This window comes from Neopelma chrysocephalum, unplaced genomic scaffold, assembly GCF_003984885.1.
Source record: "Neopelma chrysocephalum unplaced genomic scaffold, ASM398488v2 Primary Assembly neopelma1_22, whole genome shotgun sequence".
Taxonomy (NCBI): Eukaryota; Metazoa; Chordata; class Aves; order Passeriformes; family Pipridae; genus Neopelma; species Neopelma chrysocephalum.
The window spans coordinates 123,883-195,971 of NW_020897689.1; the positions used below are offsets into that span (position 1 = coordinate 123,883).

General features: G+C 41.6%; 1 protein-coding gene across 4 annotated transcripts; it reads left to right on the forward strand.

The window, feature by feature from the left end:
* Window positions 1-9,652: 9,652 nt before the first annotated feature.
* On the forward strand, window positions 9,653-34,524 carry CDH17 (cadherin 17). Of its 4 annotated transcripts, none has more exons than XM_027677217.1 (18): window positions 9,653-9,761; window positions 12,551-12,620; window positions 15,369-15,467; window positions 16,121-16,258; window positions 17,775-17,913; window positions 19,115-19,273; window positions 19,928-20,127; window positions 21,579-21,710; window positions 22,561-22,711; window positions 23,439-23,654; window positions 24,933-25,009; window positions 26,317-26,508; window positions 27,728-27,972; window positions 29,699-29,829; window positions 30,737-30,973; window positions 32,713-32,829; window positions 32,936-33,052; window positions 33,379-34,524. In XM_027677217.1, exons 2-18 carry the CDS (start codon window positions 12,576-12,578, stop codon window positions 33,483-33,485), a joined length of 2,502 nt encoding a protein of 833 aa, XP_027533018.1. In that variant the 5' UTR covers window positions 9,653-9,761; window positions 12,551-12,575; the 3' UTR covers window positions 33,486-34,524. The 4 variants fall into 4 exon arrangements, with proteins under 4 accessions (XP_027533018.1, XP_027533105.1, XP_027533190.1 ...); XM_027677304.1 differs by lacking the exon at window positions 9,653-9,761 and adding an exon at window positions 12,123-12,170; XM_027677389.1 differs by lacking the exon at window positions 9,653-9,761 and adding an exon at window positions 12,135-12,167.
* Window positions 34,525-72,089: the final 37,565 nt, after the last annotated feature.

Genomic DNA, 72,089 nt, shown 5'->3' on the forward strand with positions numbered 1-72,089 from the left:
ACAATCCATCAATAAATGCAAAGCACCTTGGCAGGAGCAGGCTGAGCTCCTCTCCATGTCCCAGGTGCTCCTTAGAATGTTGATAGAGAAAGTGTGGAAAAAGCTTGCAGTAAATAAGCCTGCAGTTTAGAGAGGTAATGGAACAAATATGCCTCTCTCACATCCCAGATAAGTGCTCTACCCATACAGAAATCCATCCTCTAATATTTTCGGCAAAGCAAATTGATATTCCTTGGTTTATGGACTTCAAGCTGCCCCTGGGTAATTATCAAAAAAGAATCTAAGGACACAGAGAGAAGAAATGCCCAACTACTTTGGACCTGTGGCACTTCCAGCCCTGTGCTCTCTCTGAGAAGGGAAAGGAAAGCGGTAATAGGAGATGCTGTTTAGGAATATCACCTTATGAACAGCAGTTTTTCTCTCACTTTCTCCACTAGCTTTGTGGAACTGAAATTATCCATCATTTTACCCTCAACTTTCTCCTCTTCACACTGAAAAGTCCCAAACCTGTTAGTATTTCCCCTAAGGCAGCTGCTCCAACCACTTAACTGTTTGTTGCCCTTCTCTATTCCTTTTCTAGTGCTTTGCTACCTGAGAGACAGAGGCTGCAGCTCATTCTACTGCAGATGCTAGGTTTTAGAGACTGATAAAACATAATTTTCTTTCCTGCTTTCAGTACACTTTTTGATTATGTTCCATGTTTTTTGGCATATTTGGCTGCAATTACACGCTATATTCAGACCACAGTGACTGCTCACCTGCTATCTTTTTACCCACTGACTTGGTTTTATGACATCCTTCATCACCAAAAATAGGTTTTAATGTTAACTACACTCCATTTAAATGCACTGAGCACCTCTTTCATGCATTAGTTTGAAAATGACTGATTTTTAATCCACAGCTTTTTTCCTAATTAGGTATTTAAATACGTATGTTTGGCCACAGGATACAACTCCTATATTCTAAGTGCAACAAAACTTGTCTTCATAAGTATTATCAGATCAAGACCTTCTTGCAGATAAATATCTTCTACTGAACCCTGAAAATAGGTTACAAGTTTGTAAAGGGCAGCACTGTTACCCTTGCGAGTGTTTGGGATTGTCATACAAAGAGGAGGAAGATGGATGCCTAATCCAAACATGCTTGCAGATTTTTGCTCAAACAAGTAGTCCAGCTGATGTTACTCACACTAGTGGCATTCTGAGGATGAGACAGTGCCCTTTTTATTGAATCAAGAAAGGACTAAGTGACAAAAAAGGATCTGTTGCTTTGCTTGTGAGTAAGAAGTTATGCCATCCTTCTGCATGAGAAGAAACCATGTCATGGTTTCACCTGGTCCATCTGCCACTTCCTTTAAGGTGTACTCCTATCTCCCATGAGTGGGGGCCTGGAAATGTCCTGCACTTTGGCACACAGGGAAACAAGATATTGTATTAAGAATAAGCATAGACTTTTCTCTAAACTGCTCAGAACTGGAGGTATGTTGGATGAAGAAAAATAAAATTTCCATGCAAGTATAATTTTCCATTTAGGTTGTGCAGGCAACCTCTTTCATAACTTGTGGTCCAGACTACCAAAAGCCGTTAAAAAGAGCTCCAATCCATGACACAGCATATAGATGCACTAGTTGACTCACATTTTTCCTGAAAAAGTAATTTCATGCATAGAATTTGGTTGGAAACAGGTGCCTCTGAGTTTACAGCAACCTCAGTGTTAAGGATGACATCTTAATTTTAGTCTCAATTCCTTCCTTGACTTCTGATACAGTTACAGCCAGTCTATTTAACAGACATGTATCTCAGTTTCCCCTCTTCATGCTGAGAGCAGTACTGCCTCCTTTTCTACCATATGTGATTGAGAGATGTCATTTTGAATGCCAGTGCAGGACTCAATGCTGACCGCTGTGTTGTGGAAGGTATGTTCCTCAGGAAGAAGTAGTGACTTCCAGCCCTGCCAGCACCATGTGAAACACAGGGCATTTGCTCCACAGGGACATGAGGATGACAAGAAACATGGGCTCTGCCATGAGGAGGCTGACTTACACACCTGCTACTGGGAGAGGTCCAGATAAACCTTATCTATGGTCCAGCTCCACATTTGAAAGCCATTACTTTAATATTTCCAACCTGCAGTATTTCACCAGCATGGTGATTGAACTTTTCTATTTAAATAGAGGAGAGAGAAATTACCAGAGTGCTTCAGATCCACAAAAAGATTTAAATACTTTGCCCAGGAAAGCAGGATTTGCTCTGAGTACCATAGGGACTGTGAAGAACATCTGCATCCTTGGTGGATGGCACCTGCTGTAAGGCTGCTGAAGTACAAGCTACCCATGGCAGTTCTCGTTTCCAGATAGAAAATGCTTGTTTGTGGTCTGCTTGTGGGAGTCAGATCTCAGTTACAACAGTCTAGACTGACGTGTGCTACACAGTAGAGGAAACCCTTCTGCAGAACTGTAGCCTCAGACACTGCACTGTCTCTGCCGTTGTGCGTTTACTGTAGTGATACTGTCTATCCTTGGCAAAGTCTTTGCCAAAGTTTACTGCAATATAAGTAATCAACAACCTCTTCCCTCTCTAGTTAAGAGTTTAGCACGATGGAAAGTGAGTGTATGTAAGACATATAGTGTGTTGAGATTTTGACCTTGAACCACAATCTTAAAACAGACTGTCCAGAGAGGTTGTGGAGTTTCCCTCACTGGAGGTGAGCAGGGAGGTTGGACCAGATGACCCACTGTGGTCCCTTGCAACATTACCCATTCTGTGATTCTAAGAGAAAATCAGCAAAAATCTGTCGAATGCAGAAATCTGAATACTGAACTAAAATTAAAATATTTTCAAAATAAATAGGCATGTAGCTAAACATGTTTGGGGCAACAGAGGACAAAAAACCCCTCCAGTTTTATTAAAAGAATGTGACCAATTGCCACAAAGAGCAATATCCTATCCTCATCCCATCTCTCCTCTCTGTCATCTAATCACAGTAGATTGCATGAACATCAAAGACATTGGACATATATTGCTTCTTTTCTTGCATTAGCTGTTCATTGTGCTCTTTAAATTTCCAGCAAGTCATTAATAAAAACTTACCACCTGAACTACTGTTTCATGAACACAACTCAAAGCCCTTAGACTGATAACAAGCTCTTTATGCTTTAGATTAAAGATAGGAGATAATTATCTCTGTAATTCCAAATAGTGCACTAATGTATTTGAAAAGCACATAGAAAGTTCAGACAAAGTTATATTTTTATCTTCTGAGCAGACTGTCTTGAAACAGTCTCATTTTTGTTTGATAACTTCTAAAAGTTTATGAACATGTGAGAAGTTTCCTTTTGTTCAAAGAAACCTCTCTAATCTTTATAAGTATATTGAAACATTATGAGTCACACAACAAAAGGTGAATAAAAAGACATTAATTCGTATTATTTTTCTCATTAAGACCTTTTTAAGCCTAACATGGTATTTTGGGCCTGAATTATGGTTTTGAATTCTTGAAATTAATGGCAGCACCACTTCTGTGGAAAGGAGATTGTTTTTCTTACAGATCTTGCAAAACTGGATTAAACCATGTCTGCAAAATACTTGGAACTCCTATAATGCTTATCTAAATGTAAATGTATCATTAACCAGCAATTGATGCAACTTATTCACTATCCCACGAACTGCTAGGTCCACTCAACACTTAGAGAAGATCCATTAAAACAAAGAAATTCAGGCAAAGTGTTCTTCACTAGGCTGGTTTTTGTTTCATAGATGAGCTACAGAGTGTGCTGGTCTCCCTTTGGACTGGGAGGAGATTCCAGCCTGCAGCAGTTGAGCTTGCTGGGTGCCAAGGCTCTTGTTTGCTCGGCCCTGCCCTGGTGTACCCGTGCTGGGGATATGGTCTGGGTTGTACCTACGGAAAGGAAATGCAAACTTGAGAGCAGACATGAGGTGCTGCTCTGGCCCAAGCCCAGCCAATCACAAGACCTTGCTGGAGTCATGGGTGAAAGGAAATGGCTTTGCACTTCTGTTTCTTGGTGAAACCTTTAACCTTGTCTTTGGGCTTATAAAGAGGAAGTCTGTTCTGTTTTCTGTTGTATCTGACAATGAAATTTAACCCCTGAATGCACAGTATTTAGTTTCAGCTTTGTTGGTCCTGGATCCCTGGAGTCTAAGATGGCTATCTGTACCAGCTCAGGCCAGCACCACAGCATCTCTTCTCATGGGCACTGCAATGTTCAAACTACTGGTTCATCCTCTGGCTGCACTGACCTTGAGATCCAAAAGGCAGAGGTATCTCTGAATTGATGAATTTATCCTACTGACTGTCCTTGAAAGGTAACTTGAAACGTAATAAAATAGAGGCACATTTGAGGCTTTAAGGTGGGAGATGAGGGAAGGCATTAAGTCATGGAGTTTCCATAAATGTCAAGCAGAGGTGTATGTTCAGGGAGGCATTTCCATATAAGTCACAAGTGAGACAGAAAAAGAGCTAAAATGGTCGCACTGCAGTCTTTGGAAGTACAGAAGTGAACACAAAGTACATACATTGATAGGTCAATACCACAGTTATTTAGTCATAGAAATAGTCCCTTAAGGTCCCAGCTTGTGTATGGTGTGCCAGAAAAGCTGGTCATCCGCCACTGGCAGGAGTAAAAATTATGCGGTATTTCTGATATTTTCTATTCTGAGCACAGGAATTAGTACTTTAAATAACGTTCCTTGCAGGTGGCTGCAATGCAAAATGTGCACCCTCCTCTCTTGCAGACCATAGGCCTTGTCTTCTAATGTCTCAGCCATATGACTAGATCTTGATTACCAAAGTAGGTAAGTGAAATAAATGAAATTATTTATGCTTGGCTTGGCCTATAATGCAAGTAAATTCCTTCCAATAAAGGTCAGTCTCAGCATTGATTCAGGTTTATCAGGTGAGCTATGTAATTTGATGTGAAATTTGAAATGAAATAGAGAGATCCCTAGAAGGTTTGACTCCACTTTTAGCACTTCTCTGGAAGTTCATAATACTTTCAATGGAAGACATAGCTGCAACCAAACCTCATGGGCCTGCTGAGATGAGAGGTAATAGAGCATGGTATTAATAATGGGTTCAATCCCCGTATGGACCATTCACTTATGAGTTAGACTTGATGATCTCTGGGGTCCCTTTCAACTTGGAATATTCTGTGAACATCTGTGAACTGATTTGTGACAATTTTTCCATCAGGAACCACGTTTATGGCCATCTTGAAGTTCCTCTGAAAAGAATGAGTGCTAAAATGAGAAGAGAGTTTGATATTTATACATAAAGTACCTTCATTGCTAGTTAAAGTCAATGCAAATATTCAGTTCCTTGCTATCTCTTCCTACTCTTGTCAGTGACTTCAAGGAAGTCAATTCAGTGTTCAAAATGCACATATTATTTAGGGAAACATACTCTGGGAACTCAACTATCAGGAAAAATTCTTGGTGAGCTGAAGCTTGCTGCTCTTCTTGCTATTACATTTGCCAGTACAAGTACTTATAAGAGATGCTATGTACAAGGGAACACTTGGTGTCTTATCAGGCTGTAAAAGTTCCACCTTGTGATGTAAAGCAGTGGCAGTATGAATATTGTCTATGTGGGGAAGAGAAGAGCTAAAACCAAGGTGAAAATAAGCCAGTATTGACTTATCTCTGCTCAGGGAAAAAGCATAATTTTTTTAACCCATCCCAGCAAAACAAGCTGGTTGATTATAAACTGTAAAGCTGAAGCAGTTCTCTCTTCACTGATCAAGCTCTGCATTTCTTAGGTTTGTGTTAGCATGGCAACAATAAATCCTACCCTTTAAGACGAGTCATCAGACTTGAGATGAGGGTGTTGGACTGATGTTCTGTTGCTGATTTTACACAGCCAGGACAAAGTGAGAGTCAGGAAAACCTGAGCAGCAGAAATCAAGTCTGTATTCAAAGCTGGGCAGGTGGGAGGGAGGGACACACACAGTATCAGTTTCCAGTCATTTGTGCTGGTTTTTGAAACATGTGTTCCTTCAAAGGCCAGTTTTCCAGATTCCAAGCTGAGCAGTGGGACATGTGACATGCAGTGCCCAGGCACTGCAGATTTGTCTGTATGGTCCACTGAATTTTGGTTTGCCTGTGCATTATAAGTCAGTCACCATATATATATTTCATATATGCATATGCACTATGTGGATATTGTAATAGCAGTTTTTAATAAAGAAGTTGAGAACCAGATATAATAAAAAGCTTAAACACTGCTGAGCTTTTTTGCTCAAGCACTTGGAGCAAAATCCAACCCCAAAGCTCCAGGCCTTTATTCCTGACCCAGCTAACAGGGTCAGTGAAAAACCACAGGAGGGCAAACCCAGGAGGTGAGGAGGTGAAGCAGTGAGCTTTGCAGTGCTAGGGACCAGGAAAGGCTAAGCACAGGGCTGAACATGAGCATCTGCCTGAGCTCTGGGGCTTGGATGATGCCAGGAAAGTGTTTGTCCCTACACCTGGGACCCAGAGCCACAGATCCCCCAGGATCTGAAGGGATTGGCTGGCTGTGATTTCTGATGAGAGGAGAAGAGAAATGAAGAGCATCTGAGTCCTGCTTCAGTTTGAAGGAGGAGTCTCGGTCTCTGGACTTTGCTCCTGGGCTTTTTTCTGATTTTCATCCAATGACTGCTATATGTACCGGTTCAGAGAGCAGAATTTGTGATCACAGTGATAAATAAAGCCCTAGAGACTAGTTTGTTCTATCATGCCTATTTCAGTGTCCTATAGGTGGGCACATACATCCAGATGACAGACTGCTCTAAAACCATCTGCTTCACAGGTCCAATGGCCATCTGCAATTACATATGTGTGTGAATGAAAAAAATAGTGTCAGCCTGCCAGTTTGATGGTTGTTATAATACTACCATGCTTTGTAAAAAGACTATAGCTGAGAAAAGATTTTACAGAGTGTTATATAATTTCAGTTGTGTAAATTGGTGACATGTCTTTATATGCATTGAGTAATGAACGGAGGAGGTAACAAAACTGCTTCTTCTGCATTTATAAGGAAAAAAAGTAATTTTGAAATATACAGTTCATAACTTATAATGCATATGCTACCTAAGACATCATGAAAATTAGCTAGAGGACACCAGCACCCTGAAAGAAAGTTAATTTTCTCATGCTTCAGTATGGAGCTCAAATTTTAATCTCCTTTGGAGGTCTTGCAATGTAGAGTAAACACAAGTAATCTCTAGAATATGCCTTGTTTATTCTAGAAGAGCCATTTGATTCCATTATGTCATTGCTTGCTAGAAGAAATAGGGAAACTAAAATCTATCATCTTGACCTGGGCAAATTTAATAACCTGGGAGTTTAACAGCATTAGCTCAGCATCTAACAGGGACCAAGACCTAATGGTAGCAAATAAGGAACTTCTCAGCAGACCTCTTCTCTCAGTGATGAAGAAGGCAAGGCAGTATGGTCTGTCTGCGTGCAGGGGGAGAGGTCAGACTTCCTTGCCTGAAGAGGTGGGGAGCATGGCTGAGAGTATCACATGTGTGAGGCAACTTCTGAAGGGATGGGGCTGACCAAACCCTTCAAGGAGATCCTCTGGGAATGAAGGTCAGGGTGTGCTGTTCATCAGAGTCAGGTGTGCTGCTTATTCAACTTCCTCCTGCCTATGGCCACACCTAACTATAAATGAAACGAGCTCGGGAGATCTCTGCCCAAGCTCTGGTTTGGATTTATTGAAATGTGATATAGCATCAGGTACATGGAGAGACATCAGCTGAATTGAAACCAGGAAAAGACAAAAAGAAAAAATGAAAAAGGAGCGAGGGAGAAATGACAGAGCTGATAAATGGGAAGAGTGAAAAGGATGTGACTAATGATATGAGTTGTTTCTGGAAAAACCAACTCACTGAACAATGATTCACACAGTGAACACCTGGACATTTGCCTTTTCGTTGTTGGATTTACTCAGAGAAATAGCTGGCTCAAGGAACCAGTCACACTGCTGAGTTTGTTCTCATGATTTTATCTGTGGCACCCTGTTATGACTGTTGTAAAGCCTTAAGTGTTTCTGGACTTTGTAATGAATTTGACATAGGAGGTTTTTTTTTCCTGCATGGTTGCAACCAGTAAGCAGTTGTTCTGTGCCTGGAAAACTATTTCAACCAGAGAAAGATACTGGCTATGAGAAGCCTCACCTCTTCCAGTGACTTTAAAAATAGAGGCATTCAATGAAGCATATTAGATACCTTACATTTCTATATTTGCATTTCAAATAACACACTGCACTTCCTAATAATTGGACTTGCGAGCAGAGATACTACTATCTGAAAGACGAATGTGAGAATCGTTCATACGGCTCTGTCTTTGGACATACCGACTTGAGTTATTTTGCACTTGTCATGTAAAGGAGGGCTAAAAGGACATTAGGAATTTGTGAATGTTAATTTGGTTTTGCTGCTGTGAATTCTTGCTATTTTGAAACTAATTCTCCATGTTGAAAGTACTGCTCATTCATATTCAACTAGTACAGGATTATTCTGTGTGTATGTACTTAAAATCAACATATTTCCAAGAAAGTTCAATTCCCTCCCCTTATTATATTTACTTAGAATCATTAACAATGAGTTTTAATGTTTTATTTGATACTGGTTTTGAACTGTGCTCTAAAGAGCTAGTAGGCTGCTAGCAGACAACTTTGAGAAAGTCTGAATCATTCTGACTGCATGAGCAAATGGAGAACAGTTGTCTTTGAAAGCTTGTTGAAAGCACAGCCTAGAGATGTTTTCCTGGAGAAACAAACACTGATTTCGAGGGAAAAGGGTGATCTGAAACGCAAACCAGAAAGCTTAACTTTTCCCAGAACTGGAGGCCTTTCAGCTGCAATCAATTCTAAACATTTCTTTCTTTAGATGCATAATTCAGAAAATAATGTGCTGCACAAATGTTTTCTTACCAAATATATTTTATTTTTTTATTTGTTTTACCACAGTTCTTTATGGTCCAGTTGATTTCAGTTCCCTTTACTGCAGGTGTCAAAATACAGAGACTAGTGGGGACTGGTTCTCTTGAAAGGTTGTAAACCTAAAGAGACATGAAAGATGACACACGAGAGAAAGGAAGGATTACATCCGTTATGAGATGAGTATCTGGAAAAGGGCAAATAGAGCGATTTGCTCAAAGCTACCGAAGTACATCTGTGGTTGAGCTCAGACAGAATTTGAACTTTTTGAGTTGAGAACTAACAAATTATTCTCATAACTAGGCTGGTTTCTCCCCATGCACAGATCTGCTGTGAAAACAAGCCACCTTTATGTCCAAATTATTGTCTTCTGAACATGAATTATTTCTGTAACTGGGAAAGTAGCAAACCTGTTCTCCAACCAAGGCCCATGCCCTGTCTGCTCCACCTCCTCTTCTACAGAAAGGCTAATTTACCCACTGGAGCTCCAACCCACGCCCTGAGTGTTCATTTCTCACAGCCCCACTGAAAATAATTAATTCAGAAAGAAAATCGCAAAGGACCTAAAAATATTGAAGGCTGTAAATTACCTTGGAGCCACACTGCTTCCTTACAGGGCTGCTGTTTCATACCACACCTAGTCATTAGTATCAATAATTCTCCATGCAGTTAATGTTTGAGCTGCGGAATCTCTATAGGCAACTCTGAAGAACTATAAACTGTGTGGATAAGCAGTGACAGACACTGCCAACCTGTGCAAAGGTGATTCCCACAGCTGAAAGACAGAAGCATTTTTACAGCAAAATAAGCTTTTCATGTCACAGGTAAGGGATGATCTAACTGCTACTTAACAGAAAGATTTTAAAAGCTGAAACAAGTGTTTTGTTAAAGGATTTTCAGGCAGTATTAGGAACTCAGCTGTCCCTGTGAAATGGACGACTGCTGTGCTAAGGCTTAGTCTGGTTTGTATTTGATTTGGATCGATTTCCTCTGTTTTCTCTTTGCTGAATTTGAACATCTGAAATCAATCAACTAAAGAAAATAGTATTTTTTTCCATGGAACCAAATACTTGTGATTGTTACTGATCTTTAACCTCCGGGAATATTCTTTATTCTCTGAATGTTTATTATTGAAAGTCACTGGGATGTTTCTATGATGGTTATCCTACAGATTTCTGTTCAGTCATGAGAACCATAAAGAATTATTAGGGATAAAGTACTGAGGTGAAGCTACGAAATGAAGGTGAAAATATGGCTCCAATCCTCAGCCAAACTCCAGGGTGCATTTAGTTGAGCTGATACTGCTCTAATTCTGAAGCTGCCTATTGCTGAAAATTTTTGTATGAATCTATATATACTGAAACTCAATTATGAGTGACAGAGGAGTATGTATTTTGGGTCTTTGGTCCTTGGTAGGGCAATGTTTCATGAGACTTGGTAAGAGTTTCCAGCCAAAAATTAATGATCAAGGGCTAATCAACAGGCACTTCAAATGACATGACATAAGGAAAGGATGTTTATGTTCAAAGAGAAGGAAACAGCAAAGGCACTTATCATGCAAACTATGAAATGGCTGTATCTCCACTATTGCATTTCATAGTTGGATCTGGACAGAAGAACCCGGCTGTGACACAGTGCTGTAGGGCAGCCACATGAAGGAGTGCATTTTCGAGCATTTTCTGACCCCTCTAGTTGGGCTGCATGTGTCCCTTCCTCAAACATTCTCCTCTCCATAGTAGGCCTTGCTCCTTCTCTTTTCCCTGAATGCAGACTGTGGTATCCCAGACTACCCCATACCCTTTTCTCCTACCTCCTACTGGCCTCCCCCAGTACTTTTAGCTTCCTGGTATCCCTCCACTGTTGGCTGGCAAAGGGGTATGTACAACTGTGCCTCCCTTGCCAGGCACACACTGAGCACAAACTGCAGCCTTACGCCTTGGGTCCTCTGTCCCACCTAGCACCCCAAATTAGTAACAAATGAGTTTTTTGCTATTAAGTGTAGCTGAAACTGGCCAATGTATTCAGAAGAGAGCAGCAGGAGGGGAGTGGAGAGGCTGTTGTACAGGCAGAGAAATTGAAGGAATTTTCATTGACTATCTAACCAAAATATCAGCAGCAGTTCTGGTTCAAAGTGTCCTTCCAGGGGCTTCAAAGTGTCTTCTCCTTCTCTCTGCCCTGCCTGTGCCACCTCCTCTGGCTTCAGGAGGGCAATGAAGGACCTGCTCGACAGGCATCCCTGCCAGGCAGCTACAGGGGACTCAACTTCAGCCTTCGTTTCCTAATGAATTTAATGATTTTCCTGGTCACTTCCATTTTCAAAGGAGTATCGTATTATTTTCTTCCAGTACCCACACATTTAGCTCCAGCCCAAGGAAAGAGCCTAGCAATTTCAAAGGGTGTAATTGCACACACATATAACCCTACTTAGAATGGGATTTGGAAGATAAAGTCCTGTGGCATGTCCTAGAATGAGTGCTAGAGAGAACAGCGATGAGGGCAGTGGTTTCTATATGTACAGGTCCCCTTTTGGGTCAGCCACTGAGGAAAGAAAAGGAGGGGGAAGAAAACGGCATAATGGGAAGCCCAAGCAGGAAGGCGTCTGAAGGGAGCTGTGTTTCCACACTGTGTTCTTCTCCCTGGGAGGCTCCATGGGACAGAGCTGTGGTGGCTGAAGGATATTCGCAGAATATTCTGAGTTGGAAGGGACCCACAAAGATCATCAAGCCCAACTCTTAAGTGAATGCCCTTGTATGGGGATTGAACCTTGGCATTATTAGGATTGAACCTCAACCTTGGCATTATTAGGAACATGCTGTATCCAACTGAGGCAACCCACTCCCCCGATACCTGTAGGTGTGAGCCACATAACACAGAGCACCACCGAAGATGGCAGTACAGTACATCAGGTTCACCTTTCTTCAGAAACAGCCTCTTCTTCTTTGTTAAAATCTAGAAGTAGTGAGAAAGTAGGATTTCATTGTGAGAAACCCATCTAGTTTTCAGGAGGATGTAACACAAGTTGTGGAAGTGTGTGCTCAGCATTTCTTTGAAATTTGAGGCAGACAAATGCTCCTTGGACTTGGAAATTTCATTTCCAGAAACTGTGTTGTTTTAAGGGGTGCTGATACCTCAGGCTTCCTCTGCATCTGCAAGTTAAAGCAAATAGTTGTTTTTCAGGAACCAGAAGACAGAGACCTTAAGAGTGGTCCCTGAAAGACTTTCACCTTATTGTGGTTGTGTTTTTCCTGTGAACGTGTTGTTGCATTCAGCAAAGCAGAAACGAAAATGGGGCTTGCGTGACAGAATCATTGTAACAACGAGGTTACATGGCTTAAATTTTTGTGCTGGGTTCAATCTCTGACAGCTCTTTGGGGCTCTCGCAACATGTGGCACCTCTTGCACCATTGAGCACAGGTCTGATGGGCACAGGCTTCCTGGACAGTCTGGAACACCAGCAGTCTTGCCTCCCATGGGCAGAGCTGCCCCTGGTCCTTCAGAGCTCACTCCTTAGCTCTCTCCCTGCAGCTTCAGGAAAGCTCAGCTGTTGCCTTAGTTTGCAGGTAGACTAGGCCAACTCTATGGCGTTAAAGTGACTGTCACCTCTTCTTTGCAGGACCTGAAGCAAAACATATTCCAGTATGCTTAAGCTGTGTGGACTTCAATTTCTGCTTGTCATTCACTCGGTGAGTCACAGGTTTTCCTTTGTTTATCTGGGAGCAAATGGCAAAGGTTACCTGTGAGCCTCTGAACTCTAATCCACGGGGTGTGCCAGCCTGCAGGTTAGGCTGGCAGTTGTGCCAGCAGAGGAGTTGTAACTCTGGGTGTGGGAGAGGGGCCCCAAAATGCGTGTGCAATCTCACGGCCAAAAGCTAAGAAGATGTCTCAATCATTAGGAAAAAAACTTTAAAAAGCCTGAAAGGCACCAATTTACCTATTTTGCCTCTTGTGCTTTGTCTTTAGATATCACTGTTTCCAGTAACTGGATTTCATACTTGAAAATATTTAAAAATACTGGAATAAATCACCAAGCAGTGAAGACATCTGTATCATGTGTTCTGTATTATAATCCATACGTGTGATGACATATTAAATGTATTCTAAGACATATAATGGCACATAGTTTAAACTGTGCACATTAATTATGTATCCTCATTATTCTGTCTATGTGAATCCCTTTTCAGAGGATTTTCTGGAACTGAAATATATTAATTATGTTATTTATGGACCTCATGTACTAAATTCGATAGATTTAATGATATTTGTAAAGGCTACAGCAGTGGTGGCTTCTGCTTCACAACTGAAATTAACAGAAAAGGTTTAAAAAAAGAGTAAAATTCAAGTTCAGTAAAAAATGCCTTAGAATATGGACACCCAGAGGGATGGGGCTGATGTGCCGTAGTGAGCACCTCCTTTTTCCTTCCTATTGCAAAAGCTGCTGCCCATGGCAGTGCTGACCTCCCCATGCAGCCACTCTGCAGGCATTACAGCCATCCTCAGAAGGGATGTCACTGGATATGGACCAAGGAGTAAAGTGTCATTTCCCTTTCACTCCTGAGTAGTGATTCATGTTGTAGACGTAAGTTTGAAAATATTTATGGTCCACATAAAACAATTTTAATCAAGAGAAATGATATCACTTACTTGCTTCACAGACTGCACTTTGAACTCATTGGGTTTTATAGCATCAGCCTTTGTTCCTTCATGGCAAGGAACAGGATCAAGAAAAATCTGTCCACAAAATGGCCCTGAGAAATGCCTGCAGGCTGTGCCCACTTCTATGACACGGGAACAGCCTTAGCAGGTGAGATTCAGGGTCCTGTTATCATGTCTGTGGCAGAGGCCAGCAGTCGGCATTTAGCAAAAATAGTAAAAGGAAGCTGTAACTACTCTTTCCTGGATGTGTAACTATTAGATGGCTTTTTTTGATATTTTTCTTTTGACACTAGAGTTCACTGACATCCCTCCCCTTCTTCCCCATCTCTCACAGTACTCTGCTTTTCCTGTTTGCAAAGGGAGTCACAAACCCTTGTAGGCGAGGAAGGCAGCATCTCTGGCTATTATTAAGGAGAATCTGGCTTTATTGAAACACCACTTGTGACACACACACAGAGCAGTGCTTTAGGGTAAATTGTGCTGAACTTAGCTATGTTTTTGTCATAGGCAGAATTAAGTTTTCCCTTGGTAGTATGTAGACTGTGCTTTTCTGTGAGAGGTTGAATAGCTGTCCCAGCAGCAATAGGACCAAATCCAGGGGAAAAGTCATGCAGCAGAGAACACGCACTCCCAGAGCTCAACTCCATGGGCTGTTGGACAGGGTGGCCCTGGGACTCTAAATGTGTAAAGCATAATAAAATAATTTTTACTCTGGAAGAAAGGGAATTTTACCTGTGCAGCCAAATGACGGAGCCCTAATTCTGACAGGCAGATTCTCAGCATTGGCAAGACAGGGAGTGAAGAGTAGGTATTCAGGGGAATTTGGTCTTGCTTTCGGAGAAACAGGTAGATTATCTGAATCACAGTCTGATTTGTCTTGTGTGCAAGGGCTGCCCTTGGAGGCTCATTTTTGCTTTACCTTTTTTGTTTGAAAAAAGGAACAGCCCTGAAACATTAGGGCAGAAGTGTGTCTGGGGGTCTTGGGGCACTGGGGAGTGGTGGTTATAACACTCACTAAAAAAATCAGCAGAAAAAACATGAAGTGAAGATATTGCCAGACATTAAGAAAAAGACAGAGGCTGAGACAGAACCATATGGCATTTTTGCCATCGGGTAGAAGACAAAGATCAGGAGGACACGTTTGCTCTGTCTGTGGCTTGCACTCATATGCAACTTATGTGAAGGCACAGGGCTCTAGTGACTGGTCCAGATGGCTATGGTACTGAGGGTGATGAGGTAGGGGACCCAGAGAGGTCCACCTTGTTCCCTTACAAAAAAGATTTGAATTACTGAGGAAATTATGAGGGGTGCAGTCCCTATTCCTCCCCATCCCCAGGTGTGGCATTAGGCCTCCAGACACACTAGTTGTCACAGGACCTTGTGACTCCTAGATGGGACATGGATGGTCCTGCTGGGGACACAGAGGTGATCCAGTAATGATTTTCTAAACTTTCTTTTGGTTTCAGTCTACATTCATCTCTTTGCTGCTTCTGTTTGCTGTTGAAGGTAGATCAAATCTCATTTAATTATGTAGTGGTTAGAAAAGGGCAGGGGCCAGGTGTTTGTTCTCAAGTTAATTAATAAGTAATGCTGCTTTTAAACATGGATGTGCACTAAAGAACCTGGAGATGTTCAGTGCAAACCAGCAAGAGTCTCTGCTCTTATACTATAGCAAAATAACTTGCAAGAAGCTCAGTAATGGAAAGCTGCTTTTTGTGCATGGTTACAGCTGACAACCCTCAGCTGCTTTCCTCCATTCCTTTCTCTCTCTCTCACAGGCTATGTGCCTTAATCTGGGGGACCTGCATGTAACTGGGCCTCTGAAGGACATGAATTTCTCTATTCCAGAAGGAGGGGGTGTGCGCATCCTTTACCAGGTAAAGTGTCTTTTGTTATCCACTCCGACCAATAACCCCATAGCCTGCACTCAGAGACCACATATGGAGTGTTGTCATCTGTGTTAGTGGGAAGAACAGTCCCCCAAGAGGATCTGAAATTAATTTTTAATTCCTCTCTCTGGGAATTCAAGACTCTACATGCAAACAAGAAGAGACAACCCCCTCTCATGAAACACATTTTTAAGAGGATATCCTAAGACAGGGATTCATAAAATCAGCATTCCTAGAGAATGGGTTTCCGTGTAACTTGTGTCATCATTTTCCTTTGACTCTGAGGTTTCTTCTTCCCAAAGCCATTACCAGAGGACAGATCCAGCTCCCAGGCAAATGGAGAATGTGTGTCACTTTTTTCCATTCCCGTGCTCAGACAAAACCCTGTCCTAAGCAGACGTTTGCTTTGGAAACAAACTGCAGTTGGGATTTCTTGCAGCATTAAGGAAATAATGTGAAAATTCCTCTGTTGAGGATCAGAAAAGAGCAGATTTGTTCAAGCAGACTCTCAGAATATCATTCTCCCAGCCAAACACACTTCTGGCAATAGATTTTAAAAGTCACAAAAGCATGAAATGATTTTTATTATGGTGAAAATGTTGAAAAAGGATGATTTTCCCTCTGATTTTTTTCCATTTTAGTTCACATCTGAGCCACCTGCTGTGAAATTCAGATTGTCTGGTGATAAAGATGGAATAATAGACATTGCGCCGGAGAAGGGCATCCTGTATCTCAATGGGCCTCTGGACTGGGAGACCAAACCAGTGCACTGGCTGCAGGTAAAGACTCAATGAAAATCAGAAAGAGAGAGTTAATCAGCTCTCTTTTGGTAAACCTGAAATTAATAGAAAACTGTTGAAATTTCAAATTCTGTATTTTGTCTATGTTTACAGACAGCATTTCCACTTTTAACATTGAGCTTTGCTGGAAGACACATGGTTTCATAGTTCTGAAAGGCTGCACAGGAAAATGCTCCTTAGCGGAGGAAAGCTGTGTTGAGAAAACAAAAATCATCCTGATGCTGACACCAGTCCTTTAACTCTCTTAAAATATGGGAATACTTGACTGGAAGTGAAATCTGGCCTCATGAATGAGTTTTGTTTGTTATTCCTGAAGACTGATAGGGTGAATTCCATGTCTGGAGTGGGAAAATAAACTATTGCAATCTATTTAGGAAGGCTATAATCTGCATGGTAACAAATGGTGTGAGTAAAAGACATTTAGACAGAGAGATACAGATCTAACCTATGTTAGATAAGAGCAGAAAGCTGTTTTGCACATGTTGGAGTCTATTAAAGGAAAAAGCTTTGTATGATTGTCCTGCTATTATAGCCTTTTCATAAGGATCTCATTGTAAACACTGTTGGTGGTGGGACAGTGGATAGGCAGTCTTTTGGTCTCAGTATTGCCTTGTGCTGTTATTCTGTGTCAAAAATGGTGGTGTTTTTTCTGAGGCACTAGCAGCTGAGAAGGAAATGACCATGAGAGGATCAGTATCTGAACAGACAAAGTACATGATTTTTTAGCAAACCTTAGCTGTCTTTCTAAAGTCTAACACTTTGGGTTTAACGGTTTCAAGTTCTCAGCTCTAAAGCACTCTTGGATTGGAATTAAAGAGGACAATTTTCTAGCTTCAGACATTAATCCTAAGCATGTGAATCATTTATAGGCAAGAAGTGATGATAGAACTAAAAAATTATGCTTGATTAGGCATAAATAATCATAATTTTTTCTATTATATGCAAATAAAATAAAGTCTGACAGATGTAGTATATACTTGGTGCTTTAAAGTCAAAGAATGCTGGAAAATTAGAAGTCAAATTGTTTGGAAAAAAAGTCATTAAAAATAAGAATTGATTTTTCTTTACTAACCTTTAGATCAGCCTGTTTACCTGGTTGATATTTATAATAGCAATTATTTATAAATGCTATATCACGTTGGATTTTCTACTTGTTCTTTAGGAAGCATATGTTTCCGTTTAAAGAAAGTCATAAATTCTGAGCTGTGCAAAAATACAAGTTGTCTGCTGAGCCTGGAAGTGAGAAACTGTCCTCTGAAAAGTGCCATCAGAAGCAGGAGTGGGTTCTTTTGTTTTGTTGGCATTATATACTGTGGCAAATTATTGTCGGTGAGCTACAGTGGCAAATTTGTCCTTGTAGAAGGAGTGATGGCTCTCACCAGACCTGTGTCACAGTAGGAATGACTTGACATTTGACAACCTTATGTTAATTTATGACTTTTAATTTACCTACATGAAAATATTTCCTTGCTGTTGTTTCTTTTTTTCAAATCAGGTGGAAAGTCTGGATGTAAATGGAAATGTAGTGAAAGGTCCATATGCTGTTACAATATATGTGGAGGACATCAATGACAACCCACCAGAATTTGACCAGATAGCATATGCTGGAGTAGTGAGGCAGAACTCCCGTCCAGGTAATTATCTTAATAATTAAATATTATAGTTTATAGGAAGGTAGGTAAATTAAACAGGAAGATAAAGTGGGTGCTATATTTCAACACGCTACAAAATTATTGGTTTTCCTTCCCACAGGACTGTACAAAATAAGGATGAAAACCTGTATAAATATGATAAAAAGGCAAAGAGGTCACCACTATGTAGTGCAAAGACATAAGTGTAATCAAAAATATTTCATAGTACTTATTGCTTTGCAAGTATCACTTAGCAGGCAAATATGACTGGCCTCTCCATTGCACTGAAAAAAACTCCTGTGCTAGAAGGAATTTAAAGTTTAACAGTTGCCAAAGACTACACAGAAAGAGAATGCTAAGAATATGTAGCTCTTTGCACAGCAGTGAAATAAAATGCCAGGGTAGATATGGGGTATGTGTTTGCTGTGACTGATGCTTCTCAGAACATGGACTGAACCTTAGTATTTAGAAGAGAGTCTTAGATTATTGATTGCAGTGATCCAGTCCATAAGTCAGGAAAATATCAAAGAGCAGTTTCATCTTGGAAATGGAACAAAAGACTCATACTGCTGTTATCACTGTGACTATGGACGCAAGAAGAAACTTTCACTAAAGAATATGCATATAAACCTCTATGGGGTCAGAAAATCATTCTGAAATATATTACTGTATTCTTAACTGCATCCAAGTCAGAAATATTTCGAAATTTACATTAGTGCTCGAAAGGTAAAATTTGAGTTACATTACCATGTATTTCTATATTTGTTTCACTGTATAACTGTTCCTTTAATTAAAACTGCATCACAGCTGTAGGTCACTTTTATCGAGGTGCTTTGGGTTGAACTGATTTGTGTAAGAACTGCAAAGTGTCCTTAAAAGAGAGATACCAGCGAGCTGCATTCTGGGTTCAGGCACCCTCACGTGGTAGATAGCTCTCTGCTGATTTATCTCTATCACCTTCTTCATCTACTGGTCTTCACACCTATTGTGATCCTACTGGTGGAGATGGGAGGAGGGGACCTGTGGGATGACATACAGTCAGTGTAATCTCTACACACAATCATGGCTTCCCATGAGAGATGAAATATGAATCAATGGCAGTTCCCCTAAGCTGCCTTTCTGGCTTGAGAGCTCTGCCTGAATGGACTATATGTTGAGGTTTCAGTCTCCTCTCTTACCACTTTTTCTTCTCTAATCCAAACAGGCAAGCCCTTCATGTATGTCCACGCCACTGACCGCGATAATCCTGCAACTCCCCATGCACAGCTGACGTACAGCATTCTCCATCATTTTCCCAATCCTTATAAAGAAATGCTTTTTCAGATCGATAATGCAACTGGAGCCATCTCACCGAGTAGGACGGGTATGTAAAAAGATTCTTGTTTTCAAAGAGCAAGCATGAGTTCCAGGGTGTACATAGGAAAAAAACAACACAGGTCTGATATTACATTCTGAATAAATGTAGTCAGTGGGACATACTCCACTGACCCCCTGGTTTTGGGAACTTGTTTTGTGTCCCACCAAATTCAAGGGATGTTAGCAGAAATGGATATTGGGATCTAAAAGTACACTGAGAAGAGAGATAGATCCTCTGGCTCTCAGGACTACACTGTATCATATTTTGGGATTAATTCTCTTCCTTGAAATCTAGAGAACCAAAAGCAGTAACATGAAAAATGCAGAGGAAACTCAGCCAACCATGTGATCCCAACTAAATTGCAATGATTTGGAAATGCTTGTCTCTTCTGCTGGGCTGAACAAGTGCTTAACTGGGGTGAGGGCATCTGCACAATATGAGACCACAGCACAGAGGTCTCATATGATCACATCTACATGATACTGTGCTGCATCATTCAGAGCAAACAGAGGAAACTGCTTGCTGAGATTTGTCATAGAGGACCATCTAAGGAGTGAGTCTGAAGCAAATAAAGAAACAGTGCATGAAGGGGGCAACAGGGAGATGAAACATCCCTACAGCCTCTGCATCATTTCACTTGGCTCTTTGCTCTGTCTCTAGGCTCTTATTACTTAGATCCTCAAAAGCAGGACACCTTCACACTTGTTGTTTCCGTGAAGGACATGGCAGGAATGTCAACAAATGCTTTCACCAGCAGTGCCGATGTGATCATCCATGTGAAGGAGAGCCTGTGGAAAGCTCCCCCCACCATCCGCATCCAAGAAAACTCAACCCAGGTCCATCCTGTCAACATCAGCCGGGTAGGCTCCTTGACCACATTCCCTGTAATTCTTGGTGTCACAGAGTCGTTTCCTCCCAGCTAACTGGGAAGATTCCCCCACTGCATTCAACACTGGGTTCTTCAGAAGGACTTCAACACCTCTTAGTTATTTTTCATATGGTATCCTTTGGAAATGACTTTTGGTGCAGGTCTCATTGGCTTATTTTTAGTATGAAAGTTAACAATTTGAAGGTGACCAAGATACAGTCAATACAAACATTAGAGTGATTGGACTTTGCCCTTCAATTTGGATGCAAAGTCCAGTCATGGGTCCTCCAGGCTTTGGACAAATCAAGAGTTAGTCTGTTGAAGGTTATTTTGAGGTTAGCTTCTTCCAGCTGCAGAAGAGCCTGGCAGGGGACAAGCTCTACAACAGTCCTGCTGTGGGCAGTCCCCTGCACTTAGGGACACCTTATGTGACCAGTATCATGTAGCACACCCGCTACATCAAAAGTACCTAGGGAGGACTGAAATGTCCTCCTTCACATCCTGCATTCCCATGGTATTCCTCTTTTCACAGTGCAAACTCAAAATATTTTGCTGATAACTGCAGACCAATAGCAATGCATACAATCAGTACATATTAACTAACAGGCCAAGAGCCTTTCAGAAATATTTGTCTTTGAAAAATGCCTTGGCACTGACACCCTCAATGCCGTCATCCCTCAAACATGGCAGGATTCCTTGGGTCCTGTTTGCAAGAGTAACCGACTCGGTGCTATTTCTGCTAGTCTCAGTGACAGGCCAAGGAAGTCCAAAGTGAAAACAGGTGGAAGAAAGATTACCATGCAATGGTGCATCCTTTCTGGGGTCACTTGTACACAAATTTCATGTGCCAACCAATGACATGTTGGTTCTGCCCAGGGGAAAGTGAAATGTAGTTGCTGCTATACAGTATGAAACATAAACAGTAATACTGACTCCATTAATTTGACAGTCTGTGTACTTATTTCATTTTAAATCTGCAGCACCCCAGTAAAGATTCTTCATCACAGACTTTGATGCATGCAAAGAGTGTGCACACACCTATGTGCAGATAGGTACCAGATATTTGTTTTGTTGTTTCACTTCTCTGAATTACATAAACCAAAACAACAGGCAGGAAGAGCCAGTGTAAGGAGATGGAATAAATTAGTGTCAATTTAGGTCCATATCACAAAACCCTTCCATAAAAATTGAGTGTTGTAGCCTATCTGGACAGCTGGAGAAACTGGGGTACAATGGCTTCACCACACAATTCAGAGAGCAGAGGCGGATTATCAGTCTGATTTTCTGCAGTTCATCCCAGGAGCCTGCCAAAATGTTATTTTTCTGGCTTATGAAACTAACAGGAATGCAATCTTTTCTGTTTGTGGTCCAGAAATGATCCCTGTTAAATCTCAGTCTGCACTTCTGACTTCATATCCTAACTTATTTTTTGGTTTCTTTTAGGTGCAGTCAAATGAGCCAGATGTAACTTATGAGATTTTCGAAAAAGAAAAGCTGCCCAGGCTCCCATTTTCCATCAGTCAGGATGGGGTTATTTATGTGACCGAGCCATTGGACAGGGAAGAAAAGGATACTGTAAGTAAACACATAGACCCTCACTGATGTGAGAGACCATAGCTGGAAACTGATTATTGGTGTGGGAGTAAATATGAGAAAGCTCAATAGAAAGAACAGAGGGGGAAAAATGAATAAAAGCTTTGTTTCTTGCCACTTCTGTTTGGGAATGACTTGATATACATGAAAGTGCAACCACCTACTGCACTGTAAACAGCCTTCAGGTTGTTACCCTGCCGCTGGGCTGGCAGTAGCAATCACTGCCCACAGCATTTATACGATATAGAACATGGATCAACTATGGCAGGACTGTAGGTGCATGAGCAAGAGAGAGGTGGTGGCATTTGTGGAGGGCAGGAGATTTGGATGTTTCAGGACTGCTTCAGCTCCCAGGAGCCTCAGAGATCTCTCCACACCAGAAGCGGAGTTTAACTTTGAATTGCAACTGTAAAGTTACCTTGAAGTTCCCCATCTGGAGGTCTTTTAGACAGAAAACCCTCTGTTCCCTTTTGTTCTTGGAGGAAATTTGGGCACAGAATAGGCCAGAGATCAGATATGCTGGAGAAATTCTACCTCCAGGTGTAACAGATGAATTTGCAAGGTGACAAAAAGGAGTTATTCCTGCTTTTCTTAAATTTTTGGAAGAGCAGGGCCAGAGTGCAGTGAAGGAATTTTAAATTCTTTTGAGAACTCAGACCTCAGACACTGAGAGGTAATGGAAGAGTTCTGAATTAAACAGAGTGAAAATACTGAACACACTTATGAGAGGATATTTCATTTGCATGGAACGCTTCCCTAGTTACATATTTAAATGCAAAATATCGTCACAGTGGACATTCAAAAAAATCTAATCATGCTATTCTTATTGCAGTATACTTTCTTCGTGGTCACAAAAGATACCCAGGGAGAATTGGCGGACAAGCCTTTGCAAATTCATGTTATTGTGGAAGACATTAATGACAATCCCCCTGTGTGCAAGCAGGCCCTCACTGTAATTGAAGTTCAAGAAAATGAAGTTGGTGGTAAGAAAACAGCTTCTATTAATTTATATACATCATTCTAGTCCTGTTATTGTTTCCAGCTGGGTGAAAATGAAGGTAGAAATTCTGATCCCAAAGAGTAAAATGTAGCTCTCCTAGATAAATGTTTTCCCGTGCAAATAACCCTGTTGTTTTCACTTCAATATTTCATGTGGAAAGGATTTCAATAACCTGAGAAGGGCAGACCCAAGACACCTACTACAAAAATGCTGTTCTATTTAAAACATAAAATTGCATTTTCCCACAGTCACAGTTTTGGACAACTACTTAGAGTGTAAAAAGAAAAACACCCCTTTTATTACTAATATAAGAAATAGTGCTCTAAAAGTGGTATGAGCCCATTTTCCCTTGTCCAGATACTCCTCAATGACTTTGACTTCAATGGACCATTACCCAAATCTGTCCCTAAATCTTCACATCAGTTATTTGGTTTCAGGACTGAAGTGCCTGTTGTTATAGCCACTTCTTCTGGTCAAAATATGTGGCCCAGTCCTTTTGGACTGCCCCAACCCTAAACCAGTAGCTTGGGATGTTAAAATAAAAGCTCCCAGAAGTGAAATTATTGTGTCTGTCACAATGTTTTCCATGCAGTTTTATTTTTACTGATCCTCTACTCTTTGCATTGGTATCACTGTTGCCAGTGTGTACCTCTGCGGAGAAACAGGACCACTGCATTATCTGCCTGACTCTGGTGTCTACTCTGCCACAGGAAGCAATATTGGCACCCTGTTTGCTACGGACATGGATGAGGAGAACACCCTTAACTCTCGCCTGCGGTTCAAAATCAAAAGTCAGGTTCCTGAAGTTCCCACAAGTAATTTGTTCTATGTTCAACAAGAAACCGGGGTTTTACAGTTAACTGGCCGTTCCTTAAGCAAGTTCTATGCATCCAACTATTCGTTGGAGGTGCTGGTGACAGATGGAGGTATGTAATGCCTGCTGTTATACACTGGAATAACTCTGCTGACACTGGCATCCCCCATGCTCAGTGTCCAGGGGATGTGAGAAGACATGGAAGATTCACTGCACAGGCAGTAGCATTGAAAACTATCTTGCTCTGGTGTGGTACTTGCCACATTCTTGAGACACAGGGCGGTTAATCATGATTCATAATGCAAGCATGGAAGGAAACCAGCTCTAGGGCAGAGTGTGGCTAAACTGGGAAGCTTGTTAATAAGTTCTCCAGTGAGAGATTTCCTTCCACGGGGTAAAAAAAATGAAGAGATCATGACTGTGGTTTTCTCCCAAAATCTTTCGAAGGGACTTACTGAAAAAAAATCAAGAAATTAAACACAGCTGCTCAGCAGTCTAGATAACGTATTTGAAAACATTAAGAGCTGAAATTAAACTTTGAAAAGAATCTTGTTCATTATGTAAGTTCCCAAGAGTTGTTTGTGGTTCACTGAATGGAAAAGAAATCGAACTCCATACTAAAGCTTAAAGCTTTGTGCTGGAGTCCTTATAGCTAAGCAAAACTTATGGATGGAGGAACTGGCATGTAAAGAAAGCAGTGTGACATGTCTGTAAATGAAATAGCATCATTTAGGCAGAAGACAGAAAACCTTGCAGAGGGAAAAGCTGGTGATTTGTTTTGGATGCTTATTGAGATTTCATCCAAACAGTTAACTTAGAATATTCCTTAACTTTCAGCTCATGAAACACATCTGTTAAACACTAAAATCCAGCTACATATGAATAGCACATGACGAGATATTTTATGCTTTAAACCCACAACCCTCCTTTGCTATGGATGTCCCCTGCTCAGGTAGTGCTTAGATTTACACAGATTTGAAGTTTAAGTCTGGCTGTAACAAAAATGAGGATGCTGCCTGATGACCTGCCAACAGGACAAGGTAGCATAACAGCCCAGGGCTTACTTTTTGACACACAAAAGTGATACTGAGAAAGCTAACACAATTCTCAGCTATCATCATCCTGGTAAAGGGATATGGTTTAAAAAGTGAAGGACATAAAATGAAGTAGGATGGGACGATGCTTAAGAAATTGGAAAGGTGAAGGGTAAGATAGAGTGAGGTCATCAGTGACCAAGAGATATTTGAAATCAAGTGCTTCTTATAATGGCAGGACTTTGCTTGGATTGGGCAATCTGGCAGTGCTCACTTTTGCTCACAGTGAACTGTTTTGGAGGAAAGTTATTTTTGGCAGAGGGGCTGCTGTGACATTGTTTGTCTCTTCCATGTAGCATTTGAAACAATCTGTGACGTGGAAGTACATGTCATTGACATCAATGATCAAATTCCCATCTTTGAAAAATCAGATGTGAGTATTTTTAACATTGTTTTGGATGTTCCAATAACTTTTGACAATTGTTTGAGTGTATGTTCAATGTCTGTAGAATGTAAATGGGAAACTAACCATTTACAGAACAAGTAACAGATTAATCCACTACTGAAAATAAAGGCAGAGTATTGCTGCAAGCCTATATATAGGCTCTATCTGAACAGTGAACACTGGGACTGACTCATAGTTAATTCTCAAATTAAAGATTATTTGCTCAGTGGAAAACCACATGTACAGAAAGAAATTATTCTATTAAAGCAGTTTATTCCAGAAGTGTAAGTTCTGAAGGAAAAGGGAGGAAGAAAAGCTTTTAAAATTAATTAAATAGCTAATTGGAAAAAACCTAACATCGCCCAAGTTCCCTTCCAAACACAATATTAATGCACCCAAAACAGCCAGAAGGTGAATGGAAATCAAAGGCCCTATTTGGTTTGACTAGAAATAGTAGTCCAGTGATCCATGCCCAAACACATACCCGCTGGCCCTCAGTTCCAGAATGGGCATCAGACTCTTGCCTTTTCCTCTGGTGGAGGTGCTGGCATCTGGTAGAAAGACCTGCAGACCTCTTGTGACTTCTGCCTGATGGCCCAAGCCTCCCTTGCAGACACTGAAGTGGCCGAAGTGCCTACATATAGGTGTCCAAGCTCCCACCATTCTTGTAAGCAATGCAGGCAGTGGGCTCAGGACAGCTGTCTGGCCCATCCAGTGTAGATGTCCTTTTTGGGAAGCTTTTTTGCTTTTGGGGCTTTGCTGATTGCTTTGCCCAGGTCTCTGTTGATGGCAATGGGAGAATAGTCACATGCAGACTAGGTGCCTACATAGCAGGTTGTACACCTCACCTCAAGGCCTCAGTATTGGAGCTGGTCTCAAGATGAAGCTTCTGGGTGAGGGCACACATCAATCAGAGTCAATGGAGCTGAGATGCTAATGTGGCAACAGTCTACAGTGCATAGAGCAATTAAATATTTAACGGGGAGTGGCCAGAGTGCTCATGGGGTACTGAGGAGCTGTGCTGTCCATGCTGCTGTGACCACTGCATAAACCACATGACTGGTTACAACAGAGGAGGTGAAGGATTGTGAATGTTATTATACTAGTAGTCTGCCCACTAACATAGGTCCCATCGCTTTTGATAAATGTGTGGCTAAAAAGCTTCCCTCCCTCACTTGGCTGCTGTGGGTTAAAATACATCCATGTTTGTGGGTTGCAAACTTGTTGTAGTGCTCAAGTTTTTGTCCACAGATGGTGCTTGGTGTATCATGTTTCAATGATCTCTCTCTCTTCAGTATCACAACGTGACCATTGCAGAAAGTGTCCCAGTAGGAACTGTGATATTAGAAATTCAAGCTCATGATGGAGATGAGCCTGCCACGGGGAGCTCCCTCATCATCTACCAAGTGAAGGAAGGAGATCCAAACAACACGTTCATCATAGACACAGATGCTGAAACAAACCGAGGGTTCATCAAGATTAACAAGGTGAAGAAATGGATTCATTCTTCTCCTTTGTTGTTACTTATTTGTCATAAACAGTAACAGCCTTGGTGACGATTTGCAGGGAGTAGTGTTGGCTAGTGGAGGGGTGAGCACACCCTCGGCATGGTACAGGCTGCAGAAGGCTTCACTCTTGGGGTCAGGTGCTGTACCTGTGCAGTGCTCACACACTCCCCCCATCCTCCTGCCTTTGCTGTCCCCTAACCACCAGCCATCAACAGCAGCTCCCTTCAGCAGCTCGGCTGCTGGCTGCTTCTCCAGCAGAGAACGAAGGCCAAAAAAGTAGGTCTTTTTTGCACCATAAAGACAAAAAATTGCATCATTTGAGTGCTTTTGCAGTTGCATAGGAAAAGAGAAAACCAGTTAAATGCTTCCATGGGCTGTGGTGGTAGTGGTGAGTGGTGACGGGGCAGGTTCTCCTCCCTGCTGTTGCTCTGGGCTATTGGTAGCTTTCGAAATGGGAGGTGCAAGTGAGGCCAGCAAGTCTCAATGTCAGGATGGAGAGACAGTTTGTTCCTGCTGAGGGAAACATTGACTGCAACAAAGCCAAGGTCAGCATGTGCTGCATTGGGTGATACAGCTCATATGCTGAATGTTGGAGACATGAATACGAGGAATGCTTTTGCTGCATCCATGAATTTCAGTAGCAAAATTGCTCTCCCTTTGAAATTAGCCTTCTTAAGGTGCTCGGACTATAAGTCCAGAAAACTTATCACTCATTTTCCAAGGGGTACCATGTTGTATGCAACCAGTTTGTGTGCTGCTACCCAGGCCAAAGGCAGGTAGATGCAGCGTTTGGTGGACCATCCTCAGGATCAATCTCAATGTCATTTTTTCCCAAGGAAGCAATTGTGAGAAACTCTGCAGTGTAACAACCCTTGCATGACTTTTGGCACCCAGAGTTCCTTTGAGGCCTTCTCATACAGAGCTATAAATACTAGTCCTGTAAACAGGATATAGTTATTAAACTTAGGCAGGTGGCAACATTATTAGAAAATGCAGTTGTTGAGGAGGCCCCTAAACAGGCATATGGTTTCATTTAAATTGACTGTTCTCAGTGTAATTTTTCTCCTGACAGCTCTGTCTTGTTTTGTCTGTATCTGGGATGCAATCTCCTCCTTGAGAAGAGGGGGACTTTGTGATTTCTCACTGGAGCTCTTCATGGCAGCATTGCTTAAAGCACCTTTTTCTTTTTCTAATCCAGGCTCTTGATTTTGAAACAAAGCCAGTGTACAACCTGGTGATCAATGCCACAAACCCTGAACCGCTGGTGCCAGGAGTGCAGTACAACTCAAGCTCCCTTACCTTGTTTAAAGTTTTCTTAACGAATGTGGATGAGTCACCTGTTTTCCTCAAGCCAGTTTACAAAGAAGAAGTGTCTGAAGACGTTCCTGTCAATACCCTGGTCATGACTGTGGAGGCCTATGATCCTGAGGGGGATTCTGTACGGTAAAAAAGTGTGACTGTAATTAATTAATTGCATTTAGTATTTAGAAAATTGTTCTAAAGAAGGTACGAGGAAAATATGCCCAATATTTGGCATGCAGGAAAATACTTTTTTACAGAAATCTTGTTTCCTAGTAGAAAGCAGAGGTGTGGTGGGGTGACGGCCAATGACCCACCTGCTGGACAGTGCTTTTCTGACCAGATTTCTCTCTGTACTTTGACAAGCATCAGCCAGTGGGGCCCTTGAAACAGGAAACCACTAGGGAAGAAGGCCAATATATTTCTCCAGGAAAAAAGTAGAGCTGGTCTGAGAATAACAGGTTTTCCATATCCACAATGCCTTTAAAAAATGAATGAAGAATATACTGTGTACCCTTAAGAACCACTAGGAGAGTAGCTGCTCTTCATGTCACACAGGAAACCACACATGGCTTTTTCTCCATCAAAACACACAACCTCAAGTCTACAGTTCACAGTTAATTAATTTTCTTTCCCATCTGTCAAAGATAATAAGCCTGCTTCTACTGCTGATGCAAAGCTCTGTACAAGACAATTCCTGTGCCATGTTGCATGGTGTAAATGTACCTTACACAGTAGAGTCAGATAGGAGAATTATCTGGGGCTCTTGCTGCACCATTCTCAGCTGGGATGCTGAACAGATCAACCCAAACCAAATAGTTATTGAAATTTAACTAAAATTTAGCAAAACACCAAGTAGTTACTAGAGTTGTAGAATATAACTCTTAGGCCTCCAGTGGATTTTTGTTCCCAGAGGTTTCTCATCTGGCTTTCTACTTTCCCCTAACCTTTCGGAACTTAGCATGTTTGGCCTTCTGTCAAACTGGTTTGAAAGTGAGCCACGTAGTCCAGAAGCTCTAGGGGATGATGACAGAGACAGATGACAAATATTCACAAATACATAAACCACATTTGTGCTAAAAAATAGATTAAAGAGCATAAAATAAAAAGTATAAAAAGTAGAAGACGTACAAGCATATTAGCATGCTGTTTCTAATGTAAGGGGTACTGAAAGAACAAAAGCTTTGAGTGAGAAGGTCAGGTTGCTTCTACTCAAACAAGTGCCTGTGCTTTAACTGGCATATTCATGGTTAAATTTGTATAAGTAAATACCCAGAGACCTTGGTGTTTTTTTAAACAATGATATAAAGGCAATTATGTGGTGATGTTTAAAGCACACTCTGTTTCAAGGCTGACCCAATGGTAATTACTTCTGTCAAGCTTCTCCAGACAAGCAGCAGATATCCACTGTAGTCCAGCCAGGGATCCTGTTCCCTGGCTGATCCAAAATAGGGTGCCTGGCTGCACTGCTCCCTCTGCTTCCCAGCCTTTGGCTTGTGCCCCGAACGAAACTAAGGCATGGGAAATGCAATGAGGAGAGAGTGACATGGGGTTGGGGCAAAGCACAGTTTTGGATCGAAAGCTCAGGAACACCCCAGGTTTCACAGTTAGGAGGAAAGTGAAGTGGCAAGTACACAGGCTGGAGTAGTGGTGACATTTCCATGGTTCTGCTCTCACTCTTATTCTGGATGATTTTGGCCTCTCTTCTTCTGTGTCTCCTGCTTGGCTGTAGTACTGTGACTCTTCCAAGAACCCTGTCTTTGAGTACAATTGTAACCAAGCTGCTTGGCTAAAATCAGTTTGCTTTGTCAGATTCTTTTTCTGCCTCAGAATAGTGTATGTGATTTTTTTTCCCTGTTTCTTTTGAAAGATACTCCTTAGAAGGTGATGTGAAGAAATGGCTGAGAATTGATACAACCACTGGGCAGGTATACACTGCTTCCCGTTTGGATCGAGAAGAAACAGAAATGTACACAATAGATGTTGTTGCAACAGAGCTGAGTAAGTGACGAGAGGAATTGCCTGTCCTTACTCTTTTATGAGGAATTATCATACCTCCCATGACTAAACCCATGAAAAATACAGGAACATGTATCCGCAGATATACATCCTATGTTGTATCCTTAGAAGTATATATTTCTTAAGATTTTGACTTTCTTAAAGAAATCTTGATGCTGTAGATAATGAGGATTAAAACAGTTTTCATGAACTTAGCTACTACGTGACCTTATATTTGCTTGAGCCACATGACGTATAAAGAGGGTTAGAATTTCTTCAGTGTTTTCAGCTTCAACATTTTCTGCCACTTTTTCCTCTATAGCTGTAAAGATTTTAGTCTTTCTTATAGATATCTTTAGGCTTCCTGAAAACATACCTGGAGAGTAGCCTGCAGCCTTGTACAGAATTTCATTCTATTATGAATAAAACTAATACACTATCAACTCTGAAATATATTAGGACTTCTAGTCCCAGCCATTAGAATCTTTCAATATTGAATTGCTTTTCCTGTATACGGAATAGAAGTGCGAAACTTAAGGAGTTTCATGCTTAAAAGAGCTCCAAAGAGCATTGGTCACCTTGGATATGACCGCTTACTAGATATGATGGTCTGTCTGCCTCCTTACCCTTGCTAGTCCTCTGAAGTTAGCAGGAGCTGGTGATAAATAAACCACACTTTTAAAAAGTAGTGGCAGCTACCACGAATTCCTTAGGTCCTCCTGAGACCTTGCCTCTGCAACCTTCAGACACAATGACACTCTCCACTTCCTTCCAGCTCTTTCACCAGCTTTGTTTCTGTCCTCTGGACATGTTGATAGTTATTAGTACCTGTACAATAGCTGCAAATGCAACAACCTAGCATGTGAATTCAAAATGTCCATGTAACTTTGCATTCTGTTAAACTCTGCAGATAACGCAGCTCAGAAATCCAGAACATCCTTGATTCTACACTTACGTGATGTGAATGACAACCTTCCATATTTAGTTAAGGATAATCCTGCTTTCTTCTGCTACCCGGTCAAGGGAGGAGAGAGAACTCTGATTCAAGCTACTGATGCTGATGAACAGTGGTTTTATTCAAAATTTACTTTTTCCCTTGCGGATGATATGAATACAAGAAATAATTGGGAAATCTCAAAAGTCAATGGTAAGCTAATACAGCTACTCTTACAATGATATGAGACTCTCTTAGTACTCTGGGAAATACAAAGAAGTATATAATTCCTTTTCACTCCTGTTATTGCATATCCAGTATTCCATGTAGAAAAAAAATTAGGTTGTTGAGAACACCTAAGTCATTAATTATTTTTTTCAAGAGATGACATGTAGTATGTTGCAAGATAAAATTTCATGAGTACTTGTAAGAGGAGAAGCAGGTAAGAATGGCATGTACTATGTGCTTAAGGACTACACATCACTGATGAAAAAGAAACAGAGCAGTTTGCAAACTGTACATTTCTGACATTTCCTGCACAAAACAAAGCCGTGCCTCACAAACCGAATGGAGCTCTTTGAAGGGGGCAATAAACGCAAGGATAAGTGCTTGGCTGATAGAGCCTGTCTGAATTCATAAAATGTGTTTGATGAAGTGTCCCACTAGAGAAAATTGGGTTGCCGTGGTGCTAAAGGGACAAGTTATGAAAGGATAAATAATAATTTAAAATTCAGGAGTTGGAGTAAATGGTCAGCTCTTGCAGTGAAGGGAGTTCATGTGTGGTTTTCCAAAGGTTTTTTTGCTAGGATCTGCATAATTCAATACATATGGGTATGCTATGAGAAGCCAAAATTTACTCATTATACAAAGTTATTGGAGTAGGAACCAAGTGTGAAGAATTTCAGAATATTCTAGCAATACCGAGTTGGCTGAACAACAACATGGCAGATGCTAATGGACCCTGGACTCACAAACTCACTTTTGAAATCATGGGTGCTGAGCTAGCCATTATGAGTCAGGAAGGAGACCTCTAAGCAGTTCCATGGAAATGTGAGATCAATTTATCAGTAGTGTTCAGAAAAGATCAAATATTGAGAATTACTAGGAAAGAAACAGAGAAGATAACCAGAGAACACCATTATGCCCCTGTATAAATCCATGATTTGTTCAAATATTGAATTCCAGTCTCTCTATCTCCAAAAAGATGCAGTATAACTGGAAACAGGTTCAGTGCAACAAGGATAATGAGAGTTATAGAGTAGCCTGATATAAGAAAGTTCATAGGAGCAGCAAAGTAAGCTATTACTTTTTATCTTGGAAGACAGTAGGGGAAAAATATGATAGAGAGTTATAAAATCATGAATGCTACGGTCAGGGTGGCCAAAGGTTCATTCTTTGCCCTCTCTTCCAGTATACAAACCTAGGAACCTTAAATGAAGCTTGTGGAGTTATTTCCAGTGCAGCTAGAATGAGGAGCTAATTGACTTTGGAACTTGCTCTCACAGGGTATTGTCTACATTTTCTACAAGTTCAAAGAAAGAAATTACATCTTGCTCAAGAAGCCCCTGAGCTGAAAATTGTTGAAGGAGGGCATTAGGAAAAAATAAAATATATGCTTACAATCTCCACTTGATCTAAAAACATGATCCTGACATTAGTATAACTTTGATCTGATCTCAATGGCTGTTATAGGCTTTTCCAAATTTTAAAGTGTCTCAGATGTGACAGTGTAAGTGGGCTAGAAGGGTATTATGCTGAAGGCCAGACTAGGCTTTTGGATAATCCCTTTTTACTTCATGTCTGCAAGCCAATGAGACCTTGGAAGACAGGGGAAAACAGGAACTATCATCACGTGCAAAGCAACCTTAAAAAAAGCACATTTGCAACTGGTATGAATGTTGAGATAAATTTCTTTCTTATGCTGACATGAATGTCCCATTTCCTACTTACAGCTACTCATGCTTACCTCTCTCCAAAACATCCTAACTTTGAAGAGAAGATTTATAACGTTCCAATAATACTTAATGACAATGGAAAGCCAGCTTTGGAAAACAAAGTGCATCTTAAAGGTATACTATGTACAGCACTACTAGTTTCAAGACAGCAGGTATATTTATGACTAACCAAATGTAACTACTAAACTTCTCATTAACCTCATGGCATTTCTTTTTGCAGTAAACATCTGCAAATGTTCAAGTGAAAAGTCGTGCTTTATTGAAGTAGAGCGTGAGCACTCCTGGCCAACCGCTGGGCAGGCAATCGGGATTCTAATTGGGGTCCTGCTCATCATTGGTAAGTCACTTTTCTTTGTTGATTTGAAGCCAGATCTCTGAGACATGATGGTGCTGCTGCATTTCTGACACTAATTCACTTGCTGGGTGAAGTTTTGTCATGAATGCTCCAGAATGAAAGAGGGGAGATCTCATGATTGTGTACCATGATTGCTGAAAACTTAAGTTTTTGGTCTCAAGAAAAGCTTTCTTTACTTTGTTCTTCTTAATCAACATACAGTGACATAGCAATCACCTAGGACAGAAGAAACTGCTGCACTCGTAGCATATATGTCTTTTCAGAAAGTTTTCTCTTCCCTTTACTGATGAATGCTCTCTGTTTTTCAGGTGCCATTGTAGGGGGTGCATTTTTCCACATGAAATATAAACAGAAAAATGAAAAGAGCCATCACAAAGATGCAAAAGATAGTGCTGAACTCAACACACTGACTTAAAGACTGTTTCATCAAGTGACAAAATGTGGCAAAAATGCCCTTTGGGTTGTGAGTAAGTGAACTTTGCAGCTCCCAAAGCCCAGAAGTGTACTATCACAAACTGAGGATAAAAACATGTTAAAGCAGACACCCAGGGGTTTGGCCTCACTTTTGTATGTGATACTATTCAGTCACAAAACAAAAAACATACATAGTCTTCAGCAGCAGCCACTATAAGCGTATCAGCTTTGACTGAAGTGTTAACTCATGACAACACCAAATGCTGAGCTCCTGCAAGGATCAAAACATGGGACAATCCTTCTTTGTTTGACAGCTGAAGTAAATATGGACTTTACAGAGGACTACATTTTATTGACCTGCACATACTTGTCTCTTTCCATCTCAGTAAGTCACTGAATAGCAGATAAGGGAATAAAGTCCTGCACTGCCTTTGAAGATGTCCCATGAAATTATAGGAATCTCTCTAACTCTCAGCAAAGGAAGTCCTAAACATATTGCAGTCTGTAATCCTTCCTGGGTCATGCCTGCTTACATTATGCTGAATTTGTACTAACTATGTGACATTTCAGTTTTTCATTTTTGATATTCACAGAGTAGAACTAGTTTGTAAAGCGCCATGGCCTTTCATTACAGTTTCCAACTTAAAAAAACAAACCATGCCAAGTCATGTGGACTTGGGTAGTATGCTGTTGTACCATACTGCTGCAATTATTGCTCTTGCCCCCTACACATTAGATAAGAATAAAAATGTTCTTTAAAGGTTTTAGTGCCTGCTTATTTTATAAAATAAAATAAAAAAAAAGAGAGAGTACATGACAGCAAGCCATTGCTGCTTGGTTATCTATTGTATTTAACCCTCACTTTCATGTAATACAGATTAAAAATGGCTCTTAGGCAAGTGACGTGTCCAGCTGATTGAAGATGCAATGATTGCTGGAGGCATTTCTATCTTAGTTACAGTAAAATGTATTTGAGCACAGGATGACACTCAGGGAAGGAAAGCCTTTCTCCTGACAGCATGCCTATAGAAGGGCATTTTTGGTGACAGTTTGCAGGAGGTCTTTCTTTTAAGCTATAAATAAAAGCTGACAAATATTGTGTTAAACTAAAAAGACAATCTATTTTTGAAAACATCAAAGAAAAGGTCATATGGAAAAGAGTGTATTTGCTTACCTAGGATTTTTTAACAGCTTTTGCATGCAGCATAGAACTAGAAAGAAAAGAGAACTTTTTTGGTAGCATTGCATTTATAATAGGTTTTCCTAGAATGCTGCCAGCAAAAACTTTGCTTTTGGGCTTCAACAACACAATTCAATTGTTGTACCTCTTACCCCAGCTTCTCCAGCTGTTGGAGCTCTGTTATTTGCTGTGGGGCTCACTGCTGGAATGTATTTATTTTATCATGGGAATGCAATCCATTATATTTGGAAAGTATGACATTCAGTTACGTCAGTGTGTCCAGGGATCAGGATTAGTATATTGTTTTATAAATAAAGGAGCCAAAGTTCAGGAGTTGTTGTACTTGTGTATAGCCACACAGCTTTATCTGAAGATGAGGAAAATGTGCAGAAGTTCTCCTTTGCTTTACCTCCTTGACCTGTCTTTCTCTTTCAGAAGTTTACCCAAGCTCATCTCCTATTTTCAAAAATTTATTTTCTGGAGAAGGATCAAAAAATTTCCTGTCTTATTTACCTACATTCATGACTGGTTTGATAGCAGCACCTTATCCTTGTCCTCAACCTGCAGAGGCATTGCTGCAGTTTCCTGTGTCTCATGGGGTAATTCACTGCACCCTCTGCCAGCTGCCCTTAGACCAGTGGATAGCAGAGCTTCTCAGACAAGCAAAAAAGTTCTCCCCATCTTCGGGGTCTTGAACACTTCTTCGGTCTTGAAGACTTTCAGTCTCAGTGCATTGGGAGTCAATCCTATTGCAAGTGTTTACCAAAAGTGGTTCACGTGTGGTAGGAGAGGTCTGAATGAAACCACCTTGGGGTGCTCCCTCTCTGGCAGCTGCCCTGGGCGGACATCACTGGGGCCGAGCACGTTTTCTCTTGCTGCTGCAATGACCCCTTGACAGCCCACACTTCTGCCTGCAGCAGAGCACAGATGGGCCTGCAGCACCCTGACTGCCTCACCTCACCTCTGCCCCCTTCCCCACCCCACTTGCCCAAAGTCTCCTCCACTCAAGGGACTTGTGATGTTCATGCTCGCACAGGCATAACTAAGCAATGCAGCTGCTAGCCAGCCTGTGGCTGGGATATCACATGCTTCTTAGTGCTTCTTGTACTGTGCAGTAGTCCTCCCTTAAACAAAACAAAACAAACTGAAAAACCCCCTCAAACAAAAAAACCCAAATTTCCAACCCTGACACAAATATTCTCATTTTCTTCGTTCTCCTCCTGCCTGCCTGTCAGGAATTCACCCCTAGTCCTCCAGGGGTTTATTTAACCCAGTCTTGCTCTGGGTCCTTCATTGATTCAGTATCTTTTGGGAGCCAGACAAAAATTCTCACCCAGCCTTTAACTCTCCTCCCTGAGCTGACTGCTGCCCCCAGCCTCCTTTCCAAGGGACAAATTCAGTTTTCCTTGGGTCTCTGGAGAGGAAGAGAAGCAATACTTATTATTATTCCTTCCCAACATGCTTCCCACCAGCTCCAGCTGGTTCCCAGGTCCCTGCAGGAGCGGCAGTTATTAGGACATTTGGCCCTGTGCATTACGCTTTTGCTCTGAATTCAAGTTTTAAAGAACAAGCACTTTTTCACTTTTTTTTGAGCACCTCAAATTCTTGACAATGCCTGTTAGTCACCATATCCTTCAAAGTTGTTTCATTGACACTTATTGGTAGTAACTGACAACACATAAACCACACGTTAAGCGTAAAAGTGTAAAGCTATAGACGGCACTGAAACAAGAATTTTTACAGACCTCAAAAAAAATAGTTCTCTGAAGCTGGCCATATTATTGCTTTTTTAAACACCTTTGAAATATTTGCTTATACTCATTTTTTATTCTTGAAAAATAGATATTCTGGCAATGGTTACATGCCAGAATACTGGCATGATTTTCACACATGCAGGATTAACTTTGAAGAAATTAGTAAGGTCTGCAAGCATTAAAACCAAATTAGTACTATAAATGCACGATACTTAAAAGAAGACATTAGAGAAGCTAAAGCTCTCCTACTTTTTATCCACAAATTATTAGAATAACTTCATACATTGATAGAAGGACAAATTTTGAAAACAGTGTTGATGGCTTTGGACTCCAGTTACAACCTTTCTGCCAAGAGCAATATCACACAAGAAATCCAGTGACGAAATATGCTGAGAATATGTCCTCTGGCACTGCTCTTTTCCTTGGCTCCTCCTCCAAGCATGCAACATCTCATTACAAGGTTCACAGATAGCAAAAGATGTTTCAGTACTTTCTAATCCTTTTTTACAAGATTAAAGGCTTATCAGGGTTTTGATTATCTCCAGGATTAATGGAATACATTAATTAAACTGTCATTATGCATATTTTTCAACCCTTTTGTAAATACAAACTTGAAAAGTACGAACAAGATTTTTATCTAGGTTTATAGAACAAATGCCACAGAACGGCAGCTCTTGGGGAGAAGAAACATGTCCTTAATCCATGTTTTGAAGCAGAGTTCATCAGCTCTGCTCACATGTTCAAACGTACAAGGCTGTATCCACCACACATAGCTACTGCTGTGCCTATTAATGGGGATAAAGGTGAGGCAGCCCCCTGTGGCATGGGGATGGATGGGGAGGGCTGTGTCCCAGCAGCATGGCTGGGATGGCCATGCCACCTGACTGGCTGGAGCCATCAGCACTCATGGGGGGACAGGCTCCCCCCAGATCTGGGGAATGCGGGGAGAATTGTGTCTTCACCCATAGAATGGCTCAGTACTGAGCTGTGGTCTTGGCGTAGGCAAACACCACGTGGAGGAGCATAGAGGGCACTTAGGTGGGATTAGGAAGCTGGATGTTAAAGGGCAACTGGTTTTGGCTGGAAGCAGATGGATGCTCTCCTAATCTCTCTGTGTGGCAGCTAATCCTAGGTGCACCTCACTAGGAGTTTGAGAAGACTTTGCTTTAAAAAAAAACCCCACATTTATTCCTGGTGTTATTTCCCACAGATTTGCCAGAACTGAGAGCTAAAATTATCTAATTGCTTATGTAAACTAGAGCAAGGAACCACATAATCCATAGAGTTACCGCTTCTTCTAGACATCAGAGATTTTGTGCCCAGTTTCTAAACATGATTCCAGTGTCATTCACCCCCTCAGAGAAGTTCTCCTTGCCTCTTGACTGACTTTGTGTCTTGAACAGAGGACTCAGAAATTTACAGCTTCAATTACAAGGCAAAGTCCCAGAGCTACAGGTCTGTGCCACAGCGAGGAACATTCTTCCAACTCAGAATATTCTGTAATTCTGTGATCCTCTAGGGACAGAGTTCAGAAAAAAGAGGCACCATAGTCTGTGACCAGAGGATTACAACATGAGCATCCATTAGTGCAATTAAATACCATGGAAACATACAAAAAGATGGACAGCATGATCATGTTAAGGATCCTAAGCCAGGAAAAACACTTCCAGTTTTTTGATTGCATATTCCAAAAGCAAATCAGAAGATTAAAGGCAAACCAGCAGCAGATCTTTGAACTTGTTGCTGAACATCATGTTCCTCCACTGATAGTGAAAGACTGTACAGTGCAGGGAGACAAACTATCTGAGCCTGTTCTATTTAGAGCTTGGGGCCCACAGATGGATGATGAGTGCAGTTGCAAATGGATATTATGCCACAGATGAACTCAAGGGGAAGAAGATGGAAGCTGGAGATGAGGGGGGACCTCTCTCGTGCATTAATCCCATCGGCAGGTGAAGAGCTGGGGTCCAGTTGCTGACAGTCAGCATAGGCACACACCTTGTGTTGTTTCTCCACCTGCCAGAAACTTCAAAGAGTTCACACCCTGAGGTTTTCATTGCAAAACTATATGCCTACATTTGAATTATTTCTTTTGCTTGGCAAAGCCAAAGAGATGCAACAGCTGAACCCAGAAGACATTTCCTCAGGTGAGGTTCATGGAGGGTTTATCGCATCCCTCTACTCAGTGCAGTGAGGTCACCAATGCTGCTTGTCCCTTCCCAGGAAAGTGACTTGCCTGTCCTCACTCAGGACTGAAAGGCCATTGTGGGAAAGCAGTGGAGGACTGATAGTACTAGAGTGATGCCAGCAAAGATTTAATGACTTACTACTGATTTACTGACTGATTTACCTGAGTTACAGCTGTTAAAACTAACTTGTCCCAGCTGGCCGAGCAGACTAACGAGATGGGGAGTGGCATAGCTGGTGTTGTGTTGCTTTCACACATTCAATTTGGACAGTGAAGAGTTACCAGAAGAGCTGATGGTGGGAGCAGCAGGTAGAAAGAACAGGAAGGCAGCACCAAGCAAGGCATACCAAAAAATGAGAGCAGAAGTGTGCTCTGAGCCTTAGCTGAAGACCTACATGAGTGGACAGGCCTGAAGGCTGTGCAGCAACTCTGAACCATCACCATCTTTCCTACCTAGAAGGAGATCAGTGAACTTCAGGATGCATACACATACTTCTGGATCTGGTGGCCTCAGAAGAGTTAGAGGGAGCAAGTGCCAGGGGCTTCAGAAGCTGGAGGATTTCCAGCTGCCACCCCTCTTGTTCTCCTTTTGCTGGTGGCTCCTGCTGCTAGACCTGACTGAGAAGATGCCTGTTTTTCTTTCATTTTTGGCCAACATCTGAAAGACTACAGATTTTTTTTCTTGCCCTTTGGATAACTCCGTTGATGTTAAAATCTACTCTTATGAAACTTTTTCCATTTCCCCAGGAAATATTTTGTGTTAATATATTCTTATCCTTTTCTTATTGATTTTATCTGCAATGCCTTTTGCCAAGTCTAATTTTTAGAGCCTTACGTTTATTGTTTTAGGTCCCAGTTTTTAAGTGTTTTGCTGGGCTCCACTTTTTTTTTCCATGATGCACAGTGCACTTCTTTTAAGTGAGGCACAGCTCAGAGGGGTTTATTATTTCTATATAAGTCAGGCTCTCAGTGTGGGCTATCAGACAGGGTGAATGAGTAGGTAAGAGGGCATCTACCTACGTGCTTACCTCAGGGGAGCTGAGACCAAAAGAAAGCTGAATGATGCCTAATTAGCTTAAATAAGAGGGAAGCGAGAAGGGGACACATGTGAAGCCCTAGGCAGTGTCTATTTTTGCTCATTTTTCTGGCTGTGTGGGTTCAAGCATTAGTAAACCATTTTGTACTAACAAGTCATTTAGTTACAAATATCAGGTATTTTAGGAGCATCCTGGATGTTGGGCTTGCAGTTTGTCACCTGCTAATGTTTTTTGCTTTTCCAGAGGTCTGTGATTGCACTGCAGAGGATGACCCTGGATGCTCCAGGTTAGGGCATGTTTCTATGTCCCTCCTTGCATTGGTCAGTTGTTTGCTTTTCAGTCATCAGCGAGTGTCATTTTTTAAGGCCTAGCTCCTGAAAGCTGTAAGCTGTAGTTACAAAGGCAATTGTCTATCTGCCAGGTTATGCGCAAGCTCATGTGCAAAAGTCAGACCTGATGAAAAATGCCTTTCAAGGCAACTTGTGGAATTCCATCACCTGCACAGGGTTGTTGGCATCTCCTCACTGGGCTGCCAGCTCAGGTAGAGCCTGCCTGCCTGTCACTAGCATAGCTGAGACCGCCACACAGCTCCTTCCGTGCTGTTAGTGTAGATGATGTCCCAGCTCTGATGAAAAGACAGCTATGTACAGACTAAGCAAACACCTGGCGTAAGCAACAATTAGCAACAGTGGCAGTGTGGTGGTGCCCGAGGTGGGCTGGCTGCCCCAGCAGAGCATCTGGGAGCAGCAAGAGCCCTGCTGGGGAAAGCATTAATGCTGGGGAGGGAGGGAAGGAGGGAGGGAGGGAGGGAGGGAGGAAGCCAGAGCCACTAAGATGCCAAGTGACTCAGGGGATGCCATGTAAAGGATGTTCATATTCCAGAGATGTGGAAAGGACTGTGTTCCCAGAGGCTCAGGGAGGCATTATCATAGCAGAGCTGTGATGATAGCCACTTTTGCAGAATATTTGGAGCGAAAGATACCCCGGGCTTTTAAATATTATTGATACCAGCAATCTCCAGAGCCTGTCTGATTAGCAAGGGACTATCACCCAGTCTTGGTCTGCCTTTGATGTGCATTCCTGCTGTGGTGGTTTGAAAAACCTTTTCTCTGGGGCAGTAATGGTTTGCCCCACTGATAATACTAGACCAATCAAAGGTTCATATGCGCCCTACGGAAATTACATACCCACAGCAACGGAAGAGAAGATGGTGAGGTAGTTTTTTTTTTAGTTAGGTTGGTAGCCATGATCTGAACCACGAGGAAGCAGGGGGCCAGTGAGCCCCCTCTGGGGGCCAAGAGCCCCCAGCCTCAGCTGAGGCTACGAGAGACCCGGTGTAGTGTCAAAGCTGGACCGGGTCCTGTAATCAAGAGGTGGGAAAATTTCCTTACTGTCAGCAGCAGCAGAAAACATTGAAAGCGGCAGCGGAGCAGTCCTGAACAGAAACAGTGATGGCTGAAAGCCAAAAAGATAGCCAATAACAACAAAATAACATGAAGCCGGCTGAAGGATGCAGAGATGTTCCTGCAGGAGGGAGAGCTGGCAACGAAACAGAGGAAAGCTCAACAGAGCTGTTTTGGGGTAAGACTGTATTAATTTCCCAAAACTCAAAGACCTGTTGAAGAGGAGGGGTGGACTTCCAAACCTTTAGGGAGTCCCAAAATGCAGCAGCAGCTAGAGTGAGACAGAGGAGCCGAGAAACCCGGAGTCTCCTGAGAGCTGAGCCAGGATGGAACACGGGGGAGGTGGCCGTGCCCTCTGCTGCTGCTGCTTCTACCATGCTAGCGAGCTGAGACAGAGCAAAAGAGCTTCAGTAAGACTGAACTGAAAGCTGCCTTCAATGTTCTACCCCATGAGGAGTGAAGATCTACAAGGAAATCCCCCGAAGGCTCGGGCTCGGGGTTGGAATTTCCACAAAGTAAGAACCAAAATCCTGACTGCCATACTTAAATCTGCTGCCTTAGGAAAATGAAGGACACTAACCAGTGCCACAAAAAACTGAAACGAAGGAACTGTGGCCTGTGCAGTGACAGAAAGACTTTTCTCTTTCCCTCTTGGACTTTTATTGAAGGAAAAGAGGAATTTAATTCAATGTAAATATATATATATAGAGAGAGATGTAAGTAAATAAACCTTTGTAAATATTTTTCCCTTCCCCCAATAACGAATGGTTGTGTTTTGTCTGAAAACTCTCCACGTGAAGTGAAAAAGATATCAAGCCTATACCATCACTAAACCCTCTCACAGGGGCAGACTATGGGAGGGGGGCTTGAACTTAAAAATTGGATCCTTGGGAGTTTCAAACCACCACACCTGCATACGCACAAAGAGCATTCATTTCCTTTTGCAGTGTTTCATTTGCTGCTAGGAAGTCTCTCAGCCCCTCAGAGAGGCCTGTGGCTATTAAAACATTGTCAGTAGTTTTCGTATCACTGCGGGTCTTAAACAAACTCTGCTAGCTTTCTGCTGCACTGCATACCAGAGTTTTACTATGGTCCAGAGTTATAAATTCCCACTGTAAGACCTACGTCTTCTCTTCAGGAATTACTCACCATCATCACTGCAACTGCCCAAACTATTCACCTGAAAACTGAGTTCTTGCCAACACCCACTGCAGTGTCCCATTTTCTAACACTGTAGTATTATAACAGAGCTGCCCTCTCCCACAGAGGTATTAAATGGTGTCATCAAAGCACACGACAGAAGGAACAAAAAGATGCACAACTCAATTATAGTCTGAAGATGCTCTTAAAGTGTGCAGATTTGCATCTGGAAATGTTAGTTGGAGGTAGTCTTAACAAAGAAGTGTTTCTGCAAAACACTTCTACAAGAAACATTCCCGTAAAAACTAGCATGTATGGGAGAAAAAGCAGTTCTCTGTCATTGTTCTGTTTCCTAGGCCATTTATCCTTGTGCTGTTTTTCGTCTCTACATGATGTTTACAGCAGAATTACTATAATCAGCCTGCCAGTGACGTTGTTTCTCAGGGTGCCTTCAGAGGCTGATTGCCTGAAAAGACAGTCAAATGTTGCAACTAATGTGCACTACCAAGGGTTTAGAGAGGACCAATTGAAACTGGAGGAAAGCAGAAGTTATGGAAGTAGACAGGGTTTGCAATCAAACAGGCTGGGACCAAAGCCAGGGTGGAGGTATGGGCAAGGCAGGTCCATGGTTGAGGGTCAGGTCATGATTTAAAACATCAATGAGCCTTGAGCACAGTGCATCCAGTGGGAAAGCAGGGGTGCACTTTGGAGTCACAAAAATATCAGGAAACCTAAAAAACATGGAGAGTAGGGAAGACAGCCACTGGAGCAGGGTAATTGGGCTGGTTAGGAGCGGTCACTGATGCTTATGAGCCCTAAGCATATTGCCAAGTCTGTTCCTAAGGAACACTTTGGTGTCCTCCGTGGCCTACAGGTTCTGGGCCAGGAAGGCTCAGGTTTCAGATATAGATCCTGGGTCATACCCACAAGGCCCAGGCAGATGGCAATGACATAACCCTTCCTAGGTTGTGAATATGGGAGCTTGTGGCACTACCCCCTGGGGTTCAAGATGTGTTTAAAGCTGTCATGACCATGGGAGATGTCATATAAAGAGTCATGACCATGACTAATGTAAGAGGAAAATGAGATGTGAGCAAACAGAAAAGGGTTAAGCAATGAAACATGACAGTCTTTCCCAGACTCTTGTAGAGTTGGGCAAGAAAACACAGCATGCCTTTGTGCTTTAGTTGAAAATGGGTTCAGATAACAGTGAAAAGTAGTTCTGTGTTTTGATGACTTCCAACATGCAGATGTCAGCTGAAAAATTAAGGACTTTCGAAAAGAAGTAATGCAGGTATTCTTGACAGACTTCCTTGACATGGTGGCTGATCAGCTGTGCTGCATTGGGGATTCAAGTAGAACCACCAAGTTCAGAGCAGAAGCAGGGAGGAATCCCCAGATGACAAAGAAGCACCCTGGAAAGTGAAGACATGGAGGGCATTGCCCTGAGCAAACATGGCCAAGGGTTAGGTGAACACCACATCACACTGATGAAGTTTCAGAGAACAGTGGTGTTACATAATAAGGATTTCCATTGCAGGGGACTAGCTGACAGAGTGATGTAGAAGGATTTGAAAATGATGTTTAGAAGACAATTTACCAGCAGGTAGAAGAAATCAGCCTGAAATTACTCTGATCGACACTTCATGGAACCTGTTGCTCTAAAGGCCAGAGGGGGATCCATGCATGGAGCCATCCATCTCCAAGGATGGTGGTCTTCAGATACGGTCTTGTGAGCAAGGCAGATCAAAGATGACTTCTGAAAACAAGGTCACTGATATCTGGAAGGAACAGAGTGCTGGAGGCCTTTGTGAATTGGTCTGTTTCTAGGTATTACATGAGTCAATAGATATTCAGATGTCTGATTTGTATGTCTGTCCACCAGAAATTGTCCACATTCCAAGATTTCCAACTCAGTTTGTACCTCCAGGATTAAATCTCACCTTTTTATGACAGAGCAGCCTTTAAGTCTTAATTTTAATCCCAGCTAGCTGTTTTAGTCTGTCAAGGTAGGGCAGACCTGTACTAGGATTTTTACTGGAACTATCTTACTAGGATAATTCCAGCAAAATGCCCTCTGTAAATTGCACATTTTTTTCACTGTTGGAACCGGGAGGTCTCAGAACAGTATAACTTGCATTTTCCCTTTACTTGGCATCTGCCTTGATGTTTTGATTACTTGGCTGATAAGTTACAGAAATCTAAACACTGGGGAGAACAAGGACCAAGCCGCCTGTTGCTTTGATAGCGCTGACTTCACCGCAGAGTCAGAAGCATCTGTCCCTACAAAGAGGAGTTCTGCTGGGTTTCAGTGTGTACATGTAGGGATGAGGTGATTATCTGTTTCAACTGCTCCAAAGCAAAACAGACTCACACAAAGCATTTACTCTCCATTTAGGAGAATACAGCTAGAGAGGCCACTCACTTGTAAAGTCTTTGATGAACTTGTAACGTACATCAAAAGGCAGATTGTATTTTTTGATTAGTTGGAGCAGCATCCAAGATCCCAATATCAAAACAATGATCCAGAAGAGGAATGTCTATGGTCTCTTGAAAGGCATTGCATAGAAATACCGACTGTCACTTTGTTTTGGGTTAGATAGACATTACCTTGACAAAGATGTCCCAGGGCAAAGGGAATACAAAGATTATTCTAGTTTCTCAAGAAAATAGGTATTATATCATGTCGCTATACATCAATCTAATGCTAAAACATGGAAAAAATTTTGGAACATCACTGGAGCATTTAAAGACGTTTGGGTATTTAGGCATAATAACAAAATGTATCACATGTAGAATATGGTTTTCCATATTCTGATATGATGGATGCAGGTGTGTTCCCTGAAAGCCAATTTAAATTGTAGTACTTCCTGCTATCTCTGAAATACTTCATTTCCAGAGAGTGAATGATATAAATTTCCAGATTTTACTTGGTGCAGAGTTCTATTGTCAACATAAGTGACAAAAGCCTGGACTTGCCCTTAGTATGAACTTCACCTTTCACGAGCAAGCTCCAGAACAACTCTGGATGCACCAGCACAGTGTTATGGGCTTGTTCATAGACAGATTCAAAAAAATATGCCTTTAATGTTGTTAACTCAGTAGAACCACATGATGCTAACGTATGGCAATTCATCAACTAGTCCAAGATTTGGCAGAATACCTGCAATGATCCTCCATCCCTCAAAATATTGTTTTGTTTTGTATTTCTAACTTTTTAAACCCAGGGCCAGGAGCATCCTAGCCTGGGTACAGTATCAAGGTCTTGGCTATGGCATTGGTATGACAGTAAACAACAATAGCAGCATCTTTATCAGGAGAGGCTGCAAGGATGAAACTCCTCTTTTTTCACATTTCAGGATCTGTCACTCTCTGCAGGACATGTGAGGACACTGAGGGCAGCTCTGCGATCATGCCACTTAACTGCAGTACTCAGTGAGAGGCTAGACTGGGCCAAACAAGAGGAAAACAATGAATTAAAGTCTATAGAAAGGGAGCTTAGAGTTCCCTGTAACAACTGTGAAGAAAAATGTCAAGGATGAGGAAATTCAATGATGGCAATTTAAATTTATTTTTAAGGCAGGAGTAGAGAGATCTCCAGATGGGTGTGACGACACAGATAAGTTGCTAGAGGAGTTACCTGACAACAACTATTTATGCATGAAGCCCTACCTGATGTGGTTGATGAAACAGAGCACCCATGGGCAAGCAGTAAGCCTGAAGATGGACAGGACATGCATGGTGGTGTGGAAAGGGAGCAGGAGAAGTGTGGTATCACAAGAAGAAAAAAAACAGCAAAGGAGAAAGAAAACATATAAAATAAAAAGTTCATCCAGAATACAAAGGGGAAATAAAGCAGTAAAGAGGATGTGGTTTAACTGAAGAACAGAAGAACCACAATCTCCACCAGAAAAAGAGTAGGACAGAAAAGATACGATCTCAAGAAACTGAGCTGAGAACAGGAGACCATCATTGTATGTCTTAGTCATCAATCTGAAGCAGAAAACAAGTCTTTAGGATGCAGTGATGAATGCAGTCACGTGAACATATTTTAACTTTCCAAGTTCAGCTTGAAGAAAAAAGCTCAACAGGAATTTTAATGTTTCTAGATGTACTAGCCAGGAATCACAGAATCACAGAATATGTCAAGTTGGAAGGGACCCACAAGGATTATCAAGTCCAGCTCCTGGCCCTGCACATGACCATCCCCAAGAGTAACACCATATGCCCAAGGGTGTTGTCCAAATGCTTCTTGACCTCTGTCAGCCTCGGTGCTGTGACCACTTCCCTGGAGAGCCTGTTCCAGTGCCCAAACAACCCCTGGGTGAAGAACTTTTTTCTAATATTCACCTAAACCTCCCCTGACACAACTTCAGGCCATTCCCTTGGGTTCTGTCACTGGTCACCACAGAGAAGAGATCAGTGCTTGCCCCTCCTCTTCCTCTCACTAGGAACTTGTAACTGCAATGAGGTCTCCCCTCAGTCTCCTCTGCTCCAGGCTGAAGAGACCAAGTGACCTCAACCACTGCTCATATGGCTTCACCATCTTCTTTGGACACTCTCTAATAGTTTAATATCTTTCTTACATTGCAATGACCAAAACTGCACACAATATCCAAGGTTAGGCCGCACCAGTGCAGAGCAGAGCGGGACAATCCCCTCCCTCGACCAGCTGGCGATGCTTTGCCTGATGCCCCCCAGGACACAGTTGGCCCTCCTGGCTGCCAGGGCACTGCTGACTCATATTCAGCTTGCCATCGACCAGGACCCTCAGGTCCCTTTACAGTGCTACTTTCCAGCATCTCATTCCCCAGTCTGTACAAACATCCCGGGTTGCCCCATCCAGGTGCAGAATCCAGCACTATTCCTTGTTGAACTTCATGTGGTTGGTGATTGCCCAGCCCTCTAACTTATCAAGATCTCCCTGCAGGGCCTCCCCACCTTCGAGGGAGTCAACAGCTCCTTCCAGTTTTGTTTAATCTGCAAACTTACTTAGTATCCTTTCTGGTCCTGCGTCCAAGTCATTTATAAAGATGTTGAAGAGCATAAGGCCCAAGATGGAGCCCTGTGTTACCCCACTAGTGACAGGTCACCAGTCTGATGTTACCCCATTCACTGTTACTCTCTGTGCTCAACCTGTGAGCCAATTGCTCACCAACCACATGATGTGTTTATCCAGCTGTGCTGGGCATTTTGTCCAGAAGGATCCTGTGAGAGACAGTATTGAAAACTTTACTGAAATCCAAACAGATGACATCAACTGGCTTCCCTTGATCAACCGGATGGGTTACCTTGTCATAAAAGGAAATCAGCTTTGATAAGCAGGACTTTCCTCTCGTGAAGCTGCACTGGCTGTGATCAATGACAACATTGTCATTCAGGTGTTTTTCAATATCTCCCAGAATAATCTTCTCCATAACCTTACCAGGCACAGAATGAGACTCACAGGCCTGTAGTTTATGGGGTCCTCCTTCTTTCCCTTCTTGAAAATTAAGACAGCATTTTTGCCAGCTTCCAGTCAGCTGGGACCTCTCTGGATTCCCAAGATTGCTCAAAAATCATTGAGAGAGGTTTTGTGATTACATCAGCCGGCTCTTTGAGGATTCTGGGATGAATCCCATCAGGCCCCATAGGCTTGTAAGGATCCAGCTGGAGCTGCAAGTCCCACACAATTTCAGGGTCAAGTGGGGGGAAAAATGGTGAAGCTGGCTGAACTGAAAAACTCCAAGAACCAAGTGAGGATTAATCTTGGTACTTCTTTAGGTCAAAAATAGAAAAATTCTTTGTAGGGAGAGGCAAACTTACAGAGAAGCACTCCAGACTTAATTGACTGAGTATCCTCTTGAAGAAGACATTAGGAATAGTCCTTAAAGAATACAAATAATTACTAGTATGTAAATCTATGGCCCTAAAGAATACAAACAAATTCTTATGATCAAATAAAACTGTGTTTTATACGTCAGGAAGTGCAGATGTCAAGTAAGAATAGGCCAAAAATCAGAATAGTTGTTACAATGGAAATGAAAAATAAAATATTTTTTCAGTAGTATAATAAGGAAAAATAGTAACAGGGAAAGAAGAAATGTAGTCACAACAGAGCAAGGACTAAATAGCTTAAAGATTCAATTCATACTTTGTCTTAGTATACAAGGAGAAAAATTAAATAAAACATGGAAACAAGCAAGGCAACTAAAAGAAATTATCACATTTGAGATGTAAACAAAACTTCAGGAACCCTAATAATGGGCTTCCATCTCCTAAATTCTACAAAATTTAGTTACATGCAACCACAATTTTGGTAGCCACAGTTTGGTATTAAGTTAAAAATGCTACAATTATGAGTAAAGAATTGCAATTATGATGTTTCAGAAAAGAAAAAATTAGTGTTCTGAGTCAGGACTAGTACTCTCACTTCAGAAGTAGGAATGGCTTTAAAGAACAAACATAACTGAAAAGAAGGAATAATTAAAGACATGAAAATAATTTCTGAATGGAAACAAAGGCACATGAGTTTACAAAGTTTAATTATTCCAGACTGACAGAAGGATGAATTCCACCTCCTCTACCCCCCTCTCCACCTTCAAAAAAAAAAAGAACCAAAACCCAACAGATCTAATCTCACTGGGTGTCAGCTGGTATTTTGATTCACTGTCCAATGGGAAATGCTTAATATAACTGAGGAAGGTAGAGAATAGAAGTGGGATCAAAAATCATACCAGGCTTTCACATCGAGAAGGTAAACGAGATCATATTGAAAACAAAACTACTAAGCTGGAGTACATATAAGTTAGAGTTTATCAAAGATCAGACTTGGTTTCATTTAATTAAATATTTTCCTTTGAGACTTCAGCAAAGACTGTAATTTTTCTAATGGTATTTGCTAGAGACACGAGTAATCTTTAACTGTCAACACAATGCAGAACCAGAGTGTCACAAAGGAATAAAAGGTGACCCTGAGAAATAAGTAATAGGAATGGGTTCAATGTTAATACTGTGAAGGGCACCATTACTTGGGGATCAAAAACAATTTTTGCTGATTTTGAAACCACAGATGGGAATGGCTTGAGGGGAAGCCTATTATATTGGTATGCTGTTGGACGAGCATGAACCACTGCTGCAACACAGCCATGAGAAAAGCAAATATGTGCAGACAGCAAATTATGAGCATTGGTGTCTCACAGTGTGAGATCCCATCTGAAACACTGCGGACATTCCTGGGCATCCCCTGTCAGGAAGGATTATTTGAAACAGGAGCAGATGAGACAATGATCAGATTAATGGACACTATCCTACAGGAGGCACTGGCGCCTGCTTAGCAGGGAAGAGAAAAGAAATACAAAAGGTTTCTAAAAATACATCAGGAAAGAGTAAACACCAGGGGAAGAAAAATAGCTATATAAGGGAAAGTGGCATAAGATGGAAATCTAAACTAGTTACAAACAGCATTAGTGTAGACGATAGAATTTGGCTTTTATGACTCAGAAGAGCAAGCCTGTGGCACGTCATCCCAATAATAACACTGGAACAAGAGATTTGCCTGGTATCAACATGCAGTAGGATTCCCGCATAGCAGGATTGCACTCAAAAGGTTTGCCTGAGAAGCAGGACACTGCAGCTGGTGGTCCCACATGCTGCCAGAGGAGGAGGAGGAGGTAGGCCCCTGTTTCTGATGGCATAAACACCTGTGGTTCCTGTATATGACCTGTCAGCCTGGTTTAACTAGAGCACTGCAGTTGTCCCTAGACTTGAATTAAATGCTGGGTGCATGGAAATCTAAAAGTGCTCATCTTGTGTCAGCAGGGCCTCTCACTCCTGTTCTGCTTTAGCAGGACCATTCATTCCTCCCATTTGAATGAGGAGCTCTCCACGTCAATCTGACTGTTAAGCTTTATGCACTGTCAATATATATATTGTGTGATTACGCTATATCACTTCCAGACATGCACCACTGACATCATTCCATGGTGGAGGAACACATACTGTGCTCCCTTTTTGGGACTGCCAGGTCTCTTGACTGCCAGGAACCCCTATAAACTACACAGTACCACCTTCTTGTGGTAGAAGGTTATCTCTAAGATCTACAGAATAATCATATTTTCGCAGGCCATGCATTACATAATAAAGCTATAGCTGTGTGTAGTTTTACAATGTATTTTCCTTATAACAGTAAATGTCTTCAGGGAGTACAGCGTATACCAAAAGCAATCTACAGTTAGTGTCTACATGAGACAAAGCATAAAGCGGATTAGGTGCAACCATCATTTTATTATGGACATGTGCTTTGGAGAACTGCTGTGTTTAAAAGTTACAAAATCTTTTTGAAGTCTGAGTTTGGATGAAGCTGATCTGCACAGGAAGCAAACAATTTCCTTTCTTTGTATGTCACTGCTCTTCTTCCATTTCATCTCCCTAAGAGGTTGTGCCTTTTTAAGCAAATAAATAAGCTGATTGGCTGCTGGGAACTGGACACCTGTGTATTCCTCATCTTGCACAGTGATGGATATGTCCACAAACCTTGGGTTTATTTGAGTGCCCAGTCCAGATCACAGGGCCTCAAGAGTCAAATATTCCTGTTTCACATTCACTGCAAAAGTGTGAATAACTCGAGATTCCTTGGGCCCAGGATTTAGGAAAACAAAAAGAGAAAATTAATGTTTGTGACAGAGAATATAGGACATGAGAGGAAGGAGGGGGATTGCAACTAGCAGGTAAAGCTTGGATAGCAACTAAAGAAAAAGTAGAAAAGAAGAAAAGAAGAGGAAGCTCAGCAAAGAGAAAAGAAGAGAGGAAGCCGAGCAAGAAAGACATGTAAATACAGGGCGAGGTGGTGTAGTTATTAAAGAAGAAAAGCCCTCACCCACCCAGCACTCATCCAGGAGCTGGATGAGAGGAGAAACATAAGGCACAAAACTACAAAAGATTTCAGAAGCAGTTTGCTGACCATGCAAAGCAGGCACTAAACTCAAAGCACACCTAGGTGCATTCAGGAACATAGAATCATAGAATCACGGTATCATATATGTTGGAAAGGACCCTTAAGATCATCGAGTCCAACCATTAACCTGGCACTGCCAAGTGCACCACTAAATTGTGCCCCTAAGTGCCACATCTACATGTCTTTTAAATACCTCCAGGGATGGTGATTCCACCACTTCCCTGGGCAGCCTGTTCCAATGCCTAAGAATCCTTTCTGTGAAGAAATGTTTCCTAATATGCAGTCTAAACCTCTCAGGTGCAACTTGGGACCATTTCCTCTTGTCCTATCTTTTATTACCTGGGAGAAAAGACCAACCTCCACTTCACTACAACCTCCTTTCAGGTAGTTATAGAGAGTGATAAGGTCTGACCTGCCTTTACTCCAGGCTAAACAATCCCATCTCCCTCATCTGCTCCTCATCAGTCCTGTGCTCCAGATCCTTCACCAGCTCTGTTGCCTTTCTCTGGACTCACTCCAGCATCTCAGTGTCTTTCTTGTAGTGAGGGGCTCAGAACTGGATGCGGGACTCGAGATGCAGCCTCACCTCTCCTAGTCCTGCTGGCTGCACTATTTCTGATACCAGCTAGCATGCCACTGGCCTTCTTGGCCACCTGGACACACTGCTGGATAACAGGTTAAAATTAAGCACGAATATAATTTCTTTTTTGATCCCATCTTGGAACAGAAGGCAGATTAAGAAGCAGGAAAGGGTATTACACCTTGAACAGCCAGATGACCATCTGTTTGCAATGGAGTTTTTAACTACAAATGTCTTCAGAGTAGGACCTTACTTACTCACTCCTTCACCTTTTCACTTTTCATGAGATCAGAAGGAAAAGGCAGTGTTGGGATACCCAGAGCTTCCTGGTGTCCAGGGGCTAAGCAGGCACTTTAGACACGCTGGGAATGTGATTCATGATGATGCTTTTACTGCATCAATCAAATTTCAGCATTTTCTCCTTCCTTCTAGTCTTTGTGGTTTTGTGCTGGTTCTAGAGCTGTGTGGGATTGAGAATATCTGTTTTGGGGAATTTCTTTTTCTAACTGGAACAGAGCACCATGAAATTTTCATAAAGCAAATGATAATGGTAAAAATCCACCATTTTCCATCCATAAGAATATTTCACATTGACTTTTGCATTTTCAATATGAAAAAACTTCAAATATTTTGAAAAACATTATCCTAAAGTAAAAGAAAAATATTGCACTTTTTAAAACTGAATGTTGAAATTTTAAAATAATAATAATTAAAAACCAGAGTGAAATATTCCACCTTCCTTAAAGGCTTCTGGTTGTTTTCCTTCTCCAAAATAAAATGCTTTTGACATACCCATATTTCCATGGAAAGTTTCAGTTTTGACATGAATGGCATTGTTTGACTGAAAAAACTGTCTTCCACTGGAAAAAAAATGACTAGCTCTTGTGTGGCCATCCACATCCTTTTCTTTCTTGCCAATATCTTTTTCCAATCTTGACCAGTTAGCCTCCTGCCAAAAATGCTCTACCCACTAGAAAAAGTTGCAGAGAGAATAAGTCTGCTGCTGTTCTGCTCATTGCTGTGTGTACCCTCTGCTTTTTCACGTCAAACCTTTCCCCAACAAGACCCTGCAGGTTTTCAGGACAGCCACCACCTCCTCTCTGTAGGACTAGTACGATGGGACGGGACCAAACCAGAGACCCCATCCTCCCACTCTGCCAGAAAAGACACTTCACTGTGGTCAATGGGAGTACCCCAACTGGGACAGACAGGCTCTGGTCCTCAATAAAGACAATACGTTTTGTTGTGCTTCATGTTGGCTCTCCTGTTCCCTCAACTGCCTCAGTGTAGAGTTACTCTGAATAAGTGCTGATTACTGAGAATTAAAGGAGTTCTGCATGAAAACAACACTGGTAACACAGGCCTGAGCTGGGTGCTGGCAATTATTTACTTGCTTCTGCAGTGAGGATTTCTAAGAAAAGGAAAAGGTGGTTAAGTGTTAGCTCTGCACAGAGGTATGTCAGGAAAAGACGTGTAGGTCTAGGTTTCCAGTGCTCTAAGTGTATAATTAATTTCACATCATCCCAAGACAGGAGGGTTCACAGCTCTGGCAGAGCTGATGCTGGGCCCAAGAAAGATTTATTACTGTGACTTGAGTTTGTTAACAGAGCACTTGGGCAGTGATAGAGGACAGGGTCATTCCAGTAAATGCAGTGGAAAAGTCATCCATAGCACAGAACGGTGTGCATTCCAGGGAGCTGAGTGAAGGGGCAGGGAGTGTCCCCATGTGACTCTCAAATGATCTTCAACTCCTCATTGAAAACAGGAGCTGGTTTTAAAATGTCTAGTATGGAAAAGTTAAACACACCTAAACAACACCCAGAGCTTGGCTACTATTTGGCTTCAGGTTATGATGACATTAAGATGGGTGTCAGGATTGGGGTGGGATATCTCACCAGCTCAGTACACAGCTCAGCACAGTGAGCCTTCCCACAAACTACCCCAGCTCCAGTGTGGGATGGATGGTGGGTGACTGCCCTGACAAGAGGGCTGCTCTTGTCAGAAGAGACCTGGACTCTTCCTCGCAAGGAAGGAGTGGCAAGCTGCAAATCTCACTGAGTGGAAAGAACAAACACTATGACGTAGCTCCTCATTGGAGCTTGGCTTGAAGGTGTAAACACTGCCCTTGCAAACCTTCATGGAACTGCTTGCTGGTATGGTTGAACAGGGGCTGGAACTGCTATGGAGATGACAAGCCTTGGCAGAAATATTTATGGGTCTGTAGCTGCTTAAAACCAGAAAAGCTGTTCAGCAATCAACTTGTGGTTCTATCTAACAATGTGAGGAGAAGGGTCTCTTATCCCTCAAATAGTTTAAAATTAGCAGGTGCTATCTTGGCCAAAAAAAAAATCTCTAAAGCTTTATAATATTTATCCCTTACAATTGGTGTGTTTGTTGTAGCATTTGTCCTTGAGTCCATGTTTTGAAGGGAATCACAATCTAAGAAGCCCATCTGAATAAAGCAAAGCTTCATAAAACATCATGTCATGACAAGCAGTGTCACCACTCAAGGACCAGTGTCACACTACAGGCACACCTTTGGGTCAGTGCTGTCTCTTCTCCAAGCACCAGAGGTACCATTCCCACCAGAGCTTTTGATTTCTGTGGAGTTCTCAGGGTCACATGTCCTGAAAGTGTCCCTGGTCTGTATCTTGGGGATGCTATAGCCCGATTAGAGTGGGTCACACCTGTCACTGATGGCCTCCTCCAAGATGTGTTGAGCACCTGCAGTGTGGGAAGGGGGTCAGTAGTTTTCCTAAGGCAGGTAAGAAGGAGAAGTTACTAGGTTTTAAACAGGGCTGTTTCAGAGGCAGTATTCCTCTAGCTCCTGATAGGCAATAAATATCACCCATGAAAGGCACAGCATCAACGCCAGGGGGGCAGAGCTTGAGGTGTTACAGGCTGACAGGGATAGGGACAAACTACAGGGTTTCTTTGCACCCAGAGCTGCTGGCGGGAACATTCAGGAGAAGTGGGCAAAGAGCCTGCTCTGCAAATCCTTCTCTTTACGCAAGTGTTTCTTTCCTTGTGTCAATGAATATGTTCATCACTGTTTATCCTGGCACTGGCCGGCAACAGCAGCAAAGCCAGAGGTCTCTTTCGTTTGTAATCTCTGCTGAGAAGATGAATCATCGCTGCACACCATCAGATCATTTCTGGTTTGTAACACCCTGTTCATTTCATTACCAAAATCCAGACTTGCATGGAGTAAACTAATTTGTCTTTTTCTTGTCCTCACATCTCCAATATTTAGAATATGACTTCCACAGAAAAACAGAAATACTACTCTGTGCCTGGGGACAGCTGACATTCAACCATAGGCTGTGTCCAGGACCGCACTTTCTGGGCACCAGCCACCATTTCACAGATGAGCTCCTTCGAAACAGACCCCTCTTAGTTGTCCAGTTCATGTCCTGTCATCACTGACTTGCTGTTTCATCCTTCTGCAAAAGCAAGATAGCTCTGAAAAGTTTATTATGCCCAATCCTGTTTGTCTAATGTCAAGTTTAAAAGTCCCCTGGCCTTTTTTTGTGGTTTCACCTGGGTACACCATACTTAAACTGCACTGCACTGTACATCAGCTAAAAGAGCTGCCCTCAAATCAGGAGACAACTGAGTCTCTGTGGTGCTGTGCTTTAAGTGTTCACCTTACAAAAATGTCCAAAAGAAGCATTAAAATGAAAAGCATGTGTAATTATCCATTGTATTGTCCAACCACAGCAACCCCAAAAAGAGCAAAGAACCTCAGGCCCACCAAGGTCAACAGGGATTTTCCCTAGAATTTGGAATGAGACTGAAATTGTATCTGTCCACCATGTGTGCAGTGTGTACAGTGGAAAATGCTCTCCTTGGGAGCTCCAAACAAAGGGAAAATGTTACTGGAATTAACCCAACAAGCATAACATAGCTCATGCTTTTGTGTGAGTCTTCTAAGATATCATACTACAATTTCTGCTCTTTCTTTGCTTTTTTATTCATGGAACTTCTTGTGTCATCTTGTGTGACTTTCTTTGATTCAGTGCAGTAGTAAGGAATAATCTGCAACATGCAGCTATTAGAAAAATAGCAATGGATCTGGCAAGAACTGTAATACTGTAAAGCTAAGTAGAAAATAGCCAGTAGAATAGAAAAACTTCACTAATGCCCAAACATACGTACTGATATTGGCACTAAGTGTTTTTTGTGCCCTTGCTCTGAGCTCCCAGGGACTAACAGTAGGTTAGGTACTGGAACCTACAGGTTATTACTATACATCTCCCTCGCATCTGTGCCTCCCTCTCACCCATGGGGTCTCAGAACAGCATAAAGGGGCACAAAGGACCATGGTGAGCTGTGCTGTACCAGCAATCCTGAGTTATGCCAACTGTCAGGGTGGCACTGAAGCCGTACACTTTGAGTACTGATTTCTGTGAGTGTGATATACACTGAAAAGAGGTATCTCAGTTCCTTCTCCATTGACTGCGAAGTCCTATGTCATCTACCATGTCTGGGCTTCACTGGGACTGACACAGAGACCTTTCTGCCTGCAAAATCTTCTGCAAAGCAGTTTAAGTCTCTGGGCAGCACCATGGCCTCTATTCACAGGGCATGGCAGTTTAGAGAGGTTTGCTTGCGGATCTTCACTCGAGGTTGTGACTCTACAATTTTCCATTGAAGAGAAAACAAATATTTTGAGTGTGACTGATTTTTAACAGAAAAAACAAAACCCCAAGAAAATGTCATATGTAAAGGCTTTTGTAAACAATATGTGTTTTGGAATTTAATTGAGGCTTTGCACGCATATACTAATGTCAAGCTTAATTTATTGTGATTTGTTGCTTGAAAAAAACGTGAAAAGAATATTGCTGCATGCTAGCTATTATTTAAAAGGCAGAACTCTGTTAGAAGGGCATTGCAACTTAGATCACTGCAGGCCAGGGGAGGTAAATCCCTTTGCCTGTGTATCTCTGATTTTCCTTCTACCTTTTCAGGTCTACTTAAAATAGGAGCTCATGGGTCAGGCAATGCCCAGCTTCATGTTTGCACAGTGCCTGTTGCAATGCTGCCTGAACTGGGCCTGGGGATGCTGCTGTACCTAAGTGTTTTATAGTAACATGATTGATAATTCTATACATTTCAGAAGGAGCAATCAAGGTTGAGAAAATTGTTATGATTCATCCACTACTTTGTCATTATTGGCGCAAGTCACACCAACTCCTTCACCAGACTGTGGTGGAATAGGAACCAGGGAATTTTCTCCCCTGGCTCTCTGGGACCATTGTAGGGCTATAGGAAGCACAGAGCTCCTCCATTCCCATGTCTCAGACAGCAGAAGATATTAATCTTGGGAAGTGGTGTATCCTTCTGAACGCTACAACAGGATGCCAGACCTTTCATGCTCTTTGAGTTGAAGCCTTGATTGCACATTGCAAGCAATCACAAGGCAAGCTAGACACTTCAGGCAGTACAATCACCTTTGTCACTCTCTAACACTTTGTACCACTGTGTGCAAGGAAAGACCATGAGGGCAGCCAGGCTAGCGAAGGACTTTATCTTCCATGTCAGAATCAAGTACCCAAGTCTCTGAAATATGAACCAGTTTATGCAGTTGTTCAAAGCCCTAAACTATAGGAAAGAAATATCTAAATTCATCAAACCCTGTGGCTAGTTTGCTGCTTTGTAGGACTCTTTTGTGGGCTTGCTCCATTCCTGTGTGTCACCAGGCCTTCTTGTCACAAGATATGCCTCATCCCACAGCAATCATACACGAATCTGCTATGCTTTGTCTCTGGGATTTGACCCGCCCCTCCCCTTCACCCTTCCCAAGGTCATGTTAGAGTCTGCACCCCAGAGAGGAGACAGTGGAAAGGGACATGATAATTAAGCTGCTGCCTGTGGCCAAAACACTCTTTCAGTGCTGCTTGCTTCTCCCCATTGTAGTGTTTTTCATTTATCAACTGCTTTGTCAGGGTCTGGTAGGGAATCCCAGGCCAGCACCATTCACTGGGCAGCTGCCCTCCTACCTGCCTCCTGCTCTCAGTGCCTCCCCAGTCCCTCTGGCACACTGCTATGCTCTCTTCCTCTTGGGGATGTGCTGTGGTTGAGGTGAAAAGTGGGAGTCAAGACTTTGTTAACATTGTGGGAGTACGTTAGTGTATGTGTTTGTACATAAACTGAAGTCAACTCTGTGTCATGATGAATACAACCACAGATAAGATTGGTATTTGCTAGTGAGTCTTCTTCTGACTTGTTTTTTTTTTTTGTTACATGTACTTATTCCATGTATTTATTCAGGATCTGTTTGTAATGTTGCATATTTTTCACTGTGGAGAGATAAACACAGCTACAGACTCCAGTTCTGCGTTTCCTCTCATATAGCTCAGGGACACTGCTGTAAACGACACAGCACAGCTGAGGCAGGTCAGAATCCAAAGCTCTGGATTTTGAGATTGCTGAACCATGCAGACTGGGCAATGTGTTTTGGGAAAAGATCCCTTCTCTTAAGTCACTAAATACCATCAAATATATGTTGAGCTGTGGCATTGAAAAAAACCCCCTGAAACTTGCCCTTGCGACCTCTGTGAAAAGCAGCAAACCAGATCACTCCTATGAAGAAAACAGCCTTGCAGGAAGAGCAGTCTTCTTCATACTACCTAATGTGTGTAAAGAACAACAGCCAGAAGTTCATCAAAAAAGCAGGCTGTACTGGTAAATACATTCTTCCTGATTTTGTGCTTTTGCCAATCAACCTAGTGTGTTCTTCTCATCTTTTCACAAAGGATGAAACAATGGTTTCTCAGTCTAATCTGAAAATTTCCTCTAATAAAGCATCTAGCATGCTCTGTCTTCAAAGAAGAAGTTTTCTGTCTTTCAGGTCTCTTTGGCCACATAAAGGAAACATTTGCCAGTGTACAATATAATACTGCTTGAATGTTATCAACTAGCCTTTGTGGTGTCTAACATAAATCCATAGAGCTTCACTTTATCAATTAGCCAATCCCAATTAAAATGTTTGGCCATGCTAGAGAGAAGTGAAAGGCACAAGCAAGTATGTCTTCTTAAACATCATGCTTTCAGGCTGTAAGAGCTAAGGAGTCTGGAGTGCTGTAGGAAGGAGGCAGGAGCAGCCATGAGATGCTGAGCTCTCCCTACTATATTAGGTAACATGGAAGTGGAGAAAGCTGTGCAGTATTACAAGTAGGATTGCAAGTATGTTTCTCTCTCGCCCTCTTCACTATATTTCTCTGTTGTACATATTCCAAGCAATTTATGGCTAAGTTTTAAATTCTGTTTGGAAAGTGATGGTTGGTGACAATAATAGCACATCTGACTTACATATCATTGCTTCTCTTACAGCTCAGGGTGCTGTTGAACAGAAGGTGTTGACCTCTGATCACTGTGCAGAAGACTTAGTGAGCTGTGGCATCCTGAATCTAATTTTTTTACAGTACAGATGTCTACAGCTCAAAATCACTGCCCCCATCAAAGCCAGCAGGAAAAGATGACAAAGAATAAACGAGGATGGGAAATTAGTTATCCTCTAACTCTTAGAAACTAATCTTGCTTCAAATAATTTACAGAACAGGCAAAGTTGGAGGTACCACAGCACCCAGATGGGCCTGAAAAGAATGATGACTGGATCTTGTTGCCGTCAACCTCATCCTTATCTTTGCAATTTTCCTGAAATCAGCATCTCACCAGTATCACAGCAATTATAAGTAACTTGTTAGTAATTTATTGATCACAATTTTCAGTGGTGATTGAACAACTGGTGTTGAGAGGAACACAGCACATGATGGCAAGTTAGCTGCTCACTATTAAGACCAGGTAAATGAGCACTGTTTTCATACATGTGTTAGATACAATAAGGTTCTCAGTCCTTTTTGACATTCAGTATGTCTCTGCACTCTCTCCAAATGCAGTGAGATACATCTTTCCAGTGTCTCCAGTTGAATCAGAAAAAATGAGCAATAAATTGTTCTTACAAATTAATCATGGTAGTAACAAGCAGCCTCTATCGCAGCTGTTGCCACCTGATGAGTTTTTACAGATTGACAATCAAGTGTCATATCCTCGGTATGCATTAGGCACTTGGCATGACAGAAGACTTTTCATGGACATGCTCCTTTTTTCTGAATGGTGGAAGAAAAATGGAGCTACCCAGATGGAGATTTTCAGCTTACTAGCATTGAGCCTCATTGTACTTTTGATGGCATTTGAGCAAATAGCTGTTAGTGCATGTTGGTGCCAGGATGAAGTTTGGTGAGGTGAGGAAAGAGGCTGTATGGTATAGTTGCTTGAAGTACAAGGAAGCTGGATTAGGTGACCTCAGGAATACAAGCCCAGTCTTTCTGACAAAGTAGATCAGGCAGTCTATTACAAAGCTATTAAAGGGCTCCATCCTGTCATGGGTTAATATTTGCTTCCATTTGCCTGACTGGGAGAAAAAAAAAATTTGTAGGATAACCTAAAGCAGACGTGCACCTCTATGAAAGAAGAGTCCTTTTAGCCGACTGTCTCATGCCCTGCCATGTATGTAGTCATTCATGTGTGCTGACATCCCAAAAGTATTCATGATCAACTGAGGCAGGGAATGGACAGAAGCAGTGCTCTAGCAATGATAGATTTGCTTTAGTTTCCTGAACCCAAGCTTAATTGAGGTGGTTTCATATTTTCCTCCCAGCTTTGTAATACACACATGGCTACCCGGATGTCTGCTGAATTACCAAGACCCTTGAACAGTTCTCACCACAGACTTGAAAGCTAACATGGAAAGTCTCCTCTTTATCACTCCCTCCTTCCTTACTTCCCTCAGACATAACTCTGATAGTGAGTACAGTACTCATGTCTCTAAACAATGGCAGTATTGTGATGGAAAAACACTAGTAGGAAACACAGGTGATCTATCTTCTGATACAAGAGGTCCCTTTCCAAATGAGTGATATTTTTCTGAGGCCTCTATATTTGGAACGATTATTATTTTTACCTACATGCAACATTAAAATGGGTGGTAATGTTCTCAACTCATCAGCTGCATCAAAGCTTGTAATTTGCAGTTTTGGAATTAGAATTATCTTACTCATCCCACTGACCTTATTGTGTGGAGCCCTCTAGAAAGACTTAAACCTAACTTCTAAACTTGTTCATACATTAGATATGATAATAAATCAACTTATTTAACATATAAAAAACTCTGATAGAGTTATTTAATAACATAATTTATTACTCCAATAGCAAATTAACAGCAAAATTGCTAAAACTATAGACAGAATCCTCATTATAAAATATCAGAACTAACTACAAATATCTTAGCAGTTGGATGCAGAAAAGACTGTGAAAGGGCACTGAATATAAAATAGCTTTTTCCTAGATAAAAAAGTGTTGTGTCAAATTTGGGAAGATCATTATGTCTAGTCTTGTTAAGTGTTTTTCTGTGTTAATGGACTTTTTCCACTGTGCTACACAAATTGTCAAGTTTTTGAGGATATTAAATTCTAATTGTCATGGGCTATTGTGCATTACAGATTCAGAGCCAGACTCAAAAACCTCTTGTTAGAGGGGTAACTTTTGTAAAGATCTTTTAGATCAATAACATTAACTTTCAAAAATTCATAATGTAAACAAAACAGGCAAGCACTACAGAGTAGGCTAGGCTTCAACACAGTCCTAATAGGTAGAATTTTCAGTAATTCCAAGAATTTCCATTGCAGAACTGATGACAATGAGAATTTTGATTGAAATGAGACTATGGGATGTGGACCATAATAGTTAAAAGAATACTTCTTGGCCTTTTGATCATGCCTTTCATCTATCTATATTTTTCTAAAATTATGAAAACCACCAAGCAGCATGAAACATTTCATAGTCAGGATGTCTGAAAAGCAAATACCTTTTCGTAGCAATCAGGATAAATTTTTTAATTCTACTTTCTTAGCTATAATTTGATCTGCAAAGTATATCTAAATAATCACAGAATGCAGATATAACATTGAATTCTGTCAATACATTTCAACAATGTGTTCAATGGCTTTGTAAATTTTTCCTACATTCATTAGTGACATTTTGTTAACTAAAATGGTGTATTCAAGGAAAACATCGTGAATGGTCAGCATATATCCAACTGTTTATGAGTACTTGGACACATTGTCACCAAAGTGAGCAGATGTCTTTGACATCCTCTCCTGTTTTGATGCCTTTGAGTTTACAGCATCAGACATTACATTAGCAATCTTTCTTGGATGTGCCTAAAATTAAGTGTTGCCCAAAACTTACAGGTTCTATGATCTAATGATGAAGGAGTCTACATTACCTTGCAAAAATACTGAGTGGTCTAAAAAACAGCAATATTTGCAAAATACTGAATTTTGTAAGAATTACAAGATATTTTTAGCACAAGCATTTTCTAACTGCTAGGCTTTAAAGGAAATTTCTGTTAGGAAAAAAAAAAATTTCCAAGAGCAGACATTTGACCCATCCTTGTGTTTGTAAATACGGAGATTACCATAAAATGTTCTTGTTTATCAAACAATCACATCTTCCTGAGAGCTGTTTGACTTTCCTTTAATTCTGCAATGGCTCAGTGTTCACTAGCTTGGAGAGTTTACTCCCATCTCTTCTGTTTTACAGAACCCGAGGAGCCAAGCTCTGTCAGGTGGTGACAGAAACCTTCTCCAGACCTCCTCAAGTAAATGACATCTCTCCTGCTCCCTCACTTCCACCTTTTGATTTTCCACATGTATAGCTGTAACAAGGAACGTGAAAACAAGAAACAATTCAAAATCCCCAACCCCAACCTCTCTGGCTGAAGACGAATTTTTCCAAACCACCAGCCACACCTAGTGCAGATCTGCCTGGCCCTGATGGACTCCATTCCAGTACCATACACAGAGCCAGTTAGTCAATTTTCATGAATTCCTCATGCCATTACAATGTCCTTGACCTGTGGTCCTATGAGGTGCACACTACAGTTGTGACCCACATGGAGAGCTCCCCAGTGCCTTTGGAAAACCACTCCCACCCTCCTTCCATCACACTATGTTCAAGTGAGTCCCACTGTATAAAACCTACATCTTATTTTTGCCTATTTCTGTATACCTAGAGGACAGAATGTGCTGTCTATATTTAGTGAAAAAATAAAACTGCCCACACTGTGCTCCATTTAAAGTCCATGGAGAACTTGGTTGCTGATTTTAACATGGAAAGGATAGTGTCGCTTCTTTCTCCCTGTGCTGTAACTGCAACTGCTGAGCTGCTGCCCTTGAAGCCCCAGCACTAAGTCTAAGCCTTTAAATCAGAGGGCTCTGTGCACTAGCAAACAAATGCCAGTGGGAACTGTAGGAAACACTTCTGAGAAGTCAAAGATCAAGGAAAATAAAGATAATATAAATTATTACCAATTATATAAAATAAAGGGAGTGCATTGTTATGCTGGTGGGCTGTATTTTGGTGCTGATTTATATTTAACCTACTTAAATAAACTGCACTGGCTGTTCTGTGAACACAAAAATGGATTGAAAGTTTCCATTTGATTAAATAAGGAGAAGAAATTACCCTGTGGCTAGTCTGCACATTCACTGATCAACAATGAAATCTCAATGGAAATTAGTGACCTGCCAACACTCAACTGATTTGAACTGAGCTTGAAGGGGGCAGTCATGCAAATACCACTTTGGACATTCATTTAGCACTGTTTTAAAGCACAGCGCTCTGTCCAGCTCACAGTATTTTCCGTGTATCATTGGCTGAGACATGCTGGTTCTGGCTGTATGTGGAGACTGAACACGATCAGGTTATGCTGAGCTGTTGTACAGCCAGGTGGATGCCCTGCACACTGGAATCCCTCACAGGGGACACCAAGCATATTGGGAGATGGTGTGGTTAGGGTCTGTTCCCAGGGTCAGGCAACCTGGATGCTGCGGAGAAAAGGGGTTGGTAGCATAGATGCCAAATGCTCTGAGCCAGTAGGAGCCAGGGAAAGCAGTCTGAGGAACCTGTCCTCTGGGTGCAAATTCCTGCAATCACCCAGCAAGGCAGGGCCCAGCTCCCCAATGCCCTGCAGTCCCTGCTCTTTACCAACCATGCCAGAAGGGGTCAACTCCTTCCAGAGCCACTCCTGTATCCAACTGCCATCTTCACTCAAACTTCACCTTTTTTTTTTTTTCATCCAGTTCAAGCCCCCTGGGAAATGTGAAGTTAACTGCACTTCACCCATCTTGGGAAGATCCAGGGGACTTCCATGCTTTCCAGTGGGACTTAGCCTAAATAGATAAGATTCAGCCTAAGCCCTTCCAAGCTAGAAGAATTCCTGACGTGTTGTCTTGCATGTTGGAATAAAAAACAGTTAAAAAATTATAACTGCAGATTTAACATCTTGCTAAATTTTGCAACCCTTTTGCAATTTTTTCCTTAAGCAGTGAATGATGAAAATACAGTTCCAGAAGAATTTACAGTAGAATATTCTGCTCTCAGCTTCCCTCCAGGCAGTAACTGGACTGAGGGACATGCATTTAACCCATACAAAGAATTTTAACATAAACAGCCAACCATCCTCCCACTGGTTTCTCAGAAAACTAGTCCATGAATTATGCTTTATTTCAAGATTCATTATCTAACATGTGAAAAATGCCCAACACTGCTTGCTTAGTTTAGGAAAAAAGTTGCTGTGGAGTTCTTGTTAGTTCTATGTTTTCTGGAAAGGTAAGAGTACTTGCTTTGTCTTTCCAATATTCATTGGCTCTTTGAATTTTATTACTAAATTTGAAGGAAGACATAAAAGTAAGGCTGCTCCAAGGTAACATCTCCTTGCCTTTTTACAGCACCTGCATATTTTCCAAACTTTGAAATCCATGCTGATTTGCCCTATAGAAACAGAAAATCTTTCTCCTTTGGGAAGTGATCTCTGAGTCTCTCTCAGGCAGTTTTCTGCCTGATTAGGAATTGTGATCAAAAAAACCCCTAACAATATCTTTGATTTCAGATTTCCCCACAGAAAAAAAAAATCAAATAAGGAAATGCATCTACACGTCCTGTTTAGCAGCAAGGCTCCTTCTCAGCTGATCTGGGGGTTTATTTGACTTGCAGAGACCAACATCGAATCTCTCCTTTCTCCTACAATTTCCAGGGTTACTTAGAGCCCCGAGCTTTTTTATGTCTGTCTTCCTCTGTTAAAGGGGAACTGTTATGCCTCATTTCTTTTTTTCAGTCTTCAAATCCCTTGTGTTTAGTTTCTTCCCATGACTGGCAGCTAGGGAGAGGATTGTCCCCCTCAGCTTGGGGGCTTCTCTGATTCCACAATTCCTTTGGATTTCTTAATTAACATGTTTCTGTCAACCTGAGAAAGTCACAAAACTTTCAAAATCATCCTGATATTTTAGAACTCATTAGACACTGACAATACTGACATATTTTAAACTCATGCTGTTTAGCTTTATAGCAGTTTGCTGTTAGCTTTATAGCACCCACATATGAGAAGCTAGTAAAAGGGACTGTAGATAATAACTCAGTCACAGCCGAGATGGCTTTGAGAACATTTTTTCTAAATTACCTTCTTCACCGTGGGAAAGACATTAAACTACTTTGGGGGACTGGGTAATAACTCAGAAATTGGCCTGTACATTGTCAGGAGAAGCTTTCAAGACAAATTCAAGGCATACAAGATAGGAACAGTCTGTCTACTCAGAAAAAAAGCAGGGCTGTGTTTGCTTGCAAGTGAAGTGGGAATAGTTTCATGCAATGGAAAATGAGATCCTGACACTGCTGCGTTACTGGAGTAAACTGCACTGTCGATATACTAATAAAAAAGGGAGCATTGGTTGTGAGTACAAGGAACATGCTGACCTCATGAAGTGCAACTCAGCTTGGTTGGGAGAGCTTGAAGGAATGATTAACTGAAACAAGAACATTTTACTAGACCTTTTCTAACATAATCTGAAAAGACTGGGTGGGGAGGAGTGGGGATTTACATTTCTGGGAGGCACCCATCCTCAGAAAGGATGCTCTCAGTCTCGGTGCTCAGTAGGTTTTGTGCTTTTTTCTCCCATGTTCCACATTTTCTATGAAGTTTTGGTTACTGACATCATTTATTGTGCTTAGTACAACTCTTTGTTCTCTGAGGAAAGGATGAAAAATTATCTGAAGCCTGCCTTCAGTGCTCGGAGCTATAGACCACTAATATCTGATTATTGGTGTTCAAAACAAAGGGCAAAGCTAAAGAAACACCAAACACAAAAGCTCAGAATCAAATATTGAGAATGATGCTGGTACTAAAGGAAAAGTAGTAACTTGTGGATTAAAGCTACTTTCCTGAGTTGTTTTCATGGGATTCAGCCCCCAAAGTATTACTATTCTATTTGGAACTATAGATCCACTTGTAAAATGGCCTCAGGGCATTTTCACTGAGGAAAAAATCATTGCCAATGGACTGGGTTTTGGGGAGGAGGCTGGACACAGAGACCCTCCCAGATGCAGGGGTTTGAATTGCCCCATCGTTCTCTTATTGGTTTTGAGTCATCAAGATGTGGTAATGCAATTATCATATTACAGGCAGCCTCAGGCAGCTGAACTTTGCTCTCTGGTGGCTGAGATGTAATCCCTGTCCCACTGGTAGCATGTTAGGCTATTAGGCTGGCTTGTGTCATGCCAATTACAAATATAACAAGTTATAATAATGTTATAGTGCTGGAAGTAATAACTAAGATCACCAAAGAGAATGCCCTACAAGACTCACACAGAAGGATCATTTAAAGCTGATGCTCCAAGTTTCAATTTAAAAAGCAAGGGCTTGGGTCTGAGAGCATGAGCATTTCCCTGGAGTTAGCCATATGTCTCACTTTAGGCCTGGGGGCTGACAAGACTCACATCTCAGAAACAAAATCCTCAAAAGAATACAGAAGAGAAGGAGACATGAATATGACACTAATTTATGTAAAAACTAGGATTTCTAGATCAGTCCAGACATTTTTCGAGGACATGGTGTTTCCTATAAATATGACAGTAGAATAAAACAGATAAAAAAATCAGTGCCGACTGCTCAGAAATATCCACTGTAAAGCACTCTCACTGAAAATTGTTTAAACTCAGAGCAGGAGAAAGAATGCAGGCATAAACTGTAACAAGTGGGAGTTCAACAACATTTGAGAAACACTGTGTAAAACCCAGCTTTGTGTCTGTCTTTTCTTTCAGATATCTTCAGTTACAACAAGTAGAGGAGGGTTTTTCAGTAAACCGCTGCCTGTGTGCCATGTCTCCAGCTACTTCACTTTTTTCCTTCACTTATATCTTCTGCAAGAAAGTAGTTACACCGAGAAGTAAAAAGAAGTGGAAATTAAAAGTGAGGCGTATCTCAATGACACAGCTCTATAAAAGGGAATTACTCAGCATCACTGGAAGTAAATCAGAAAGAAACAAATCCAGGATTTACTGCCCTTGTCAGCTATTTTGGATGAATCAGATCCAAAACCAAATCTGATCTCTCGTCTCTGGAAGAAAGAGTGGTACTTAGTCACGTAGCTTGGGACAGTAATGCTTCAGACTGGGATGGTAGCATGCCTCAACTATCTCCTCCTTTTGTGACCAGCTCCTGTGCCGAGTCTGTATATCCTAGAGAAACACATCATCCTCAATTATTTGTTTTTCAGGGCCTGTTTTGTAGGGTTGTTGACCCTGGCCTGTCATCTGGGTTCCTACAGTAGAGAGGCAGCCACGTGGCTCTGCAGACACTGCCCTCCCTGAACACGAGGTCCTTATGAATGCATTATGATTCATGGACCATTTCCTGTGGCCTTGATGATCACCAGTGAGCCACATCATTGGGAATTACCACTGGGGGTGTCTGCAGTTTAATACTCACTAACATATCATCCAGGTGGTGACTTGAATATAAGCAGTCAGTAGGCAAATCATCGTGTTCAGCCTTCGTGCCATGCTGCAGAATAGTGACATTTCCATTTAAATGCCAGGCAGGAAAGCAGTGTACTGAGCACGGTACAGGACACAAGTCAATCTAGTTCAGTTCAATATTCTTATTTGAGAGTTGTTGTGGGCTAGGCAGAAAGCAAAATAGCCTGCAGCTTGCAGTACTGTTCTCTTCCTAAATGATCCTGAATGATTTAACTGATGTAAGCTACTCCCTCCATTTAGTTTGAGGTCTGAATCGCTTATGAACCCAGATGAGGTGTCATGCTATGCATTCAACAACATCATGACATTTTGCAATTGTGCATGATTTGTGAAGATGGTCCACTTGAACTAACCGATGTGTGCCCTTGCGGCTGAGAGCTGAGGTCTAGCTGGTGCTTTCTCTGTCCTTGCATGCACATCAAAGCCCCATTTCTAATTTATTGTCTAGATTAAGTTAAAAAATAGATCCGTGCACCCATTTGAAGGATCAAGAATGTTTGCAAGATGAGTCAGCAAGGTAAGACCATGAGTGAGTGCCAGCCAGGTAAAGAGAGATTTGCAGCCTGGGGAAACCCAAGTGACTGACAGGGTTGCTGCACAATGGGTTTCCCACACAGATAATATGTAGAGACATGGTCACCTTAGGAGAGGAACTGCCAGAGCGTGCCTTAGTCATCCCACATTAACCTCTGCAAATTTCATCTTTATTGCCTGAACACCAAATGGTTTAGGTCCCCCTTAAAACAGCTCTACTCTCCAGAGGTTTAGCTGGAAATTGAAGCACAGGCAGTTTGATCACCCTGAAGAGAACAGCAGGATCAAGAGAACAGCAGAAACATCCACTGATGTGCTGTGCCTGCTGCCAGGTCAGCAGAGTAAAAGGGGACTTTTCAAGGTCAGAGACAGTTCATAGGTATTTTTGGGCTCCTCTGGTTCAACTGAAGGGAAAACAGGATCAGGAAAGCCTCTGGGCAAAAGGGCAAAGGAATTGTGTGTGGGTGGAAGAACTTGTCCCTGGTTAATAGCTTCTCATACCAGATTCAGCGACTTGTACGTGAAAGCACCATTTTTCAAACGTGCTTTGTCGTTGAGAAGGCTGTTACAGAAAGCTGGGAGAAAAAATCCCTGCAGCGAGCAGGACACTGACTCCAGCCCAAAGATGGTCACTCAGTTCCTCAGGTGCACATGTACAAATGACCTTGCTCTGAACAGGGAGAGACAGTGGATGTGCAGCTGCCGGCACTCACTGCCTCCAGCTCTGCTCATCCCTGTTAACCACTGTTTTGGAACAGTTGCTTAGATACCATAAGAGCCTGGCTTCAACTTCGGACAAGTTAATTTGACATTAAAACTTGACAACACCAGTGTATTCCAGGGTTGAGACACACTTACAGATGAAAGCCATAACATTGGTAGACATCAGTATTAAATCTAACTTGAATGAACAAACCTCCTGTCAGAGGTCTAGTCAAGACCCCCCTTTCTTCTCCTCAGGCTCTCAAGGATCATAGGAATAAGACCCACATGTGAAATTTCACATGCCCTTGGCTTGTTGGAGCTAGGCTGAGTGCCAGCTCCATACATCCCTGGCCTCAACTTCTCAAGGAGGGCTCCAGGGCCAACTTCACATTTGCCAGTCCTTGTAGTGAAGAAGCCCTACAATTGGGCTGCAGACCCAATGCCACACCACCCTTAGTACTTGCATGCTTTTTCAGATGCCACCTGATATGAAAGCTTTCTGGCTCATCGTTTATTTCTGCAAGGACTTACATTTATGAAGATACCACTTTAGACACCATTGCAGGATATTATGACTTAATTACCTAAGGAAAAAAAAACCAACAAAGAAAAATGGGATTGCAGGAGTAACTCCCCTTCTCATGCTCTCTCTCATCCCCCATTTGCAGTCTGCTTCTGTCCAAGTTGTCAAGGTCCCTTGAATCTGCAAGTAGTGACTCAGCCTCAAGCAGTAAAAATGGCTGAAAGACTAAGAAAGAAACATTTCTTATTCTTTTGTAGCTTTTAAAGTTTGTGGGTTTTTGACAAATTATCAACAATAATAAGCAATCTCAGACTCCAATATCCTGGATAAAAAGTCATTTATTTCTCATACTTTTCTCTCTTGCATCCAGAAATGCATATTCTTATGTAGAAACTAATGGGACCTGGTTACTGCACTGTTCTGAAGTGCTTTTATGACTGATATCTCAAACATTCTTCTGTGATTTTTCCCTTATTATTAATATATTGACAATTGTGTAGGACTTTGCTGTAGCAACATTTCCTGTTGTACTTTGGTGACTTAGCAACTGTCTGTGGCAAGCACATATAGGGTTTGTGGATTCCTCTCAGAGCACACACACAACGCTGGGCTATTCCTCCCATTAAGTGGTTACATCCATGATTTGATACAGCCAGAAACACTGATTGAGTAGATTTCACTTTTTGTGAGAACATTCATTAAATAGAAGTTCACTGGATTAAGTCTTGCAGTCTTTAATCAAATATTATTCCTGAGAACAATGGAAAGGAGCCCTAGATTAGTGAGAATCAGAGCACTCTTTCATTGTTTTCTTGTTAAAATGTCTCTCTTCATTTGGAATGGCTCAAGTAATTGCAACAACTGAATAGTGTGGCCCTTATTTCCCTTGGGATCATGTAAAATGGTGTAACATGCCACTGAGAAAAATAACCTGAGAAAAATAACCTAAGAAAAGTACTGCGGACAACGTTTTAATAAGCTTTATCAGATGATTAAAAAATATAGTGTTTTCCTCCGCAGGCATAGGGGAAACCATGAATCTTGATCTTGACAGTGGCTCCAAGAGAATGAAGGAAAAAACTGAAAAAGGATAAGGGTTTTCAGTGTCGGTTTTCACTTTTGAAAACCAGAATTGTTCTCTTATTTGGTCTGTACAAAAACTTTGTTTGTCTGCAGATATTTCTCATGCTCTTTCTTGTAATATCTAATTCTATAAGAAATTGTAGTTTTGAACCATACCCACAGACTGAAGCAGCAAACATGGTATTTATTTTTACTACCATGAACTTCAGAAGAAAATCAAAGGTTTCCTAAACACAAATGTAAAAAAAAAAAAATCCCTTAGTTATTTAAACAAAAAGGTGTTTTCTCAGTTAGACATACTCAGTTGCTCAAAGCCCCATCCAGCCTGGCTGTGAACACATCCACAAATTTTCTGGGCAACCTCTGAGTTAAGAATTTCTTCCGAACATCTAAGCTAAATCTGCCCTCATTCAGGTTAAAACAACTGCCCCCTGTCCTGTCACTATCTGGCCATACAAAAATCCCTCTGCCTCCCTTTTATAAGCCCCCTTTAGGTACTGGAAGTCTGCTGTAAGGTCTCCCTGGAGCCTCTTCTCCAGGCTGAGCAACCCCAGCTCCCTCAGCTGTGAGGTTTCCACCTCACACAGGATGTGTCTCTTAGTCTGTTTTCATAAGAAAAAGCACAAAGTAGTTACTGTAAAAAGAAGATAAATTTCCTCAAATGCACAGCAGATTTCTCTGCTGGTAATTCCCAAAGGGAATAAAGCCGGGCAGTGTAGACACTCCTGTGGGGCAGGGCAGGGAAGAGCAGGGCAGGGCAGGGCAGGGCAGGGCGAGGAAGGGAAGGTGTATTGCTTCAACCAAATTTTTTCTGAAGGGTATGTTAGTTATGTTACTGCATTAGTTAGTATGTTACTGAGTGCCCCAATAAGGTACTAAAAATCAATACGCTATAAGGGTAAAAAAACAGAAGTTATAATTTCTTATCTAAGGACAGAACAATGAACCTTAGACAAAGATGAAATAAACAGGTCATTTATAAGTTAAGATTAATAAAGACAAAGTAGCTGTTTATTAACTAGTAACAGTAAAGTCTGCATCTATCAGGATACCTGCTGACAGATTTATTTTTGATTTTAACTGGGAGAATATATTTTTAGAAAAGGGCAATATATTTTTCTTGTAATTTGAAAGTTCAGCAGGAAGAAATAACTCAGTCTTGCAAAAAAATTCCTACTGCAGTTCTGTAGTGTTATGAGCACAAGATTTTACCAAGATTAGTGTTCAGCAAATGTTAAAAAAAGAGAGGTTTGCTTTTTAAAGAAAGGAATTGCTTAAAAAAATTGTGATTCTATTATAGTCCCTGCAATCAGAATAGCAAAACAAGAGGTCTAGAGGCATAATAGGAAAGGGGGTTCCCAGAGTAGGAAAGTTTTTAGTATAATTCAAATATCCGCATTCTTCTGTGATGTTAAGATCCCTTATCAAAAACATGCTTTCGTTTTGTGTGATGCTTAGCAAATACAGAAAGGTCCAAACTTAAACTTTTCAGCTAAAACATTTTTTATAGTGAGGAAATAAGATCCTGGCCCATGGATGCACACTGGGGCTGACTGACTGATATCTCCATAATAGAGTAGAGGGTGACTGTCCTATCAGCAGCCCACGGTCTATCACAGCTTTTGTGCTGAGTGGATGTGGCTGGAGAGACCTGATGGGAACATGGT

What these genes read in the sequence shown, in the direction of transcription:
- CDH17 (XM_027677217.1), top strand. Translation starts at nt 12,576, where the DNA reads ATGCTTAAGCTGTGTGGACTTCAATTTCTGCTTGTCATTCACTCG. An exon ending in AACCAGTGCACTGGCTGCAG is followed by an intron (nt 16,259 to 17,774) that starts GTAAAGACTCAA and finishes TTTTCAAATCAG; the next exon opens with GTGGAAAGTCTGGATGTAAA. An exon ending in CCTGAGGGGGATTCTGTACG is followed by an intron (nt 27,973 to 29,698) that starts GTAAAAAAGTGT and finishes TTCTTTTGAAAG; the next exon opens with ATACTCCTTAGAAGGTGATG.